The sequence below is a fragment of the Arachis stenosperma genome, chromosome 4, assembly GCF_014773155.1.
Source record: "Arachis stenosperma cultivar V10309 chromosome 4, arast.V10309.gnm1.PFL2, whole genome shotgun sequence".
Classification (NCBI taxonomy): Eukaryota; Viridiplantae; Streptophyta; class Magnoliopsida; order Fabales; family Fabaceae; genus Arachis; species Arachis stenosperma.
The window spans coordinates 87,219,671-87,291,759 of record NC_080380.1 but is presented as its reverse complement, the minus strand read 5'-3'; the positions used below and the strand labels follow the sequence as shown (position 1 = coordinate 87,291,759).

Here is a 72,089-nt window from a genome sequence, read left to right as displayed (position 1 = left end):
TTGTGTCTTATGATCATTAGTGTCTTAGTGTCTATGCCTTAAAGTTATGAATGTCCTATGAATCCATCACCTTTCTTAAATGAAAACTATTTTTATCACAAAAGAACAAGAAGTACAGGATTTCGAATTCATCTTTAAAACTAGCTTAATTAGTTTGATGTGGTGACAATACTTTTTGTTTTCTGAATGTATGCTTAAACAGTGCATATGTCTTTTGAATTTGTTGTTCATGAATGTTAAAATTGTTGGCTCTTGAAAGAATGATGAAAAAGGAGACATGTTACTGAGGATCTGAAAAATCATAAAAATGATTCTTGAAGCAAGAAAAAGCAGTGAATACAAAAAAAAAGGGGAGAAGAAGCGAAAAAAAAAGAGACGAAAAAAAGAAAGAGAAAAATAAAGAAATAAAGTTGTGATCCAAGGCAAAAGAGTGTGCTTAAAAACCCTGGACACCTCTAATTGGGGACTCTAGCAAAGCTGAGTCACAATCTGAAAAGGTTCACCCAATTATGTGTCTGTGTCATGTATGTATCCGGTGGTAATACTGGAAAACAGAGTGCTTTGGGCCACGGCCAAGACTCAATAAGTAGTTGTGTTCAAGAATCATCATACTTAACTAGGAGAATCAATAACACTATCTGGATTCTAAGTTCCTAAAGAAGCCAATCATTCTGAATTTCAAAGGATAAAGTGAGACGCCAAAACTGTTCGGAGGCAAAAAGCTACTAGTCCCGTTCATCTAATTTGGAGCTAAGTTTCATTGATAATTTGGAGTCTATAGTATATTCTCTTCTTTTTATCTTATTTGATTTTCAGTTGCTTGGGGACAAGCAACAATTTAAGTTTGGTGTTGTGATGAGCGGATAATTTATACGCTTTTTGGCATTGTTTTTAGTATGTTTCTAGTAGAATTTAGTTAGTTTTTAGTATATTTTTATTAGTTTTTAATTAAAATTCACTTTTCTGGACTTTACTGTGAGTTTGTGTGTTTTTCTGTGATTTCAGGTATTTTCTGGCTGAAATTGAGGGACCTGAGCAAAAATCTGATTCAGAGACTGAAAAGGACTGCAGATGCTGTTGGATTCTGACCTCCCTGCACTCGAAGTGGATTTTCTGGAGCTACAGAAGCCCAATGGGCGCGCTCTCAACGGCGTTGGAAAGTAGACATCCTGGGGTTTCTAGCAATATATGATAGTCCATACTTTGCCCAAGATTTGATGGCTCAAACCGGCGTTCAAAGTCACCTTCAGAATTCCCAGCGTTAAACGCCGGAACTGGCACCAAAGTGGGAGTTAAACGCCCAAACTGGCATAAAAGCTGGCGTTTAACTCCAAGAAGAGTTTCTACACGAAAATACTTCAATGCTCAGCCCAAGCACACACCAAGTGGGCCCGGAAGTGGATTTTTATGTCATTTACTCATCTTTGTAATTCTTAAGCTACTAGTTCCCTATAAATAGGACCTTTTGCTATTGTATTCTCATCTTTGGACACCTAGTTCTTAGATCATTGGGGGCTGGCCTCACGGCCATGCCTAGACCTTGTTCTTATGTATTTTCAACGGTGGAGTTTCTACACACCATAGATTAAGGTGTGGAGCTCTGCTGTACCTCGAGTATTAATGCAATTACTATTGTTCTTCTATTCAATTCAGCTTGTTCTTGTTCCAAGATATCACTTGTTCTTCAACTTGATGAATGTGAGGATCCGTGACACTCATCATCATTCTCAACTATGAATGTGTGACTGACAACCACCTCTGTTCTACCTTAGATTGGGTGAATATCTCTTGGATTCCTTAATCAGAATCTTCGTGGTATAAGCTAGAATTGATGGCGGCATTCAAGAGAATCCGGAAAGTCTAAACCTTGTCTGTGGTATTCTGAGTAGGATTCAATGATTGAATGACTATGACGAGCTTCAAACTCGCAATTGTGGGGCGTTAGTGACAGACACAAAAGAATCACTGGATTCTATTCCGACATGATCGAGAACCGACAGCTGGATAGCCGTGCCGTGACAGGGTGCGTTGAACATTTCCACTGAGAGGATGGGAGGTAGCCATTGACAACGGTGAAACCCTACATACAGCTTGCCATGGAAGGAGCCTTGCGTGTTTGAAGAAGAAGACAGTAGGAAAGCAGAGGTTCAGAAGACAGAGCATCTCCAAAACCTCAACCTATTCTCCATCACTGCAATTCAAGTACCTATTTTATGTTCTTTTGCTTTTTACAATCAATCCTGATAATCTTTGATATCCTGACTAAGAGTTACAAGGTAACCATAGCTTGCTTCAAGCCGACAATCTCCGTGGGATCGACCCTTACTCACGTAAGGTATTACTTGGACGACCCAGTGCACTTGCTGGTTAGTTGTGCAGCATTGCAAAGTGTGATTGTAATTTCGTGCACCAATAGTTCTCTCTGCAAGGATCCAACATCTAAGAACCTGTTCAGTAAGGACAGCATAAGTTTCACCATCTGATTCCAGAAGTATCAACACAGTCACAGCAGGTCCTCTTGCAAATACAATACCTGGAACTTAATCACGGTTTACTTTATTATATATAAAGAAAGAAATCAGCATCAGGTGCAAGTGCACAAAAATTACAAGCAAAAGAGGAATGATAGATGCCTGAGAACATAAGGTAAGAAGCAAAAGATCCTAATAGTTGTGCATTTTAGATACCACATACTAGTTCATAGCCCCTTGCTAAAATTAACACAAGAAAATGGAAACATAGACTGGCTTATAAATGTCAGCTTTAAATTTGAGAAACCCAATGCGCTTTCCAAACATGTCTACACCCTGTTTACACCAAAAAGAGTCCAACTAGTTTTGTTGATTTTGATTTGAGAACATGAATAAGACTAGAAGACTAACAGGTTAGTCAGTTACTTAAATTACCACTTAATAAGGCCTAATTATCAGAAATCATATCCACTTTTTAAACACTGATGATGCAATTACCTGAATTAGAACTTGTCTCAGAGCCAAGGTGCCATCAGCTAGAATCCCAATCTCACTTTGCAAGTTATGCAACCATTGCTTGAATAAAGAGGAATCAATAGCATTCCTGCAATGGAAAACAACAAAAACCAAACCAAACCACCACAACTGAGACATGTTTTTTATATAGCATGATAACAAGAAGAAACTGTGTGCCTATCAATTCTCTTTTGCCATTACATCTCATGGGGACTTGTCAAAACCTAGCATCTAATTGAACAAAACCTCCAATATCTAATTTTAGTATCTGGCAAAACCTGCAGGGTGTGAAAGAGGAAGAAACGAATGCCTAAATCCATCTTTTAATATTGGTGAGAGCATGATTAATCAATTATTGGTGAGAGCATGAAAACAATAGACTGCAGTATTACACAAACTACACCATAAATTACATATGAGCTACAGTTTTCAAAGAAAAAAAGGGGCCAAGAAAAATATGAGCTACACCATAATATGATACTCTATCAAACAAAAGGCCGTCTAGCAACCAGATTAGAAGAAAAATTAGATCAGACAATAAGGCCAGCGAACAGTCACGACAACAAGAAAAACGAAAAATAAACACACAAGCTATGCACATTAAATAAAATCAGTCAAGTTCAATCAGATCTTAGATCTCCACAGTAGAAGATCAGAATCAGAGTTATCAGCATGCTATATACAGTTAAACATAGCACAATTTCTAGATCTACTAGGTCTCTAACACATGATTTCACTTCCAGAAACAGAGTTAATCAACTAAGAACAAGCAAGAATGAGGGTATCAATTAATCATCAAGCAGTAAGCCAGTAACAGAGTTAATCAACCAAGAACAAGCCAGTAACTACAAACAAAGCATTTTCAAGAAGCAGTGGCTTAAGAAAGCAGTAAACAAACACACCTGAGTCGCATAAGTCCACTGAAAAGGGCTCTTCTCTGCATTAAGCTGAAAGAAAAGATTCAAAAGAACACATTATGCTTCAATTTAGAGAAACTTAAAAACACGATTACTTGATTCACTACTATCTACGATAGCAAATTTTACCCTAACTATTCTGCACAATCCTTTTAACTTGATCACACACACACACAAAAACTGTTCAACCTTTTATGTAAAAACTATGATCGATACCTACATTCCAGTTGCTAACGAATTCTGAAGTAAAAAATTTTATTCACAGAGACTATGTTCGCCACTTAATTAGCTATAATTAAAGAAGCCTAGCAGGATACTGAAATCCAGTAATCTACCGAGTCTCACAAAAACGACAGAATAAGTTAAAAGGAATCAAGTGAGAGATAAGCGAATTGAGCACGATGAGAGTGAAGCAGAAGTCATTCTCAAACAGGAACTACAGCTTCCTCAGATCAACAAGCACACGCAAATCATCTTTCAAATAACAATCGAAAACGAAGGAAAGTAAAGAAAAACCTAATTATCAAAAGCTAGTAAACGAAACGGCGATCAAAGAGAGAATTGAAGTGAGGAAGGGTTTATGAAAGAGAGAGAGAGAGAGAGTACGGACATTTTTGAACTGAAGGAGGCCATAAGGTCGCCGAGGTAGGAGACAGTGCGATGAGCGGATTCGATGAGCGGAAGACGAAGATGAAGATTAACAAGATGAAGAAGGGTGAAGGGCTAAGGGCGAGTGACGAAGATTAACAGTGCGATGAGCGGATTCGATGAGCGGTTTCGAGTGATGAAGGCTAAGGGCGAAGGGTTCAGGGCGAAGGGCGAAGGGTGAAGGGTGAAGGGCTAAGGCTAATGGGAGGCGCTCTTCAGGCTTAGGGTTTCGAGTGATTAGGGTTAGTGTCTTTGGGTTGGGGACCGGGTTGGGAGCCGGGTCAGGGGCCGGGTTAGGGTCAATGGGTTGGAGCCCCTCTTGCCACGCTTTTAAAACGTCACTGTTTTGCTCTACGGCCCCACGCTTTTGAAGCGTGGCAGAAAAGGACCTTTTGGCCACGCTTTTAAAGCGTGCCAAAAGCGTACTAGGATATGGCCACGCTTTGTAAGCGTGGTCGTAATGAAACCCTGTCGCCACGCTTTCAAAACGTCCTTGTTTCTCTTTATGGCCACGCTTTTGAAGCGTGGCAAAAAAAAGCGTGGCCGTTTCTCTAACCAATTGCCACACATACAAAAGCGTGGCCGTTGATGCTTTTCGCCACGCTTTTGAAGCGTGGCAATAAAAAAAGTGGCCAAATCTCTAATCTATTGCCACCCTCATAAAAGCGTGGCCATTGACCACTTTTGGCCACGCCTTTGAAGTGTGGCAAGAAAAAAGCGTGGCCATAGGCCTTTTTTCTTGTAGTGCAACCATATCCTAGCTCTGTCTCTTACAGCAAAAGGGAATAGCATAAGTCTGTAGACCTCAGTGTCAACCCCATTGGTCTTGACAGTGTCACAGATTTGCAAGAATTCAGCTAAAAACTGATGAGGATCTTCCAATGGAAGTCCATGGAACTTGCAATACTGTTGCATTAGAGAAACTAATTGAGGCTTAAGCTCAAAGTTGTTTGCTCCAATGGCAGGGATAGAGATGCTTCTCCTATAGAAGTCGGGAGTAGGTGCAGTAAAGTCACCCAGCACCTTCCTTGCATTGTTGGCATTGTTGTTTTTTTCGGCTGCCATGTCTTCTTCTTGTTTGAAGATTTCTGTTAGGTCCTCTACAGAGAGTAGTGCTTTAGCTTCTCTTAGCTTTCGCTTCAAGGTCCTTTCAGGTTCAGGGTCAGCCTCAACAAGAATGCTTTTGTCTTTGCTCCTGCTCATATGAAAGAGAAGAGAACAAGAAAATATGGAATCCTCTATGTCACAGTATAGAGATTCCTTGAGATGTTAGAGGAAAAGAAGAATAGAAGGAGGAGGTAGAAGAAGAAGAATTCGAACTTATCAAGAGAGATAGAGTTCGAATTATTGATTGTGGAGGAGTGTTAGTCCTTAAATAGAAGGATGTGAGAAGAGGGGAAGAATTTTCGAAAATAAATTAAAAGATTTTGAAGAAATTTTGAAAAATTGAAGAATGATTTTCGAAAATTAAAGTTGGGAAAGAAATAAAGTGATTTTTGAAAAAGATTTTGAAATTAGAAATAAAAAAGATTGAAAATTATTTGGAAAAAGATGTGATTAAGAAGATATGATTGAAGAGTTATGGTTTTAAAAAGATTTGATTTTGAAAAATTATGAAAACTTGAAAAAAAAATTGAATTAAAAACAAAATCTTCCCTCTTGTATCATCCTGGCGTTAAACGCCCAGAATGGTATCCATTCTGGCGTTTAACGCCCAAAATGCTACCCTTTTGGGTGTTAAACGCCCAGCCAGGTACCCTGGCTATCGTTTAAACGCCAGTTTTCCTTCTTCACTGGGCATTTTGAACGCCCAGCTTTTTCTGTGTAATTCCTCTGCTGCATGTTTTGAATCTTCAATTCTCTGTATTATTGACTTGAAAAGACACAACTTAAAATTTTTTTTTTGAATTTTTAATGATGAGAAATAATCAAAATGAAACTAAGATCAAATAAACAACGCATGCAAGACACCAAACTTAGAAGTTTGTATACTATTGACACTAACAAATTGAGAATGCATATGAAAAATAATAAAACACTCAAGACAAGAGAATTTAAAGATCAGAGCAAGGAAATCATCAAGAACAACTTGAAGATCAATGAAGAGTATAATGCATGTAATTTTCGAAAATTAGAAGAATAAAGACATGCAATTGACACCAAACTTAAAATTAGACACTAGACTCAAACAAGAAACATAAAAATATTTTTGATTTTAAGATTTTATAAATTCTTTTGTGCTTTTTCGAAAATTGAGTGGAAAAGAAAAACAAGGGTTCAAAATTCTTAATGAGAATTCCAGGAATCATTGCAATGCTAGTCTAAGACTCCGGTCCAGGAATTAGACATGGCTTCACAGCCAGCCAAGCTTTCAGTGAAAGCTCCGGTCCAAAACACTAGACATGGCCAATGGCCAGCCAAGCTTTAGCAGATCATTGCTCACAACAGCAAAATTGATAGAAATCAACAAGCTCTTGTGATGATAAGTTGAAACCTCGGTCCAAAAGATTAGACATGGCTTCACAGCCAGCCACACTTCAACAAATCATCATGAAACTCTAGAATCCATTCTTAAAAACTCTGAAGAACAAAATAGAAATATTTTTTTGTATTTTTGAAAAATTTTCGAAAAGTAAAAAGCTTAAACATAAAATAAAATTACCTAATCTAAGCAACAAGATCAACCGTCAGTTGTCCAAACTCAAACAATCCCCTGCAACGGCGCCAAAAACTTGGTGCACGAAATTGTGATCATCAATGACGCCATCAACATGGTACGCTCAATTGCAATCTCAACTCTTTATCACAACTTTGCACAACTAACCAGCAAGTGCACTGGGTCGTCCAAGTAATACACCTTACGCGAGTAAGGGTCGATCCCATGGAGATTGTTGGTATGAAGCAAGCTATGATCATCTTGTAAAACTCAGTCAGGCGGATTCAAATGGTTATGGAGGATTGATAATTAAAAGATGAATAAAACATAGAATAAAGATAGAGATACTTATGTAATTCATTGGTGAGAATTTCAGATAAGCGTATGGAGATGCTTTGTCCCTTCCGTCTCTCTGCTTTCCTACTGTCTTCATCCAATCCTTCTTACTCCTTTCCATGGCAAGCTGTATGTTGGGCATCACCGTTGTCAATGGCTACAGTCCCGTCCTCTCAGTGAAAATGTTCAACGCGCTCTGTCACAGCACGGCTATTCATCTGTCGGTTCTCGATCATGTCAGAATAGAATCCAATGATTCTTTTGCGTCTGTCACTAACGCCCCACAATCACGAGTTTGAAGCTCGTCACAGTCATTCAATCCCTGAATCCTACTCAGAATACCACAGACAAGGTTTAGACCTTCCGGATTCTCAAGAATGGCTGCCAATGGATTCTAGCTTATACCACGAAGATTCTGATTAAGGAATCCAAGAGATATCCACTCAATCTAAGGTAGAACGGAGGTGGTTGTCAGGCACACGTTCATAGGTGAGAATGATGATGAGTGTCACAGATCATCACATTCATCAAGTTGAGGAACAAGTGATATCTTAGAACAAGAATAAGCTGAATTGAATAGAAGAACAATAGTAATTGCATTAATACTCGAGGTACAGCAAAGCTCCACACCTTACTCTATGGTGTGTAGAAACTCTACCGTTGAAAATACATAAGAACAAGGTCTAGGCATGGCCGAATGGCCAGCCTCCCAAAGAGGGTTCAATCATAAAAACATGATCAAAAGATGATACGAAGATTGAAAGATTCTTCAAATACAATAGCAAAAGGTCCTATTTATAGAGAACTAGTAACCTAGGGTTTACAGAAATGAGTAAATGACGTAAAAATCTACTTCCGGGCCCACTTGGTGTGTGCTTGGGCTGAGCATTGAAGCTTCCATGTGTAGAGACTTTTTTTGGAGTTAAACGCCAGCTTTTGTGCTAGTTTGGGCGTTTAACTCCCACTTTTGTGCCAGTTCCGGCGTTTAACGCCGGGAATTCTGAAGCTGATTTGGAATGCCTGTTTGGGCCATCAAATCTCAGACAAAGTATAGACTATTATATATTTTTGGAAAGCCCTGGATTTCTACTTTCCAACGCAATTGAGAGCGCGCCAATTGGACTTCTGTAACTCCAGAAAATTCACTTTGAGTGCAGGGAGGTCAGAATCCAACAGCATCTGCAGTCCTTTTCAGCCTCTGAATCAGATTTTTGCTCAGGTCCCTCAATTTCAGCCAGAAAATACCTGAAATCACAGAAAAACACACAAACTCATAGTAAAGTCCAGAAAAGTGAATTTTAAATAAAAACTAATAAAAATATAATAAAAACTAACTAAAACATACTAAAAGCATACTAAAAACAATGCCAAAAAGCGTATAAATTATCCGCTCATCACCCGATCCACAGTTACTTTGGATCGGTTGCTAGTGGGAAGGATGGAGCGTTGGATGAAAACCAACCATCCTCTAGCCACAGGCTTAAGGTCCAGTCTTCTTAATTGAACTAGCTTGCCTTTTGAGTCTCTTTTCCATTGAGCTCCTTCCATACATATTTCCATGAGGACTTGGTCTAACCTTTGATCAAAGTTGACCCTTCTAGTGTAGGAGCGTGCGTCTTCTTACATCATAGGCAAGTTGAATGCCAACCTTACATTTTTCGGACTGAAATCTAAGCATTTCCCCCGAACCATTGTAAGATAATTCTTTGGATTCGGGTTCATACTTTGATCATGGTTCCTAGTGATCCATGCATTGGCATAGAACTCTTGAACCATTAAGATTCTAACTTGTTGAATGGGGTTGGTAAGAACTTTCCAACCTCTTCTTTGGATCTCATGTCGAATTTTCGGATACTCATTTTTCTTGAGCATGAAAGGGACCTTAGGGATCACCTTCTTCTTGGCCACAACTTAATAGAAGTGGTCTTGATGGGCTTTTGAGATGAATCTCTCCATCTCCCATGACTTGGAGGTGGAAACTTTTGCCTTTCCTTTTCTCTTTCAAGAGGTTTCTCCGGCCTTAGGTGCCATCAATGGTTATGGAAAAACAAAAAAAAAGCTATGCTTTTACCACACCAAACTTAGAAAGTTTCTCGTCCTCGAGCAAAAGAAGAAAGAATAGATGATGGAGAAGAAGAGATGGAAGAATTTATATAGTGGAGGGAGAGGGGTTTATGGTTCGGTCATGTAGGGTGGGTTTGGATGGGAAAGAGATTTTGAATTTGAAGGTAGGTGTGGTTTATGGGAAAGAGTAGATGGATGTGAGTGGTGAAGAGGTGATGGGGAAGAGTGATTGAGGTGATTAGTGAATGATGTTTGGGGAAGAGTGTTATAAAAAGGTGTGAGAGAAAGGGAGAAGGTAATAGGGATCCTGTGGTGATCCTGTGGGGTCCACAAATCTTGAAGTGTCAAGGATTAATCCTCCCTGAACTATTTAGGTGTGTAAAATGCCCTCTGTATGCAATCCTGGCGTTTAACGCCAGACTGCTGCCTGTTTCTGGCGTTAAACGCCCAGATGTAGCATGTTTCTGGCGTTAAACACCAGCTTGGTGCTTGTTTCTGGCGTTTAACGCCAGCTTTCCTCAGGGTGCAATCCTGGCATTTAAACACCAGACTGCTGCCTATTTCTGGCGTTCAATGCCAGCTTCATGCTCTGTTCTGGCATTAAACGCCAGCCAGTAAGCTCTTCCTCCAGGGTGTGTTATTTCTTCTGCTGTTTTTTATTCTGTTTTTAATTTTTGCTATTGTTTTGTGACTCCACATGATCATAGACCTAATAAAACATAAAAGAACAATAGAAATATGGATAAATAAAAATTGGGTTGCCTCCCAATAAGTGTTTCTTTAATGTCAATAGCTTGACAGTGAGCTCTCATGGAGCTTCACATATGTTCAGAGCATTGTTGGGACCTCCCAACACCAAAATTAGAGTTTGAATGTGGGGTTCAACACCAAATTTAGAGTTTGGTTGTGGCCTCCCAACACCAAACTTAGAGTTTGATTGTGGGGGCTTTGTTTGACTCTGTATTGAGAGAAGTTTGTCGTGCCTCTTTTCCATGTTTACAGAAGGATAACCTTGAGCTTTAAACACCAGGTAGTCCCCATTCAATTGAAGGACTAGTTCACCTCTATCAACATCAATCATAGCTTTTGTTGTGGCTAGGAAGGGTGTTCCAAGAATGATGGATTCATTCTCATCCTTCCTAGTGTCTAAGATTATGAAATCAGCAGGGATGTAAAGGCCTTTAACCTTCACTAACACGTCCTCTACCAATCCATAAGGTTGTTTCATTGACTTGTCTACCATCTCTAATGAGATTCTTACAGCTTGTACCTCAAAGATCCCCAGCTTCTCCATTACAGAGAGTGGCATAAGATTTATACTTGACCCCAGGTCACACAAAGCCTTCTCAAAGGTCATGGTGCCTATGGTACAGTATATTAAGAATTTACCAAGATCTTGTTTCTTTTGAGGTAGAGTTTGCTGAACCCATGTATCTAGTTTACTAATGAGCAAAGGAGGTTCACCTTTCCAAGTCTCATTACCAAACAACTTAGCATTCAGCTTCATGATGGCTCCTAGATATTAAGCAACTTGCTCTTCAGTTACATCTTCATCCTCCTCAGAGGAAGAATAGTTCTCAGAGCTCATGAATGACAGAAGGAAGTTTAATGGAATCTCTATGGTCTTTATATGAGCCTCAGATTCCTTTAGGTCCTCAATAGGAAACTCCCTTCTGTCTGGAGGACGTTGATGGTGTTTTGTGGAAAAACGAATTTCCAACACACATATTCAACCGGCAAGTATACCGGGTCGCATCAAGTAGTAATAACTCACAAGAGTGAGGTTGATCCCACAGGGATTGATGGATCAAGCAACTTTAGTGGGTGATTAGTTTAGTCAAGCTAACATTGAGTGAATTGTGTGAAGTGTAGCCAACAGAAAGTAAATGGCAGAAATCTTAAAGATGCAGAAAGTAAATTGGCAAGTAACTTAAAGAGCAAGAAATGTAAATTGCAAGAATCTTAAATGACAAGAAATGTAAATTGCATTAAATGTAAATGGGGAGTGGGTGCTGGAAATTAAAGGAAGCAATAAATCAAGCAACTGAAAATTTAAATTGCAGGCAGAATAAAAGGATTTTGGGAGCTGGGATTCAAGAAATCAAACAAGAAATTGTAAATGGCAATCAAACAGAGAAGTAAAAGATGTAGTAACTTGCAACCGATCTTAAACAGAAAGCAGAATTGCTTGAAGAAGCAAACAGAAATTAAATTCAACTCAATTGGAAAATCAAAATAAAGATCTCAGGAAATCAAAGAGACTAGAAAACAAGTCTAGATCTCAATTCCTTCCTTGATCAAAGTAGAAAATAATCAGCAGAAGAGAAGTAACTTAAGCAGCAAGTGAAATGTAAATCCAATTCTCAATTATGCAGAAGAACAAAGCATAGATGTTTCAGATGGAGAATGAAAACAGAATTCCTTCCAATCTCCACCCAAGATTCAAAACAGAAATGAAAACTCAAAGAGAGAGCTATCTACTACTCCCTAATGAAGCAAGCCTTTTCCCTTTCTAATCGAGCTCTCTTTTTGAAATGAGAGTGATGCCTTTATATAGGCTTTTTACAAAATGAAAATAAAATGAAATTGAAATTAAAAACAAATTCACAAAAATGAAAATCCTAATCTAGCTTCTCTGTGTGCCTTTGAGTCATGTTGAGTGGGCTTTTGCTTGCTTTGGATTTGAGGGAGAATGGGTCTTAGATGGCCTTGATTCAATTTGGTGAGAAATTGAATTTATATGAAATTGAACTTTTGGCCCATGATTATTTGCTCCCAGGAGGCTGCCCTGCCCTTGTGGAGGGCAGAGCAGGGAAATTGTGCGTGCGGCTCAGTGCGTGCGAGCTTGGTGTGAGCTTGGTGTGTGAGGATGCTGCCCTGCCCTTGTGGAGGGCAGGGCAATGTTGCTTTGGTGCGTCTTGTGCGCGCACCACGTTCCTTGACCGTGCCATGATGCGCTTGTGTGCGCCAAGCCTAAGCCTTTACTTCCTTGAAGGTCTTGTGTTCGAATCTTGGTGAAAGTACTTGAGGAGCAAATTTTTTCCTTGATTTTCCATGAAGAGCACGACATTGCTCTGCTCTCCAAGAGGGTAGGGCAGAAAATTGAGCGCTACTTTGTTTTGGGGTGAGGCTCCAGCTTCGAGCCTTGGTGGAAGCACTTTGGTTTATTTTTGCTTATTTTTTGCCCTTAAAGATGCCTTTCGTTCCTGCCTCAATTGTATGCCAAATATGAATTGCTATATATCGTTGGAAAGCTCTGAATGTCAGCTTTCCAACGCAACTGGAAGCACATCAATCGGACGTCTGTAGCTCAAGTTATAGCCCTTTGAAGTAGGCATGGTCATGCTGTGAGCGGCCAGATTTTAACTTAGCGAAAATTTGCTCCAACCTCACTTTGTTTCATCATGATTCTGCCCTGCCCTTGGCAAGGGCAGGGCAGTGTGCATGCTGGTTGCTTTCTTCTTTGATTTTGTCATGGGCCACGCTTTTAAAAGCGTGGTCTAAGGCTCCAAAGTGTACCCCAACTTCAAAGTGTGTCCCAAAGCTCTTTTTTCTCCTTTTTTTTGTGCTTCTTTGCTTCTTTTTCTTCTTATTTCCTACAAGATTTATAAAATTAAAAGATCAAGAAAATATTTCATTTAAGTATAAAAGCATTCAATATTTAAGCACAAATCATCAATTTATTGTATGAAAAAGCATATAAAAATAGGTATATGATGACTTGTCATCAGACGTCCCATGAGGTCTTCCTTATTGGGATTCACGTCCTCCCTTTCCTCTTTAGATTCGGCCATATTGATAATATCAATGGCCTTGCACTCTCTTTTTGGATTCTCTTCTGTATTGCTTGGGAGAGTACTAGGAGGAGTTTCAGGGATTTTCTTACTCAGCTGACCCACTTGTGCCTCTAAATTTCTAATGGAGGACCTTGTTTCACTCATGAAACTTAAAGTGGCCTTAGATAGATCAGAGACTATGTTTGCTAAGTTAGAGAGATTCTGCTTAGAGTTCTCTATCTGTCGCTGAGAAGATGATGGAAAAGGCTTGCTATTGCTAAGCCTGTTTCTTCCACCATTATTAAAGCCTTGTTGAGGCTTTTGTTGATCCTTCCATGAGAAATTTGGATGATTTCTCCATGAGGAATTATAGGTGTTCCCATAGGGTTCACCCATGTAATTCACCTCTGCCATTACAGGGTTCTCAGGATCATAAGCTTCCTCTTCAGAAGATGCCTCTTTAATACCGTTAGATGCATTTTGCCATCCATTCAGACTCTGAGAAATCATGTTGACTTGCTGAGTCAACATTTTATTCTGAGCCAATATGGCATTCAGAGCATCAATTTCAAGGACTCCCCATTTCTGAGGCATCCTATTACTCATAGGATTCCTCTCAGAGGTGTACATGAATTGGTTATTTGCAACCATGTCAATGAGTTCTTGAGCTTCTGCAGGCGTTTTCTTTAGGTGAATGGATCCACCTACAGAATGGTCCAGTGACATCTTAGAAAGTTCAGATAGACCATCATAGAATATATCTAAAATGGTCCACTCTGAAAGCATGCCAGAAAGATACTTTTTGGTCAACTGCTTGTATCTTTCCCAAGCTTCATAGAGGGATTCACCATCTTTTTGCTTGAAGGTCTGAACATCCACTCTAAGCTTGCTCAGCTTTTGAGGAGGAAAGAACATGGCCAAGAAGGTCGTGACCAGCTTATCCCAAGAGTCCAGGCTATCTTTAGGTTGTGAGTCCAACCATGTTCTAGCCCTGTCTCTTACAGCAAAAGGGAAAAGTATGAGCCTGTAGACTTCAGGATCTACTCCATTAGTCTTAACAGTATCACAGATCTGCAAGAATTCAGTTAAAAACTGATAGGGATCTTCTGATGGAAGTCCATGAAACTTGCAGTTTTGTTGCATTAGAGCAACTAGTTGAGGCTTCAGCTCAAAATTATTTGCTCCAATAGCAGGAATTGAGATGCTTCTTCCATAAAAGTTGGAAGTAGGTGTAGTATAATCACCTAGCATCCTCCTTGCACCTCCACCATTGTTATTGGGTTCGGCCATGTCTTCTTCTTTTTTGAGATTCTCTGTAAGGTTTTCTCTGAATTGTTGTGCTTTAGCTTCTCTTAGCTTCTTCTTCAGGGTCCTTTCAGGTTCAGGATCTGCTTCAACAAGAATGTCCTTGTCTTTGCTCCTGCTCATATGAAAAAAAAGAGAACAGAAAAGGAAGAGGAATCCTCTATGTCACAGTATAGAGATTCCTTTATGTGAGTAGAAGAAAATAAGAATAGAAGAAGGAGGAGAAAAATTCGAACACAAAAGAGAAGAGAGGGTTCGAATTTTTAGATGAAGAGAAGAGTTAGTAAATGAATAAATAAATAGAAGAAGATGAGAGAGAGAATTTCAAAAATTAGGAGAAGAAATAAAATTAAAATTAAAATTTGAAACAATTAGTTAATTAAAAGAATTTTGAAAAAGAGTGAGGAGTTTTCGAAAATTAGAGAGAGGAAAGTAGTTAGGTGGTTTTGAAAAAGATAAGAAACAAACAAAAAATCAATTAGTTTAGTTGAAAAAGATTTGAAAATCAATTTTGGAAAGATAAGAAGTTAGAAAAGATTTTAAAATCAAATTTTTGAAAAAGATATGATTTGAAAAAGATATGATTAAAAAGATATGATTGAAAAAGATTTGATTTTTAAAATTAAAATTGATTACTTGACTAACAAGAAACTAAAAGATATGATTCTAGAATTTAAAGATTGAACCTTTCTTAACAAAAAAGTAACAAACTTCAAATTTTTAAATCAATCACATTAATTGTTAGTAAAGTTTTCGAAAATTTGAAATGAATTTAAGAAAAAGATTTTGAAAAATAATTTTAAAAATATTTTCGAAAATATAAAAGAAAAATGAAAAAGATTTTATTTTCTTTTGAAAAAGTTTGAAAAGATAAGATTTTTAAAACTGAAACCTTGACTTGACTAACTAGAAACAATTTATTTTAAAAAAAATTTTGACTAAGTCAACCCAAAGATTTCAAAATTTATGAGAGAAATAAGGAAAAGATATTTTTTTTTAATTTTTAATTATGAGAGAGAAAAACACAAAAATGACTCACAACATGAAAAATTAAGATAAAAACAAAGAAAACATGCAAGAACACTATGAATGTCAAGATGAACACCAAGAACACTTTGAAGATCAAGATGAACATCAAGACTTATTTTTGAAAATTTTCAAGAAAAGAAAAACATGTAAGACACCAAACTTAGAAATTTTTCATGCTTAGACACTATAAATGCAAAAATGCATATGAAAAACAACAAAAGACACTAAACAAGAAAATATGAAAATCAAATAAGAAGACTTACCAAGAACAACTTGAAGATCATGAAGAACACCATGCATGAGTTTTTTTCGAAAAATGCATAAATTTTGAAAACATGCAATTAACACCAAACTTAAAAATTGACTCAAGACTCAAACAAGAAACACAAAATATTTTTTTGTTTTTTTATGATTTTATTAATTTTTTTTGAATTCTTTCGAAAATTATATTTTTGGAAAAACAAAAATAAAGAAAAAAAATTGAAAGATTTTTGAAAACTTTTTGAAAACTTTTTGAAAAGAAAATTACCTAATTTGAGCAACAAGATGAACCGTCAATTGTCCAAACTCGAACAATCCCCGGCAACGGCGCCAAAAACTTGGTGCACGAAATTGTGATCATCAACAATGGCACCAAAGACTTAGAGCTCTCAAACGTGAATCACACTTTGTCACAACTTCGCACAACTAAACAACAAGTGCACTGGGTCGTCCAAGTAATACCTTACATGAGTAAGGGTCAATCCCACGGAGATTGTTGGTATGAAGCAAGCTATGGTCATCATGTAAATCTCAGTTAGGCGGATTCTAATGGTTATGATGGTTTTCGAATATAAAGATAATAAAGCATAAAATAGAGATAGGGATACTTATGTAAATCATTGGTGGGAATTTCAGATAAGTGTACGGAGATGCTTTGATCCTTCTGAATCTCTGCTTTCCTACTGCTTTCATCCAATCATTCTTATTCCTTTCTATGGTAAGCTGTATGTAGGACATCACCGTTGTCAATGGCTACTTCCCATCCTCTCAGTGAAAATGGTCCAAATGCTCTGTCACAGCACGGCTAATCATCTGTCGGTTCTCGATCATGTTGGAATAGAATCCAGTGATTCTTTTGCGTTTGTCACTACGCCCAACACTCACGAGTTTGAAGCTCGTCACAGTCATCCCATCTCAGATCCTACTTGGAATACCACAGACAAGGTGATGAGCGGATATTTTATACGCTTTTTGGGGGTAATTTCATGTAGATTTTAGCATGTTTTAATTAGTTTTTAGTAGAATATTATTAGTTTTTAGGCAAAAATCATATTTCTGGACTTTACTATGAGTTTGTGTATTTTTCTATGATTTCAGGTATTTTCTGGCTGAAATTGAGGGAGCTGAGCAAAAATCTGAGTTAGGCTGAAAAAGGACTGCTGATGTTGTTAGATCCTGACCTCCCTGCACTCGGAATGGATTTTTTGGAGCTACAGGAGTCCAATTGATGCGCTCTCAATTGGGTTGGAAATTAGACATCCAGGGCTTTCCAGAAATATATAATAGTCCATACTTTTCACGAAGATAGATAATGTAAACTGGCGTTCAACGCCAGTGTCATGTTGCAGTCTGGCGTCCAGCGCCAGAAACAAGTTACAAGTTGGAGTTCAGCGCCCAAAACACGTTACAACCTGGCGTTCAACTCCAGAAATAGCCCAAGCACGAGAGAAGCTTTAGTCTCAGCCCCAGCACACACCAAGTGGGCCCCAGAAGTAGATTTCTGCACCAATTATCTTAGTTTACTTATTCTCTGTAAACCTAGGCTACTAGTTTACTATTTAAACAACTTTTAGAGGATTACTTTGTACCTTATGACATTTTCAGATCTGAACTACATACTCTTTGACGGCATGAGTCTCTAAACTCCATTGTTGGGGTGAGGAGCTCTGCAGCGTCTCGATGAATTAATGCAATTAATTCTGTTTTCCTTTCAAACATGCGTGTTCCTATCTAAGATGTTCATTCACGCTTAATTATGGAGAAGGTGATGATTCGTGACACTCATCACCTTCCTCAATCCATGAACGTGTGCCTGACAACTACCTCCGTTCTACATTAGATTGAATGAGTATCTCTTGGATTCCTTAATCAGAATCTTCGTGGTATAAGCTAGACTGATGGCGGCATTCAAGAGAATCCGGAAAGTCTAAACCTTGTCTGTGGTATTTTGAGTAGGATTCGAGGATTGAATGACTGTGACGAGCTTCAAACTCCTGAAGGCTGGGCGTTAGTGACAGACGCAAAAGAATCACTGGATTCTATTCCAACCTGATTGAGAACCGACAGATGATTAGTCGTGCTGTGACAGAGCATTTGGAGCGTTTTCACTGAGAGGATGGGAAGTAGCCATTGACAACGATGACACCCTACATATAGCTTGCCATGGAAGGAGCCTTGCGTGTGAAAAAAGGATTTCAAGAAAGAGTTGAAATTCAGAGGACAAAGCATCTCCAAAACTCCAACATATTCTCCATAATTAAAGTAACAATTATTTATTTCACGCTCTTTTATTTTTCTAATAATTCCTACTGATAATTTTAATAGATATCATGACTAAGAATAATAAAATAAACATAGATTGCTTCAAACCAATAATCTCCGTGGGATCGACCCTTACTCACGTAAGGTATTACTTGGACGACCCAGTGCACTTGCTGGTTAGTTGTGCGGATTACAAAAGTGTGATTGCAATTTCGTGCACCACAAGGTTTACACTTTCCAAATATTAGGAATGGCTGCCAATAATTTTGCCAATAACTCCCCATTAATTCACAAGAGATACGCGTTCGATCTAAGGTAGAACGGAAGTGGTTGTCAGGCACGCGTTTATGGGTGAGAATGATGATGAGTATCACGGATCATCACATTCATCATGTTGAAGTGCAGCGAATAGCTTAGAATAAGAATAAGTTGAATTGAATAGAAGAATAATAGTAATTGCATTAATACTCGAGGAACAGCAGAGCTCCACACCTTAATCTATGGTGTGTAAAAACTCCACCGTTGAAAATACATAAGTGATGGTCCAGGCATGGCCGAATGGCCAGCCCCCATGAAGGTCTAAAATCGCATACCAAGATCTCTAATACAATAATAAAAAGTTCTATTTATATTAAACTAGTTACTAGGGTTTACAGAAATAAGTCTTAGTGCAGAAATCCACTTCTGGGGCCCATTTTGGTGTGTGCTTGGGCTGAGCTTGAGCTTTACACGTGCAGAGGCTTCTCTTGGGGTTAAATGCCAAGTTGTAACGTGTTTTTGGCGTTTAACTCTGGTTTGTGACGTGTTTCTGGCTTTTTATTCCAGAATGCAGCATGGAGCTGGCGTTGAACGCCAGTTTGCGTCATGTAAACTCGAACAAAGTGTGAACTATTATATATTGCTGGAAAGCCCTGGATGTCTACTTTCCAACGCAGTTGAGAGCACGCCATTTGGAGTTCTGTAGCTCCAGAAAATCCATTTCTAGTGCAGGGAGGTCAGAATCCAACAGCATCAGTAGTCATTTTTCAGCCTGAATCAGATTTTTACTCAGGTCCCTCAATTTCAGCCAGAAAATACCTGAAATCACAGAAAAATATACAAACTCATAGTAAAGTCCAGAAATGTGAATTTTGCATAAAAAACTAATAAAAACATCCCTAAAAGTAGCTAGATCCTACTAAAAACTACCTAAAAATAATGCCAAAAAGCGTATAAATTATCCGCTCATCATTGAGCCTCATAAAAACCTCCCGATGTTGGTCAGAAAGAGTACCCGATAAGAAAATATATGATTAAACAATTTAAGCAATAAATGAAAGTGAAAAAGGCAAAAAATAAAGGGTAAAGAGATAGTTTCTCGATCTTGTTGCTTTGGAAAGATGTTTCTACGTATAATAGCACCGTAAGTTGGTGGCATTCCAGATCTCAGGAGTTTAGTCCCATCTAGTCTTTCGAACCTATAGACTCCTTTTTCGATTATCGTCTTGATTTGGTAGGTACCGTGCTGCGATTGTACCTTAGGCTTATTCTTTGTTTTAGGGCTAGCTCCCGTACGTATGCTATGCTCCTGACCTCATCTACAAGATCTTGCTCTACTTCTTTGTCATTTCCTCTCATAGTTCTGAGTAGGTTGGGGTCTTGGCATGCATCGAGGTCGGCGAGGAAGATGCCTGCCGCGTCTCGAAATCTCTTGCGGAGAGCCAAGCTGGTGTTGTCGCACTCTACCGCGACTTTCCAGTCCCAGTGTATCATTCCAATGGTGCCATTATTGGCCTGGAATTTCATGATTAGGAACATGGTGAAGATGACGGCGGATAGGTCGTTGATCGTCTTTCTTCCAAGGATGTTGTTGTAGGCAGTAGAGTCCTTGAGGACCACGAATTCGTAGAGGATGGTCTTCCTCTAGCTTTTGGTTCCAATGGTTAGTGGTAATACTATGGAACCATCTGGTTTAAGGAAGTTGTCTCCGAGTCTGGTCACTCCATTGCGGTAGGTTTACAGGTTTTCGTTTCGGAGCAATGGGGGGTGTTACCTGCAAAGACACTCCGACGATCAAGTCAGAATGGATCTGAGAGGTATAAAATGTGTGGGAGGAATGACGTACCTGAGGGGGCCTCTGGCTCCTCTTTATATAGCTAGTGGTAGTTATCCCATCTTATCTTATCTGGCTAAGATAAGGAAGATATTCGAATTCAAATGTTGGTTAGAGATTGTAGAGTCGGTTTGGGCTGTCGTCATCTTATCTTATCTAACTAAGATAAGGGAAGTATTTGAATTCGAATGTTGGGTTAAAATATTAGAAGTTATTGATCCGTTTTTGGGCCGTGAGGATGACCCAATCTTCGAATTGCCGAGTTTGATGACCATTCCGAGAAAGGACCCGAAGATTAGGCCCAGAACAAAAATATAATAATAAATATTTTATTTTATTTTAATAGAAAAATTTAACAATCTTTTATTCTCCTCTTACAGCTTCTCGAAAGCCTTAAATAAACTAAAGACCTAGTCGATTTTTTTTTGTGATATCCCTAAAATTAATAAGATAAAAAATTTTCGGATAGTTCTAAATTAGATCAATTGAATTCTGTCTGTTTTGAATGTATTTTAAAATAAAAACAAATAAAATTAATTGTCATTAATTTTCATGAAATATTTATAGGAAAAAAATTTTCACTTATTTCACATTTTATTTAACTTATTGTATGTTGAAAGAAAATTTTCAAACTTGTTAAGCAATACATTTTAATTGGAAGAAATACAAACATTGTTTCAATAGATTAAATATGATAGATCTTTTTTAACATCTTAAATTTTCTCCCTTGTAATGAATTAACATAAACAGTACTTGAGACATTTTGCTTTACTCATAACAATGACAAGATAGTAGAAATGAAAATAAGATAAAAATGGAGAAATTTGGTGAGTTAAATTGTTGAATGCATCAAATGGTTTTTATAGTGAGAGGGGTACAAAAATCAAGTGCGGCAGGAACGGTTAGAAATAAAATTGGAGAAAATTCACCTGATTATCACATAAATCGGGGAGATCCACCCTATGTTTTTTTTAATTATAAAAAATTTACCTGATTCTTCTCCTACAGATAATGTTTGTTTAATTTGATTTGGGAAATATTAAGTTGTTTTAATTTATTTAAGCAAAACAAAAATATCATTTGCAAATTATGCTAGTTACACGTTAATAGGACTGTTAAAATGTACTGAGTTCATCAAATTAGTCCATTTAACTATTTAAATAATGGATATTTAATTTTAAAAGCAGACCTATAAAAATGAGATATTTAAAAATCTCAACTAGTGAGTAGGTTAGGATTGAGTTTATATAAAAATTCTAATTCACGAGTAGAATTAGAATTGGCTCCAAATCCTACTCTAATCTACTCATAGTCACTCCTAACTCGTTTAGCCTGTTTAATTTTTTTAAGTGATTTTAACAACTTTTTCAACAATTTAATTTCAAATATATTAAATACTAACAAAAATATCTCAACTTTTCATCCAATAAACTATTAAAAAGATAAAAAAATTTAGCCTAAAGTTAATATTTTAATTCAAAATTAATTTTTTTTTTTTAGTTAAAAATGACCTATTTAGATAAAAAAAATAAAAAATAAACATAATAGGTCATTTTAGTCTCAAACTTTTACTTTAAAAGTCTATATATATTTGAAAAAAAATTCTTTTCTATAAAATGTCTAAATGACATTCCACTCATTTTTATTTATAAAATATATATTTTTCTCCCTTACAAAAATTAAATAACATACATTTTAATCAATTCAATTAAAATACTCTTTAATAATTATTTTTATATATAAATTAGTGATAATTATTTTATTATTTTAAAAAAAAGAAATAATAGTATAAAATATATACTTATATAGAGGGGAGTATTTTCCTCTACTGCATGATATGTAAATGATATTTTTCTCCTCTTTATTTTTAAAATGTACACTTGTAATAATTAAATAACATACACTTTAGTCCATTTGACTAAAATACTCTTTAATAATTATTACAATTATATATATATATATATATATATATATATATATATATATATTTATTATTACTATAATAAATTTAATTTATTTTAATATTTTAACTTGTTACAAAATATTTAATAGAGTAAAATATCGTTTTTGTTCTTAACGTTTGGGGTAAGCTCTAAAGTTGTTCTTAACGTTTCAATCATCCTATTTAAATCCCTAACATTTCAAAACTGACTCAATGTTGTCCTGCCATTAGGGATCCATTAACAGAATTTACGGCAGGACAAAATTGAGACGATTTTGAAACGTTAGGGACTTAAATAGGACGAAAACGTTGGAGACAAAAATGATACATAGAAATAAATTTTAATTTTATCCTTAAATAATATCAATTTTTTACTATACGTAGTATTCAATTATTTTTTAATCACATCTAAATAAATTATACTTAATCATATTACTTTCATTTTAAATAAATTAAATTTTTTTTATAATTTTACTCTTAAAAATTTTTAGTTATCATAAAATGTTTGTAGAATGGCTAGTATATAAACTTACAAATATATATATATATAATATAAATTATACCTTTTGTCTCTAATATATGAAAATTCTTTAAAATTATAAAAAAATAAATTTATTTAAAATAAAAGTAATGTAATTAAGTATAATTTATTTAGATGTAATTAAAAAATAATTAAATACTATGTACAGTAAAAAATTAATATTATTGAAAGATAAAATTAAATTAAAATTTATTTTTATGTATCGTTTTTGTCCCAAATATTTTTGTCCTATTTAAGTCCCTAACGTTTCAAAATCGTCATAATTTTGTCCCATCATCAATTCTGTTAACGGATCCCTAACGGCAAGACAACATTGAGTCAATTTTGAAACGTAGGGACTTAAATAGGACGATTAAAACGTTAGGAACAACTTTAGAACTTACCCCAAACGTTGAGGAGAAAAACGGTACTTTACTCATATTTAATTTAAAATTTTTTATATATTTCATGTTTAATGATAAAATTTTAAAAAGAAATAAAACTTATTACTTTAACAATAAATATTTATTATTATTATTATTATTATTATTATTATTATTATTATTATTATTATTATTATTATTACATAATATAAAATATTTTAACCTTTTATAAAAACATTTAATCTAAATTTTTTATGTAGTTCATGATTAATGATAAAAAATTAAAAATAAATAAAATATATTATAGGAATAAATTTATTTTATATTATTATTTTTACTACTATAATAATATTAATAATATAAATATATATTACTATTAATGTAATAAGTTTTAATTATTTTTAATATTTTTTATTGCTCAATATAAAAAATTTTGAATTAAATATTTTTATAACAAGTTAAAATATTAAAAATAGAAAATATTACACTAATAACAAGTATATATTTTATAGTATTATTTCTTTTTCTAGAACAAAATAATTATCACTAATTTATATATAAAAATAATTATTAAAAAGTATTTTAATTAAATAAATTAAAACATATGTTATTTGACTCTTACACGAAAAAAATATATATTTTATAAATAGAATAGAAAAAAATATCACTTTTTCATATATTAAATATATACACTACTAGAAAATTAGTTATTACAGACAGATATTTCTGACGGATTTTATTCCACGGAAATACAGATAGAATTTGCGAGAAAGTTTTTGTCGAAAATAAAAAAAATGAATTAGCATAAATTACAGACGAAAAAGAGAATTCGTCGATAATTCTGTCGGAAAAATTAATTTTTTTTTGTGGGAAATGGTTATCGACAGAAAATCTGTCTGTAATTAAATGGACAAAAATACTACATTTTATTAAATTATTACAAACAAAAAATCTGTCTGTAATATAAAATATTCCGTTGAAAAATTTTAATTTAAACCTAACTTCACCCCCACCCTATCGAGCTCCTTTCACACACACAAAAAATCCCAAATCAAATGACTTGTTCCTCTCTCTTTCAATGAGCTTCTCCGTCGCACGAGCTTCTTCTTCTCCTTTCCTCACTCACAGCTCCACCGTCGGCCACCCTAACCACCGCAGCTACCTTCTCATTCTTCTCCTCTCATTTAAACACTGAACCAGTAGAACACAGCCCCTGTCTCTCTTGTTCTTTCTCGTTCACAGAACAAATCAAGCTAAAGTTCATGTTCTCTTCATCTTAGGTGAGCTACAGCACACCGGCGTCACCTGTAGCAGCATCTGTCCCCACCGCCGCCGCGCCTCTCTTTCTCTCCATTTATCCCCACTCAGTTTTGGCTCCCACATTTTCTCAGCGCCATAGCCATCATATCCTCCAGTCAATGCTTCCAGGTTTTGGTTTCTAAATTCTTTTAATTTCTGTTAAGTTCAATTAATTTTGTTTAGTTAGTTTGATTTTAGTAATTAGTTTAGTTAGATTTATTTTATGATGAGTGAATTTTTAGGTTTTGATTAGATTAGATTTAATTAGATTTTTTTTCTGATTTTAATAATTAGTTTAATTTAAAATTTGTTGTTAAAATTTTTTTTCTCATGGTTTTTTAATTTTTGGTATTTCCTTTCACTGCACTATCTTTTTTCTTTTGCTGCTGCCTCTTGCTATAGTGTGATAGTGATCCTTCTAAGAGAATACGATTATAAATTATGCTTTACAAGGGTTGAACTTAGTAATATGCTTAGAGCTCTATTAGCTGCAATTCTTTTATTTCATATGTCTTACTAATGAATCACCTGCAATTTTTCTATTGGTGATAAAGCCATTAAAAGAAAGGCAAATTTTGTTACTGATGATAAAGCTAACCAAGGCAAGCTTGTCTCTACTTAAATCCTCCTGCATATATACGATAGAATAATATTTGGTTTGATTACACTTTACTCAATTTTCAAATAAGTCCATATAGTTAAAAAATTTGTAATCGTGTTTCAAACTAAATAATATTTTCTAATATTTCAAATAACATTATTTTTATATCTGTTTCTATTTTAGGGTCCAGGTGTACCATTTTAAAAATTGTAAAATCCAGTTTTAATAATAATAAAATCCAACATTTTTCATATTTTTTACGTTTTAAACCTTAGCCACCATATTATTTGTTGTTACTTATTTCCCACTTAGCCATTCTCCCTGTTCTCAATTGGTATAATTTCAATTTCATTATATTATTATTGTAGTTGCAGGAGGCATAGAAAGATGGGAAGGGCTCTTGTTGTGACAAGGTGGGACTCAAGAAAGGCTGCTGGACAAAAGAGGAGGATCAAATCTTAACCAACTACATTCAAGCCAATGGAGAAGGTTCTTAGAGGGCTTTGCCTAAGAATGCTAGTATGCATGCTTCCATCTCCATTATTCTTTTCATTTGTTTCATCATCAGGCTCTTATTCTTTTTCTTCTTCTTCATGAGGGTCGCAGATTGAGATGGATTAACTATTTGAGAGCTAATCTTAAAAGAGGAAACATCTCTATTGAAGAGGAAGTCGTCATCACTAAGTTGCATGCTTCTTTTGGCAACAGGTTAGTGCTATTTACTACTACTCTATATGTGTCTCAATGCCATTATGTATGTCCATAAGAAGAAAGAACAAAACTTGAAGCTATACACATGGACAAAGATAAAAGTTTCGTATTGTTACCATCCATCTTTTGGTTACAGTTTTGGCAAACACCACACAAAAGATCAAGTATTTTCCGCATAATTATTTGAAGCTAGTAAATTACTTTTCCAATTTTTGTATTAAAAGAAATGTATACTAAAATGTGATTGTGTATTCAGGTTTGTATTTGGATATACTTTTGGATAGATGACAACACTTGTGATATTCATTGGAAAGATATTTATTGCAGGTTAGCTTTTTGTATGAATGGTTGGTTGGTTTATGCATATACATTTTTTAAAGTGAGATTTTTCTTTTCCTCAATTGTGTCATTTATTGATGCATTAGGCTTCTTGCTATATGGAGGAAGGTAAAGTTTCTGCATTGTCTTATTTAAATACTTGTCTCATTTGAATACTTGTAATTATTTCTTAAATCACAACAAATTAAGGCTTGAGCCTTAATTTGTGATATATAAATTACTCATTTAATAAGTGAATCTCAGAAGAATTTTTTCATATCAATTTAGTTGTGACATTATATTGCAGTTTGGATCTATCACAGCTATTTGTTTCACCTATTTTCTGATAAGGTGTGTTATGGTAAGTGATAACCATTATTTTAATATACATGGACCATATAGAATAATGCAGTATATATAGTATACTTGTTTAGTAGTTCATAACCTTAATCAATTCTTTGTAAGTACAAGTTTTTTTCCTTAGTGGATATTATATAGACACATCCCTTGTAAGGTTTATTTATCTTTCAGTACTGATATTAGATTGGCAAACTTTAAGATGTCTCCTTTATGCTTATCTTCCTAATAATTAGAACCTTAATGGTTGAAAGCAATCATATGTCTAGTTTGCATCTTCAACACCTCTTTTTGGCCTATCTGAATAGTGGATACTATAATTAGAATTTATGACGCATTAGAACAAAATGAATGAGGAGAAATGGGATTTGTGTTTTGATCTATTGTGAAGGTAAAGTAACTTGGCGGATATTTTTATTCTTAGATCAAATTTTCATTATTTGCATTTTAATTATAAGTGATTTTGTTTGTATAAGCTTGCTTTAATGCTGATACTACTATCTCTTTTGTAAATGACATTTTAGAAAGTGTTTTTTAAATTGATGTTGCAATTGTTTGTGATTGTTGCAGCTATGAGAAGCACTGGCCAATTAACACAAGAAGAAGAGTACCCTGTATAGGTTAGGTGTCAATCTTAGATGGGCCTCAAAAGTTCTAATAGCACAAGTGAGCTATGGAGAATTATTTTTTTGTTTCAATTTGGTGTCTATGGATTGCAACAAGTAGCAAGATATTTAGAGACAAAATAATACTTTTACAGAGGAAGAAGATGTAAATGTAGATGATGTAGCTGCTGCTTTTGATGATTCTAAGGTACTACTTTATTTGATGATTTTGAAACTTTCTTTTATTGTTTACAGTTAGTTAAGCATGACTCTGAAGGACAATGCAATTCTAAGTGCAAGACAATCGAGCAAGTGTGTCAGGAAGTATAGAACTTTGTGTGATTTTCGCTCGGTGCATTTGATTGTCGCAAATGGATTGCACACCATGGTTTCTTTTGGTTCTAAAATGGAAAATTATATTATGAATTATTGTTTTCAAATTTTCAGGTTATAGGGTATTTGGATACAGATGTTGCTGAATATTTATATAATTCAAAGCTTGATGCCGATTCGTTGTACAAATATCTCTGCAAAGACCCTACTAAAGCATGCAGCACCAAGCCACCCCCTGTCCCTAAGGTAGTGACAATCTAAATTGTTGTTTACTTACTGCTTTTGAGTAAATTTGAATTAGAATGGACATTAGTTACTAACTTACTTTAAATATTGCTCGTTACTACAAGAAGACCAAGAAACTCCCACCTGTGTGGAAGTAGTAAGTGCCTTTGAACACTATTAATTGTTTGATTTCCCTAATTGCTTAATTCGTGATTACTCTTTGAGGATAGTATTCATCAATTGGCTTAGTGTGCTAGAACTTTGTATATAGTAGATGGCAGTTTAACTTGGATTATGATATAGGTTAACTATACGCTATTTATTGGATAGCAACTGGTTTCTCTGTCAACGCACTATTATATCTTTTCTATGCACACATAGTCAGCCAATATAATCAACATTTATAAATAATATAATCAAACCCAATTCACACTTATAACTAAATTTCTTAAAGATTATGTAATCAAACTAGATTTTCATTATAATAAAAGGAAAGATGTTATTAAAATTCATAGTTTTAAAAGAAGATTGAAATTGCTTCACTATTTGTTCTATCATGAGCACGTTAACTATATAGGTACCTTCATGGAAACAAGTTTACTGGTCCAATACCTACAGAACTTGGCAACATGTCGAAATTGAGCTACCTGTGAGTCTATTTCTGATTGTATAATCTTGGTCCTCTTTTCACTACATGTAATTATTTAAAACTAATTTGTTATTGTAGGCAATTAAATGACATTCAACTTGTGGTTAGAATTCCTAGTGAGATTGAAAAACTTGAACACCTTTTTGAATTGTGAATATGATTCATTCTTATTTCAACAGAAAAAAAGAATCACTTCTTTGTGTATCAGTTGTATTAAGTTTCTCCTGTTTCTTATGTTCAAGAATATTGCCAACAACCATCTTGTAGGGTCTATTCTGCATAATATAAGCTCTTGTACTATATTGAATCAGTTGTAAGATTTCTGCATGCTGCCAATGAGCTGCGGAACATTGAAAAATAGAATCTTCTTTTGTTTTCGATGTAGTATAGTTGAACAATACACTGAGTTTATATTTTGAATCATAGTTGATGTATCAATACACTTTGTTGATGTATGGTTACTTATTATTATAGTTGATGTATCAATATACTTTGTTTATGTTTTGAATTATATTGACTTGCTTGTTTATAGTACTTTTCTTTTAATTTGATAATACGATGAACTTGTTTAAATTTATATTTATTTTTTATGAAAACGAGTTTATTTTGTAATAAAAAAATCTAAAAAAAAATCTATTTTATCTTACTAACAGATTTACAGATAGATTTTCTGTCTGTATTCAGAGTTTAGGATGGTATTCCAAGGCTCAAATTACCGACAGAAAATCGGCCAAATGTAACACCCTACCATACAGAGTCTTATGCTTAAGTCATAATTCAGAGATGGCAAGGTATTACGACCTCTAAAATAAAAATTTAGTACGTATAGTAGTATGAATGATTGATTATAACTAGGAGCCTTTGTAGAAAAAGGGGTAAACAAAAACCGCAACTTAAAAGCGCAACACTCCGATCGATAACGTAACGAACAAGGATAAACCAACGCGAGATTATATATATACAAAGGAGTGTCAAAAACATGAATATCAAGACTCAAGATCCGGCTGCGAAGATAACCGGTCCGAGCATAGCAATATATACATATGATAGAATAATGAAAACCCCAAAGGAAACCCAAAGGGACACAAATACATAAAACCTATTCTCCAAAATCTCCCATAAGAGGAGTCGTCACAGTCTGTATTATTTAATGGAGATAAAAGTATCTAAGCAAAACATATAAACTAAACAGAGTCCCCAAGAACAAGGAATCTTCGCAAATCTAGAAGTCTCCAGCATGCCTCAGCGGGAAACCTCACGTCCTGCATCTGAAAACCACAAAATCCGCATGGGTGAGAATCAGAGGTCCCCAGCATGGTAACAGCTTCCACATATATAATACATAATAATAGAGGAAAGCCAAAGGCAATCCTAGAACTTCCTCCAGATAATATCAAAGCTTATAAATAGGCTAAACCATATAAGGGCATCTGACTAAAGATTCTTCAATCTAACTAATACTTCCCTTTCCAATTCCTTCAAACCTCCCAACCACCAGCAGGAGTATATTATAGCAAACACAGTTATATCAGGCAAAGAATATACAAATAGGAGCAGTTAAGACATTTAGACAATTAGCAAGTTATATGCAGTCAAATAGGCAATCTCAAACAATTCACATAGCATGCATATGATGAATGCCTGTCCCTAGTGGCCGATGATATCATCCTGTCGGTTATAGAGCCAACCCGACAAGTCCTGGTCGCTAACCATTGGACTGTCCCTCTGTCGCGCATCCCCAACTCGAGTTTTACTCGTTATAAACTTGATCATAAACATGATCCATATCCATCACCCTCACTGGTGAATATTTCAGGGGCGAGCTCATCCGATTCTTTCACAGTGCCCGGCCACACTTACGACATAGGGTCACCAGAGTATCAGGTCTCAACCTGGAGCACGTGGTGGCTAGCCACTGCTACTACCCAGGGAAACTCGTATCTCTGATAGTGGAAGTGCAATTCACAATTATCAATAATTCAGCATCAACATGCATGAATTCTCATCCATGGATCAACATCCATATCAGCCATTCCGGCTCACGGTTCAATCCAGAACCAGCCAATATTCATAGCATACACAGCTATTCCGGCTCACGGTTAAATCCATAACCAGCCATTTCATTAACAATTACAGCCTTTCGGCCCATGGCATAACAAGCACTTCCACCACCATCCTTCGCATCTCACATAATCATCTTGATCCTCATTGATCATACATTTTTCCCTTGCTTCACTCGCAAGTTACCTCATTCACTAGCCCCTTTTCAATAGCTAGGCATGTCATAATGATTTAAGACATAAATGGTGAGATCGGAGGCTTAGAAGTATGAGATTTGGCTTTTAAAACTCAAAAATCAACTTTGGGATGAACACAGGGCCGCGCGTACGCGCACTCCACGCGCACGCGTGGATGGCCTCAAAAACTCATCGACGCGCAAGCGTCATGCACGCTAACGCGTGGATTAAAAATTTGCCAATCGCCGCGCACGCGCCAACCACGCGTACGCGCGGGTGTTCTCGTGCCCCAGGCACAACACTGGCACAGTTCTGGCATAACTCTCTGGAAAATGGCTGGGCATTGGGTGCAGCACAATCGGCGCGCCCGCGCACATCACGCGCACGCGTGGATGGCGCTTTCTGGAAGATCGGCGCGTACGCGCCAGGTGCGCCCACGCGCAAGGGGTCATTCTGCTAAAAATTTTCTAAGTTAAAAGCTGCAGAATTCACAGATTTACGCCCCAATCTTCCAACGGACATAACTTCCTCATTTTAAACCGTTTTTCACCCGTTCTTCGAACGACATGGACATCCCGGATCCAATTTCATTTTTAAACAGATTTGGTACAAAACGGAGATCTGTAGTCCAAGTTAAGTCCCGCCAAAGTGTGCCCAAAAACCATATTTTCATACAAAACCACAATATGCCATTTTCAAAACAAGCCATTTTCAACTCTTTTCAAAATCAATCAAAATATGCCATTTTCATCCCTTTTCTTTGAAATAAATCAAAATGTATCAAATTCAATATCAAGCCTCCTCAACTCACACATTGACACATTACCACAATTTACCAAAATCACTATCTCATCATTTTAGCCCACTTCACCCAAGTGGCTCAAACTCAAACATATTGACATATCATACACTATTCCTCATGCCAATTCTCAACAACATCAATTCCAATAAACCATCATTGTACATAATCAATATCATACTCACCATCAACATGGTTCAACCCACAATTCAACCATAAACAATCATCAAGCATATATCACTACATGCATATTTCTCATACATCATACCACCAAGGCATCAATAATCATCATCACATATATGACCACATCATATATCTCAATCATTCAACAACATCCACAATTCAATGCCTATCTTAGGGCCTCTAGCCTAAGTATTTCCTACCACATTACATATTAGATACGGGAAACCGAAACCATACCTTAGCCGATTCTCCCAAGCTCCCCCGGAGCACTTCCAAACCACTTATCCACAAGCTCTCAAGGCCTCAACACCTCCAAGAACAGGTTTTTCACCACCAAACCCTTTCCAAGCTTTTCAAAGTCACCAATCAAGCTCTAATATCCACACATACACAACCTAAGCCACAACCATCATACCCATACACAACATCTCAAAACCCAAGCATCATAAAATCACAAATTACACTAGGGTTGAGAGTCTTACCACACCCAAGGTCCAAGGAGACAAGATTAACCTTCTCCTTCAAGAGAGTTGGGTCCTATAACATCAAGGAACCCAAAATCTCAACATTTTACCCATGAAACTCGAAATTAAGGGCTGGGATTTCGAACAGAAACACGTGGCTTACTGACAAACCCCAATTTGACGGTTTGTCTTGTATTGATTTTAGGGGATTCTATAACCTTTTACCCACATTTATTCAATGAAATAGCATGGTTTTGTATATTCTCCTTTAATTGTGCTTAAGAGTGAAAACATGCTTTTTAGGTCTTAAAATAGATAAATACAATTCACCTTGATTCCATTAGATGCCTTGATATGTTTGTTAAGTGATTTCAGATTTAGGAGGCAAAGATTGGATCAAGGGAATGAAGAAAGAAGCATGAAAAATTGGAGAACTCATGAAGAAATGAAAGAACCGGAAAGCTGTCAAGCCGACCTCTTCGCACTTAAATGATCATAACTTGAGCTACAGAGGTCCAAATGATGCGGTTCCAGTTGGGTTGGAAAGCTAACATCCGGGGCTTCGAAACGATATAAGATTTGCCATAGTTGCTACACGTATGGTGGCGCGCACGCGCATAGTACGCGCACGCGCCGTTGCTGCCATATGGTCCACTTAAAGTAAAACGTGGCCAGCGATTTTAGAAGCCTTGTGGGCCCAATCCAACTCATTTCTGATGCTATTTAAGCCAAGGATTGAAGAGGAATCAACTAACTTTTAACCATTAGTTTAGTTTAGTTCTAGAAGTTAGTTTCTAGAGAGAGAAGCTCTCACTTCTCTCTAGAATTAGGATTAGGATTAGGATTAGTTCTTAGATCTAGGTTTTAATCTTTGCTTTCTTCTACTTCTACTCTTCAATTCCTTGTTGTTACATTCATCTTCCTCTATTCTTTTGTTGTAATTTCCTTTATGTTTTTCTTAGATTTTGTTGTAGATCTAGAATTGTTTCTTCTACTCTCTTTCAATTCAATAAAAGGTACTTCTTAATAATTGTGTTCATTTGATTTGTTGTTGTTAATTCCTTGTAATTGAGTAGTGTAGATTTACTTTTCTTGCAATTTACTATGCTTTCCTTTTATGCCTTCCAAGTGTTTGATGAAATGCTTGGTTGGATTTTAGAGTAGAATTTTATACTCTTGGCTTGGAAAGGTAACTTAGGAACTCTTGAGTTACTAATGTCCAAGTGATTGATGATTGGGAGCCATTGACTCTAGTTCTCACTAATTGAATTGGTGGAGAGTTAGGACTTATGGACTAGGATTGATATAGCTCATTTGACTTTCCTTTACTACTAGTTAAAGGATGATTTAATGGGATTAATCCTTGCCAATTCTCATATTGTGGTTAGTGATTAGGATAGAGATCCTTGACTACCAACCCTTGCCAAGACCTTTTTAGGCCTTAGTTTACTTTCTTGCCATTTATCTTTCATGCTTCTTATCAAAACCCCAAAAATAACTCAAACCAATAACAAGACACTCTATTGTAATTCCTAGGGAGAACGACCCGAGGTTCCAATACTTCGGTTTATAAATTTAGGGGTTTGTACTAGTGACAAACAACTTTTTGTACGAAAGGATTATTGTTTGGTTTGGAAACTATACTTTACAACGAGGTTTTACTTGAGAAATTCTAAACCATCAAAAATCCAATCGTCACTTACCTCAAGATTAATTGTATGGGTTTTGTAGAGCTCTCCGCGGTGAACGCGTGGCCGCAAACGGAGTGGCAATCGGAGCTCTAGATCAAAAGTTATGGTGGTTTGAAGATCAAGTGAGAGAGAGAAGTTGAGAGAATGTTCTTCCCTTCCTCTCCACCATTTCAGCGTGAATGTGTAACAAATGAGGAGAGAGAGTGCTGAAAACTAGAGTTTTGGTTAAGTTATGTTGGGCCAAGGGCCCACTTTGGGTCCGGTTGGCCCGGTTTGGCCCGTTCGGTCCAATCTTGGTCCGAATTCTATAAAATTGGTACCAAAATTCTCGTCTCAGTCTCCTCTATCACATTTAGCCATAAAAATCACATTTTAGGCTTTCTAGAATAAATTCTCATTTATGGGTTAATTAGCCGTTAATTAACCGGGTTTTACATTCTACCCACCTAATTGGGAATTTTGCCCACAAAATTCAAATGCAATTATTACCTGAGAATAAATGCGGATAATCCGTTCGCATCTCCGACTCAAGTTCCCAAGTGTGTTTCTCAACACCGCCTCGACTCCATGCCACTTTGACTAATGAAACATCTTTTCCACCCAACCGTTTAATACTAGTATCATCAATTCTGACTGGAGCCACTGGAAGTGTCAAATCTTCCCTTAACTGAACCGACTCAGGTTCTAACACATGGCTAGCATCAGGAGTGTACTTCCGAAGCTGCGACACGTGAAACACGTCGTGCAGGTTCGAAAGATGAGGTGGTAGAGCCATCCGATACGCCAACGGTCCAATCCTCTCTAGGATCTGAAATGGACCAATGTATCGAGGATTCAACTTCTTTGCTTTAATCGCCCCACCTACTCCCGTGGTCGGAGTAACCTTAAGGAAAACATGGTCTCCTTCCTCAAATTCTAAGGGCTTTCGCCTCTGATCGGCGTAATTCTTTTGACGACTCTGCGCCGTAAGCATCCTATCTCGGATTTTCTTGACTTGCTCAGTGGTCTCAGCTATCATTTCTGGCCCCAACAAGCTTTTCTCTCCAGTTTCATACCAACATAGCGGAGATTGACATTTCCTCCCATACAAGGCCTCATACGGAGCCATTCCAATGCTCGCATGATAACTATTATTGTATGCAAACTCCACTAATGGCATATACCGATCCCAACTCGCCGGTTGGTCCAAAACACAAGCTCTCAACATATCCTCTAGTGTTTGGATCGTCCTCTCAGATTGACCATCTGTTTGAGGATGGTAAGCCGTGCTCAAGCTTAATCGGGTTCCAAAAGCTTTCTGAAATGCACCCCAAAATCTTGAAGTGAAACGAGGATCTCTATCAGAGATTATAGTAGCAGGTACACCATGGAGTCTCACAATCTCCTTTATGTATAACCGTGCTAGCTCCTCAAGGGTGTAAGTCATACGAATGGGCAAAAAGTGAGCTGACTTCGTCAGTCGGTCCACGATCACCCAAATAGCATCAAAACCAGCCCTAGTCTTTGGCAATCCTGACACAAAGTCCATTGCAATACTTTCCCACTTCCATTGTGGAATCTCTAAAGGTTGCAACATACCGGCGGGCTTTTGATGTTCAATCTTTACCTTTTGACAAGTTAAGCACTCTGAAACATATTCCGCCACATCGTTTTTCATACCCGGCCACCAAAATATCGCCTTTAAATCATGGTACATCTTAGTACTTCCCGGGTGAATGGAGAATCCACTTTTGTGTGCCTCCTTTAAAATATCTTGCCTCAAAGTGCCAACATCCGGCACAATGATTCTACCCTTGAATCTCCATAACCCATCTTTTTCTTCCGACACTCTCCACTGTTTTCCTTGCTCAATGGCCGGTAACACCTTCCATAACGCTTCATCATTTTGATGAGCCTTTAGGAGTTCGGGCTTAAAGTCACTTGAGATTTCTAATCGGCTCAAACACAAGGTTCCGGATACTTCTTGAGCACCAATTTTAAGACTCTCGAATCCCTTGAGCAACTTCTCCTCTTGAAGCATCATCCAAGACGCATATAATGACTTCCGACTTAACGCATCCGCCACTACGTTTGCCTTTCCCGGATGGTAATGCAACTCAAAGTCGTAATCCTTCAGCAATTCCATCCACCTTCTCTGCCTCATATTAAGCTCTTTTTGATCAAAGAGGTACTTTAAGCTCTTATGATCAGAGAAAACTTGGAACTTAACCCCATAGAGATAATGCCTCCACACCTTCAAGGCAAACACAACCGCAGCGAGTTCCAAATCGTGCGTAGGGTATCTAACTTCATGAGGTCTCAACTGTCGTGAGGCATACGCCACCACATTATGGTGCTGCATCAGCACGCACCCTAAACCCTTCAATGAGGCATCACAATACACCTCAAATGGCTCATTCGGCTCGGGTAACACTAACACAGGTGCAGTAGTCAATTTTTTCTTCAATGTCTGAAAGCTCTCCTTGCACTCAGGAGTCCAAACAAACGGAGTGTCTCTGCGGGTTAACTTTGTCATTGGCAAAGCTATCTGTGAAAAGCCCTTGATAAACCTTCGGTAATAGCCAGCTAAACCCAGAAAACTCCTTATCTCTGTGACGGTAGTTGGTTGTTTCCAATCCATCACAGCCTCCACCTTAGTTGGGTCTACGGCTATTCCCTTCTTACTCACCACATGCCCCAAAAACTTCACCTCACTCTTCCAAAACTCACACTTAGACAGTTTTGCATAAAGTTTCTTCTCCTTTAAAATCTGCAACACGGTCCTCAAGTGTTCCGCATGCTCTTCCTCGGTCTTGGAATAAATCAGTATGTCATCGATGAAGACAACAACGAATTTATCCAGAAACGGACGGAAAACTCTATTCATGTAATCCATGAATACCGCAGGAGCGTTCGTCAACCCAAAAGACATCACCGTGTACTCGTAATGATCATAACGAGTTCTGAAAGCGGTCTTAGGGATATCCTCACCCCTCACCCTTATCTGGTGATAACCGGATCGCAAATCAATCTTGGAGAAAACTCCAGTTCCTTGTAACTGATCCATGGGATCATCAATCCTTGGCAATGGGTACTTATTCTTTATTGTAACCTTGTTCAACTGCCTGTAATCCACACAGAGCCGCATACTCCCATCTTTCTTCTTCACTAATAGCACTGGAGCGCCCCACGGAGAGACACTTGGCCGTATAAAATTCTTTCCCAACAAATCCTCTAACTGAGACTTTAGCTCGTTCATCTCTAACGGTGACATCCTATAAGGAGCACTTGAGATCGGTCCCGCCCCGGGCACCAATTCAATAGCAAACTCAACCTCTCGGTTAGGTGGAAACTCATCAATATCATCGGGAAACACTTTCGGAAACTCACACACAACTGGAATCTGTTCCAACCTTTGATCATCACCCGAAACGCACGCGGTTAACAACATGATACCCTGACATTCGATTCCAGAACAGTTCACCATCATCGAATTCAAGTAATAATTATTCACCACGACCGGCCCTTCTGTATCTTCCGGCATAAAGTACACCGACTTTGTAGAACAATCTAGCAGAACATGGTTCTTAGATAACCAATCCAATCCCAAGATAAGATCAAGACTGATCATCGGCAAGCAGACTAAATTATGAACGAAATCACGCTGCTTGAACCTAAAGGAAACTTCCGGGTATCCTAGCCTAGTTACCGTGGCCTCGTGGGTAGCATTGTACACTCTTAGATCATAACCTAAGGTTACAATCTTCAAGCCTAACTCATGAGCTTTCTCAAATGCAATGAATGAATACGATGCCCCCGAATCAAATAAAGCATTTAAAGTTTGACCAGCCATTTCACAGTTACCTCGAATAAGTGTCTCGGATCCCTCGGCACCTATAGCTGAAGTGGTGAACACTCGACCAGTCTTCTGTGCTTTTCCTGCACCTTGTTTTTTCTTCTCCGGGCAGTTTGGGACCTTATGTCCCGCCTTACCACAGAAGTAGCACAAACCCCATCCGGCCATGCGCGGGACTCCCGGATGGTGACTTCCACACCTAGCGCAAGCTTGCTCATTCTGTGGCTGCTTCCCAAACCTTTTTCCTTGGGAGTTGTTGTTGTTGGGCCTCTTAAAAGAGCCTCCCCGCTTGAAAGGCGGACCTCTAGGTGTAAAGCTCTTCCCTCGGTTCCGTGGGAATAACCCCTTGTGACTCCCTCTCTCAGCAGCTGCCTTCTTCACATACTCTTCAGCAACCCCACACTTGTTCCCCAACACAACGGAAGTTCTAATCTCTATTGGTCCCTGAGCTCCATTTCTGTCGTTGCCATGGTTGCTCATCTGTTGTCCAAGAGCCTCTGCAGTGGCCCACATAGCCGCAGCCATGTTCCCCAATGCCGCCATAAGGTCTACCGGGTTATTCGAGTTATTCTCCGGTGCACGAGCATTCGTACGACCTCTCACACTACCTCTACCGCGTCCACGAGGCGCCATCTAGTTCCTATACACACCCAACAATCGATATTAAGTTGATCAGTCTCAATATCGGAAGTCTAGTGCTTCAAAGTCCCAAATGCATGCTCATGAACGTTTATGCCAATTATATCAAGCAGATATACTAATAGCACATAACACACACACAGAGAATGCACAGAAGCATAATCAGTCCATCCCTCAGGCTCTACAGGAACGAACTGCTCTGATACCATAATGTAACACCCTACCATACAGAGTCTTATGCTTAAGTCATAATTCAGAGATGGCAAGGTATTACGACCTCTAAAATAAAAATTTAGTACGTATAGTAGTATGAATGATTGATTATAACTAGGAGTCTTTGTAGAAAAAGGGGTAAACAAAAACCGCAACTTAAAAGCGCAACACTCCGATCGATAACGTAACGAACAAGGATAAACCAACGCGAGATTATATATATACAAAGAAGTGTCAAAAACATGAATATCAAGACTCAAGATCCGGCTGCGAAGATAACCGGTCCGAGCATAGCAATATATACATATGATAGAATAATGAAAACCCCAAAGGAAACCCAAAGGGACACAAATACATAAAACCTATTCTCCAAAATCTCCCATAAGAGGAGTCGTCACAGTCTGTATTATTTAATGGAGATAAAAGTATCTAAGCAAAACATATAAACTAAACAGAGTCCCCAAGAACAAGGAATCTTCGCAAATCTAGAAGTCTCCAGCATGCCTCAGCGGGAAACCTCACGTCCTGCATCTGAAAATCACAAAATCCGCATGGGTGAGAACCAGAGGTCCCCAGCATGGTAACAGCTTCCACATATATAATACATAATAATAGAGGAAAGCCAAAGGCAATCCTAGAACTTCCTCCAGATAATATCAAAGCTTATAAACAGGCTAAACCATATAAGGGCATCTGACTAAAGATTCTTCAATCTAACTAATACTTCCCTTTCCAATTCCTTCAAACCTCCCAACCACCAGCAGGAGTATATTATAGCAAACACAGTTATATCAGGCAAAGAATATACAAATAGGAGCAGTTAAGACATTTAGACAATTAGCAAGTTATATGCAGTCAAATAGGCAATCTCAAACAATTCACATAGCATGCATATGATGAATGCCTGTCCCTAGTGGCCGATGATATCATCCTGTCAGTTATAGAGCCAACCCGACAAGTCCTGGTCGCTAACCATTGGACTGTCCCTCTGTCGCGCATCCCCAACTCGAGTTTTACTCGTTATAAACTTGATCATAAACATGATCCATATCCATCACCCTCACTGGTGAATATTTCGGGGGCGAGCTCATCCGGGTCTTTCACAGTGCCCGGCCACACTTACGACATAGGGTCACCAGAGTATCAGGTCTCAACCTGGAGCACGTGGTGGCTAGCCACTGCTACTACCCAGGGAAACTCGTATCTTTGATAGTGGAAGTGCAATTCACAATTATCAATAATTCAGCATCAACATGCATGAATTCTCATCCATGGATCAACATCCATATCAGCCATTCCGGCTCACGGTTCAATCCAGAACCAGCCAATATTCATAGCATACACAGCTATTCCGGCTCACGGTTAAATCCATAACCAGCCATTTCATTAACAATTACAGCCTTTCGGCCCATGGCATAACAAGCACTTCCACCACCATCCTCCGCATCTCACATAATCATCTTGATCCTCATTGATCATACATTTTTCCCTTGCTTCACTCGCAAGTTACCTCATTCACTAGCCCCTTTTCAATAGCTAGGCATGTCATAATGATTTAAGACATAAATGGTGAGATCGGAGGCTTAGAAGTATGAGATTTGGCTTTTAAAACTCAAAAATCAACTTTGGGATGAACACAGGGCCGCGCGTACGCGCACTCCACGCGCACGCGTGGATGGCCTCAAAAACTCATCGACGCGCAAGCGTCATGCACGCTAACGCGTGGATTAAAAATTTGTCAATCGCCGCGCACGCGCCAACCACGCGTACGCGCGGGTGTTCTCGTGCCCCAGGCACAACACTGGCACAGTTCTGGCATAACTCTCTGGAAAATGGCTGGGCATTGGGTGCAGCACAATCGGCGCGCCCGCGCACATCACGCGCACGCGTGGATGGCGCTTTCTGGAAGATCGGCGCGTACGCGCCAGGTGCGCCCACGCGCAAGAGGTCATTCTGCTAAAAATTTTCTAAGTTAAAAGCTGCAGAATTCACAGATTTACGCCCCAATCTTCCAACGGACATAACTTCCTCATTTTAAATCGTTTTTCACCCGTTCTTCAAACGACATGGACATCCCGGATCCAATTTCATTTCTAAACAGATTTGGTACAAAACAGAGATCCGTAGTCCAAGTTATGTCCCGCCAAAGTGTGCCCAAAAACCATATTTTCATACAAAACCACAATATGCCATTTTCAAAACAAGCCATTTTCAACTCTTTTCAAAATCAATCAAAACATGCCATTTTCATCCCTTTTCTTTGAAATAAATCAAAATGTATCAAATTCAATATCAATCCTCCTCAACTCACACATTGACACATTATCACAATTTACCAAAATCACTATCTCATCATTTTAGCCCACTTCACCCAAGTGGCTCAAACTCAAACATATTGACATATCATACACTATTCCTCATGCCAATTCTCAACAACATCAATTCCAATAAACCATCATTGTACATAATCAATATCATACTCACCATCAACATGGTTCAACCCACAATTCAACCATAACCAATCATCAAGCATATATCACTACATGCATATTTCTCATACATCATACCACCAAGGCATCAATAATCATCATCACATATATGACCACATCATATATCTCAATCATTCAACAACATCCACAATTCAATGCCTATCTTAGGGCCTCTAGCCTAAGTATTTCCTACCACATTACATATTAGATACGGGAAACCGAAACCATACCTTAGCCGATTCTCCCAAGCTCCCCCGGAGCACTTCCAAACCACTTATCCACAAGCTCTCAAGGCCTCAACACCTCCAAGAACAGGTTTTTCACCACCAAACCCTTTCCAAGCTTTTCAAAGTCACCAATCAAGCTCCAATATCCACACATACACAACCTAAGCCACAACCATCATACCCATACACAACATCTCAAAACCCAAGCATCATAAAATCACAAATTACACTAGGGTTGAGAGTCTTACCACACCCAAGGTCCAAGGAGACAAGATTAACCTTCTCCTTCAAGAGAGTTGGGTCCTATAACATCAAGGAACCCAAAATCTCAACATTTTACCCATGAAACTCGAAATTAAGGGCTGGGATTTCGAACAGAAACGCGTGGCTTACCTCAAGATTAATTGTATGGGTTTTGTAGAGCTCTCCGCGGTGAACGCGTGGCCGCAAACGGAGTGGCAATCGGAGCTCTAGATCAAAAGTTATGGTGGTTTGAAGATCAAGTGAGAGAGAGAAGTTGAGAGAATGTTCTTCCCTTCCTCTCCACCATTTCAGCGTGAATGTGTAACAAATGAGGAGAGAGAGTGCTGAAAACTAGGGTTTTGGTTAAGTTATGTTGGGTCAAGGGCCCACTTTGGATCCGGTTGGCCCGGTTTGGCCCGTTCGGTCCAATCTTGGTCCGAATTCTATAAAATTGGTACCAAAATTCTCGTCTCAGTCTCCTCTATCACATTTAGCCATAAAAATCACATTTTAGGCTTTCTAGAATAAATTCTCATTTATGGGTTAATTAGCCGTTAATTAACCGGGTTTTACACCAAACATCTGGCTCTAATTACTGACAGAAAATTTGTCGAAAAATCTGTCTCTAATTACCGACAAAAAATTAGTCGGAAAGTTCGACGTTTCAGGGAAATGGAGGGGGAGAATTTATCGAAAAAACCTGTCGGTAATTGGTAAAAATTCGTCTGTAATTTTTCGTCGGAAAAAAATTCGTCGGTAAATAGTTTCCGACGAGATTTTTACAGAACGACAAAATCCGTCGGTAATTTCATCGGTAACCAAAAATTGTCTGTAATATAGACCAAATCTGTTTGTAACTATGTCTGTATTAAGCCGTTTTCTAGTTGTAATAATTGACTTATCTAATAAAAAAATCTATTTAAATTCACAAACTTAGATGAGCCAATTAAATAGGTCGAACCAGCCATTTGCCATCCTAAATTTTTACAATGTCATTCATAAGTCATATAAGGGAGTTTGGAAACTTTCTATTATCTTTATTTTATTTTCTTCTTCTATCTTCGTTAAGATTTTTTTTACTTTGACCATTGTGAATATATGTTGAACAATTACCTTTGAGTTTAACTTTACATGGTCCTGACCCATTGATCTTTGTATGAAAGAATGAGGATCACTGTATCTCCTCGTTTCCCATTTTTTCTACTTTTGATAATAAGATATGTGTATGTTCCATTGACAACCAGACCTAAATTGGGTGTACTGTACAACATACTTTAATTGCCATAATAATTTTCTCCTTATTTTTACACTGTAATTCAATTTCAAACTCATTGGTGGGATTATCCTTGAAGCCTCTTTGACTAAATAAATAATCTGAAGTCGTTGCCTCGAGATTCAATGTGAAAAGTGATCCAGCTGATCATATGGTCGAAAAATGGCAGAATGTGGTACGAATTGTGTATTACTGTAGTAGTTCATCTATTTCTCCTCTTCATCCAGAATTTTCGTTGGTTCAGCCTCAGTATCTTCACTGTCGTCAAGGTTAACTTGATAGGAATCCATCGTTGTGTCTCTAATACCAGAACCCTCATGACTTTTAGCATCAACTTGCATCATACTATTATTAGAATCTTTGACATTTGACCTTTCTTGACTACTTTCAGGTGGCATATTTAGGTCAACCATCGTCCTTCTAATATTTTTTCTAATTGCCCTCACTTAAAGGGGTATCATCAACAATATTCGCAGAAGTTCCTTTACCAAAGTCGACTAGAAAAATAAATAATTTCAACAGATGGACATTTGTCCAACGATTATGCCAGACCCTAATAAGACGTATGTCATCGTCACCATATAATTAATACCTAATTCACAAAAACATAAAATCTTATCAAAACCATCATCAAATTAAAAAAAATAAAATAATAATAACAATTGTAATATATGATATACATTTTATAAAATAAAGTGTTGTCTTCTACGGATGGATATCTGTAATAGATTTTTTTTTACTCTTTTCGTATATTGTTGGCATGCAATATCAAATTATTTAATGTTGTTAGACTTTCAATTTCAGATGACACATACATAAATATTGGTTGAGCAGAATTAAATACAATAGATCCCTTTTAATCACATACTATTTTACTATTATAATAAATGGATAATAATAAAATTTCAGACATTATATAGAGTGAACAAAAAATTAAAATAAAAAAATGAGTTACTAATAATAATTTTGGTTCCAATTAATTTCGATAAAATTTTATTTAGGAAGCTACTTAAAATTTACCGACGGAAACATGACAAGGTTTGCCGAAAAAAATAGCAAACTTGCCCCTAACGCCAAAAAGAATGAATCTTCAAAAGTAAAATAAAAATAATTTTTATTTGAAAATAATATAGATTTTTTTTTATTTTATAACAGTAAAAAATCCATCTTCGTTATCATTGTCCCTTCTTTTCTTTAATAGTTTCATTTCTTGCTCTGGCCCCACAACCACATGGGTCCTCCATTTTCCCATTTCCATTGTGCGTAGCCTGCACATAATCAGCATAATCTCCAAAACACACCCATCTCTTCTACTCACAGGATCAAGGCTCAAGTTCAATCACGAACCATATTGGACACGTGTACGGTGATCAACACACAGTCCTCACAGGAAATGATGGTGGTGTTTGCTGGTCGGAGAACTCTCTCTACCTTGAAATGACAAGGAAGACAAAAGAGGTAAGGGCATTGCATAGAAAAGAAAACCATGCCCTCAGAGTGCAAAATATGCAATATTTAACTGGTAGGCCAATTTTTAGTTTCTTATAAAAAAGCTAAGCGTGCAGGAACAAATAAAATAGTGTAGAGAAGGCGTGGAAAAAGCAAAAGTTAACAAAAACAAAAATCATTGAATATTCCGATTGTCAAAAAACATCATTTTTAAAGATCTTAAAAATGGGAATTTTTTATTTTTAATATTGGAGTGATAGTGGTGTTTTTTTAAAATGTGAATTGTTGGGGTGTTATACTCAAATGTGGAGTCGTTTAACTAGAAAAACAAAAATCGGATCATCCGATTTATTACAGGTAGAGAAATTGGACCGTCCGATTTTTAGAGGTACACAAATCGAACCGTCCAATTTGTAGAGGTACAGAAATCGGATCGTCCGATTTGTGAGAGGTACACAAATCGAACCGTCCGATTTGTGTTAAAAAAATTAAAAAATTTGAGGTACAAAAATCGGACCCTCCGATTTGTGTATTTCCACAATTTTAAAAAATACCAAAAATTACAATGTTAAAATATATCATCACTTCTACTTCCATAACAAAAATAATTAGCCTAAAAATGATCGAGGAGGATATTTTTAATTTTTTCCTCGGAGTGTATGTCGCATAGTTGATAAGAGATTCCTTAATTTCTGTATGGTTAGAATATTATGATTAAGAAGTTCAAAAAATAATACCCATTTGCATCATTTAAGAATAACTCCGGCTTCTACGGTCATACTTTAATTGGTCGTAGACCAGACTACCGGTACCTCATATCTAGATTATTATTTTGGAAAAAAAAAAAAAGAGTTAATAGGTAAAATCGTCCTTAAAAGATATTTTGATCTTTATTTTGGTCGTTGAAAGAAAAAATTAATTAAAATCGTTCTCGAAAGATACATGATTTGGTCATGTTAGTCATTCCGTAAGTTGGATAATGATGTGTCACGTTAAGTACTACGTGGTATGATGACATGGTGGATTATTACTACGTGTCACAAGATGATTGGTTGACGTGTCAGAACTATGTGTTACTTGATATGTAAAAAAATTATTTATAATCAAAATAATTCTTGAAAGTTCAGACATAAGTCATTTTCATTCCTAAAACTTTAAAAATTAATCAAATTAGTCCTTAAATAATTTTTTTAATTTTTTTTTGACATGTAAACTAATCATCTTGTGACACATGGCATTAATTCACTACGTCATCATGCCACGTGGCACTTAACGTGACACGTCATCATCCAACTGACGGAAAGACTAACGTGACTAAATCGTGTATCTTTCGAGGACGATTTCAATTAATTTTATCTTTTGAAAACCAAAATGGAGATTAAAATATCTTTCAGAAACGATTTTGACTATTAACTCGAGAAAAAATATATCCTAATTTTATATATAATGATATAATGATATAAAATTACACTTCAATTTGAGTATTAATTGACAACACTTCAAATTAGATTCCTAGTTCTATGTTAAATTAGGTTAGATCCCAAATTAAGTTATTAAATTACGTTCTCATGTTTGAAATAAATGTTTCCTTTTCATTTTTTAGATTCGTTAAAAAAGTAGGGTTTAATTATTTTATTGGTCTTTATAGTTTTACTAAATTTATAATTAAGTTTTATATTTTTTTTTTCAATTGGATATCTAACTATACTATTTTTAATTTTATAATTAAATCTTTTTCATATAATAAATATTAAAATTATTAGCATATTTTTCTCAAAAAATATATAACTAAAAATTTAATTAAATTTTTAATTATAGATATATTCAATTTACAGAGAAATATTTAGTTAATTCTAATATTTTTTAAATTAAAAAAGATTTAATTACAAAATTAAAAATAATATAAAAATTTAATTAAAAAATATAAAGACCTAATTAAAAATTTAGTAAAATCAACAGATAATTGAACCAAAAGTTAATATATCTAGACAAAAAATTATCTAAATATATATTTAATTTTTTATAATATAAAAGTTAAAACTTAAAAGAAACATAGTGAAGATATGAGTAATATTTGGCTATAATTTTTTTTAAATACTATTTATCATATATAATCTATAAAACTATATTTTATTATTTTTAAGAATAATGATGAGAGTTCTAATTTATTATCTAATTATCCTTTTAATATATAATTATCATTTTAATATTAAAATATAAATTTTTATTAGTTATCATGAAAGTTGCGAGAACTGGACCTGTCAATAAACCGATGAGGTCACTAGTTCAATGGTTCACTGGTTCGACCGGGGTTCAACTGGGGTTCAACTGGTTTAATTAAATATTAAATAAAATTATTAAAAAACTTAAAATAATCTTAAGTATATAAATTCAATAATTTCTAACTTAATAAAATTTAATATTTCACATAATAAATTATCCATTACTTAATATTAGAGGTTCACAAACAACTTCAAACATCAAAGTTTATAACTAAATAAAAAAAAACGTACATAATAACAAACGCATAATGTTCTACATTCAAAAGAAATAATTACTAGCAAGTTTTAAACTAATCAAATGTGCAACTCATCAAAAATCATAATTATCATTAAGTGTTCCAACATCTCCATCATAAACAGTTAATCCAAAGCCACCATCATCAAAAGTACCACTAAAAGAAGCTGTATTTGAAGAATCAGCAACATTAGACAAATCTACATCAAGTTCTACATCTCCTCCATCTAATAAAATAAAATAGAAAACCAAAAAAAAAATTAAAGTTACAACTTTACATCAGATATTGAGAGGAAATGAAACAAGTTTTGCTATTTCAATCACCTTTAGGATATGAAGGCATAGCATTATCCGTATAAATTAAATTTTCAATGCCTCTGATGTCTCCATTAGTAAACTTAGGATCATCTTCATCCGGCATTACCCAAAAATCTACTGTGTCAATGCTTTGAATGTCAATTGGATCATAATTCTTCTTCTTGCAATGCATTCTAGATTGAAGGCGTAGATTATAAGTGACATAAACAATGTCACTTAGCCTTTGATGCTCTAATCGGTTCCTCCTCTTTGAATGGATTTGTTCAAAGAGGCTCCAGTTCCTCTCACAGCCGGATGATGAAGATGTTTGATGAAGAAGACGAATTGCCATTTTTTGCAAGTTAAGAGCACTCCCACCGTGTAGCCTCCACCATTCACCTACCAGGATATGAAAGTCAACCATCAATTCTCATTCAATATTTAAAAAATATTCAAAGTAAATTGAACATAGAAATATAATAACTTACCAGGTTCAAGTATCTTAATTGCTTTCAATGCACTTTTCCTTCCAAAACTTTCTTTTCGATCTTGATACAACTGTATCTCTTGCATTGCGGCAACTGAGTCATCGCAAAGAGTTTCAATATCAAATAAATCAAGTAAAGACCTCAAGATATTTGCCTTCTCAATAAACCCCTCACTATAGAAGAAATCTGGATTCAAAAAGTATGCTGCTGCATGGAGGTCACGCTTCAAATGCTTATCCCACCGCATTTTCAAGATACTTGTATAAGGTGTGTATGTAGATTTCCTATTGCTAAACATTGTCTTGATAGCAATTTTGGCTCTTTGCATGCCCTCATACACGATACCCAGAGAAGGTTTCTCATCAGCATCAACAAGTCTCAATAACTTAATAAGAGGACCAATAAGCATAACAGTAGTAAAACAATCCTCCCAAAACTTACTATCCAAGATAATTGAACTAACGATCTTTCCATTGACACTCTTGGATAATTTATGAGAAGTGAAATATTTGTCCACCACCAATGATTGCAAGTCTTCTTTATGATCATATATACTTTTCAAAGTAATAAAAATAGTAGCAAAATGTGTTACTCATGGTCGAACAATTTCTTTCCACTCTTTTCTTTTTCTAAGCCATGATAAGAAAATCATATGATTGTAAACAAACATAGTCACTTTTGAAGTACGAGAGGCAAGGTCAGCTATGTGAGGAAGACTTGCTATGTCTTTCAAGATAAGATTGATGCAATGAGCAGCACAAGGAGACCAAAAATTGTTTGAATACTTTTCATGAATGAGTTTTCCAGCAGATACATAATTCGCAGCATTATCAGTAACCACATGCACAATGTTACTAGACCCAACCCACTCAATAACCTCAGCAAACAATTTAAACAAGGTATCGGCAGTTTTATCATATCAGAAGCATCAACAGAATTAACAAATGACATACCAGCAGGATAATAAACTAGAAAATTAATTAACGTATGCTGCCTTTGATCAGTCCAACCATCTGCCATCAGTGTACAACCAGTCCTTTTCCACGAGCTCCTATAACCTTCAACAACCAACTGACACTCCTTCTTAAGATCGGCCAGCAAATGAACTCTCATTTCATCATACAACGGTCCCTTGAAACCAGGTCCAATTGCAGCAACGCCATCCAAGGCAGGTTGAAAGTAAGGCAATTGAATTGCATTGAATGAAATTCGTGCATCAATGATCCATCTTGCAAGCCCCAACTTAACCTTGTGCACAACTTGTTTACTGGCCAAGACACTTTTCAAAGTTGGTTGAGAGCCTGGCATAATCCTTTCCTTAAAATAACTTCCAATTGAAGTAGCAGCAATCGCTCTTCTCTTTCCTTTGTCTCCTATTGTTGCAGGAGCCGGAGGTTGTACAAGATTAGGCGCTTCACCCTCTTCTTCTGCTTGTGTTTTACTTTCCACATCATAACAATCAGCTGTAAATTTTCTTTTTTCTGCCTTATTTTTTTTTGTTTTTCTCCAAAAGCCTTTTGAATTGAAGTTCAACATCTTCAGTTACTTTGTTACAAACTTTAATTTGTCCAGGGATTTTTGTAAGATGATATTTCATTCTATATATCCCCCTCCATTGTAAGTATTCAAGCAGAAAATACATGTATATTGAGCCTTGTTATTTTTGTCATACTTCACTGTAAAATACTGCCAAGCTGGATCAGATTTACCTCTGGATGAACCAGTTTATGAATCTTGAATAGTATTATCTTGTGGCTGTGGGTTACTTTGTGATTGTTCCATCTATAACAAATTAACAATCAGAAAATCAAAGACCAGAAAACAACTTCACTAAACCATGAAAATAATGAAACAGCAAACATATTCAAAAGCAGCAAAAAATATTCATCATGAAGCAGCAAACAGAAGCAGCAAAACATATTCAAAATCAAAAACAGCAATGATGAAAATAATGAAACAGCAAACATATTCAGAAGCAGCAAAAAATATTCATCATGAAGCAGCAAACAGAAGCAGCAAAACATATTCAAAATCAAAAAACAGCAATCATGAAAATAATGAAACAGCAAACATATTCTGAAGCAATAAAAAATATTCATCATGAAGCAGCAAACAGAAGCAGTAAAATATATTCAAAATCAAAAATAGCAATCATAAAAATAATGAAACAGCAATCAAAATAACCTCAGAAAATCAAAAACAAAAATCAAGAAGGAAGCATAGAACAGGCGAGCTCATAAATCAAGATCAGAATCTCAGAAAATCAAAATCAAGAAGCATAGAACTCATAAATCATTATCAGAATTCAGAAGGAAGCAAGTTCAAGCATTGAGCAGGCGAGCTCATAAATCAAGATCAGAACCCAGAAGCCCAGAAGGCAGCAAATAAATCAAGAAGACAAGAACAGAGTTTTACCGGCGAATGAGGAGGCAGGCTCGGCGAGCTCGGCGACGTTCGGCGACGAGGAGGCAGGCTCAGTGAGAAGCAGAACACGGTGGTGGTCACGGCTTCTGTGGATGGCTGTGGGTGGCGAATGAGGAGGCGGGCTCAGCGAGAAGCAGAACGCGGTGATGGTCGCGGCTGCTGTGGATGGCTGTGGGTGGCTCGGTGGTTTCTGAAATCTGGAGCTTGGTGGCAATGGTGGCCTTGGTGGGTGAATGGCCGCTGAATGCACTTGAAAAGGGGAAAGGGGAGATTAGTGTTAGTGGCCTAGTGGGTAACGCGTATGCCTTTCTCTTTTTTTTTTTTTAAAGCCAAAACGACGTCGTTTGGCATCTCAAGTTGCAAACCATACAACTGCCAAAAAATCGGATGGTTCTTCCGGTTCGTCGGTTAACCGCCGATTTGACCGGTTTTTTTACTGATTCTTTGCCAGTCGATTTTCGACATTACCCGGACTGATTAGGTGATCGATTCCTGGTTTTTCCGGTTGAACCGACCGATTCGGTTCGATTTTTAGAACCATGGTTAATCAATACTTCATAATAATAAAATATTAAAGATCAAGCATGATTCACATTTTTTGACAGTGAAACTATTTCTACTTGAATAATGAAGCCAAAAATAAAGCATGCATGAGTGTAACACATACACAGTGATAGACACGACGAACTTTCTTAATGATAAAATAAAATTAAATAACCCTAAACATAAATCCAGCATTAGCATTAGAATTTATATAGCTGAACAAATACGGTAATATTACGTAGCCAAATTATTTTAAAAATTAAATTAAATTAAGTCAGTTCAATAATTTAAGACTCTATAACTAAAAATTGAGACATGTTATACATATAAGTTTTTTTGACATATAAATTTATATAAATTAACTCTAATCCAACAAAATTCACTTTCATAACGCGCACGTGAAATTACGATGTTCTTTCCTCAAACGTTTGTATTCCGCGTTCTTCCTTCTCCTCCTTTTTCTTTTCCTTCTTCTTTACGTTCTTTCTCCTTTTTCTTTGTGTTCCTCCTTCTTCTTCGCATATTTCATCCTCTTCGTCGTTTTTTTAATTGCTACTGTTGTTGTTGCACTTTTTTCTCCTCCACTTTCTATTGATTTTGCAATACTATGTATATTTTTTAGAAGGTAAAATAAGAAAAAAAAAAGATGAATAAAATACAGCAGAAGATGAGGAGGAGAAAGAGAAAAAGTTTTGAATTATTTAGACTTTATCAGTACAAATTTAACGAAAATTCTTAAACAATACACCTAAATATCTTAGTTTTATCTCGAAATTTGCTGCAATTATACAAAAATGTTTCTCTAATGCTGCATTTTTTTCTTCTTTTTTTCTTTATTTCTTTCTTTCTTTTAGTTAAATGAATGTAGGTTCATTATCTTCTAACTAATTTTGCAGTATTATGTATTTCTTCTTCTTCTTCTTTGTTTGATTTTTTTATTCTTATTAAAAAAGAGTAAAACAAGAAAAAACTTGAGAAGGTAAAACAAGAAAGAAAAGATGAATAAAAAAAAAGAAGATGGTGATGATGATAAAAGAAAAATAAGAAGCAGCAGCAGAAGATGAGGAGGAGGAAAAAGAAGAAGAATTTTGAATTATATAAAATTTAATTTGTCAGCATAAATCCATCAAAAAATCTTAAATAATATACTTAAATGTTTTAGTTTTACCCCGAAATTTGCTACAACTACACAAAAATATTTTCTGTAAAATTGCAATTTTTTTCTTTTTTTTTCTTATTTCTTTTAGTTGAATGAATGTAAGTTCATCATCTTCCAAGTAATTTTGCAGCATTATGTATTTCTTCTTCTTCTTTATTTGATTTTTTTGTTTTTATTCTTGTTAAGAAACAGTAAGACAAGAAGAAATTTGAGAAGGTAAAACAAGAAAGAAAAGATGAATAAAAAAAAAGAAGAAGAAGATAGTGATGATGATAAAAGAAAAACAAGAAGAAGCAACAGAAGATGAGGAGGAGAAAGAGGAAAAGTTTTGAATTATACATATTTTATCAATATAAATCCATCAAAAAATCTTAAATAATATACCTAAATGTCTTAGTTTTACCCCAAAATTTGCTACAATTACACAAAAATATTTTTCTCTAGTGCTGCAGTTTTTTTCTTCTTCTTTTTTCCTTATTTCTTTCTTTCTTTTAGTTGAATGAATGTAGGTTCATCCTCTTTCAAGTAATTTTGTAGCAATATGTATTTATTCTTCTTCTTTGTTTAATTTTTTTGTTTTTATTCTTGTTAAGAAATATTAAAATAAGAAGAAATTTGAGAAGGTAAAACAAGAAAAAAAAGATGAATAAGAAAAAAAAGAAGATGGTGATGATGATAAAAAGAAGAAGAAGAAGAAGAAGAAGAAGCAGCAGAAGATGAGGCGGAGGAAGAGGAAAAATTTTGAATTATGCAGAATTTATCAGTACAAATCAACCAAAAATTCTTAAACAATACACCTAAATGTCTTAGTTTTATCTCGGAATTTGTTGCAACTATACAAAAATATTTTCTCTAATGTTGCATTTTTTTCTTCTTTTTTTTTTCTTATTTTTTTCTTTCTTTTAGTTGCATTGAATGAATGTAAGTTCATCATCTTCTAAATAATTTTGCAGTATTATGTGTTTCTTCTTCTTCTTTGTTTGATTTTTTTTGTTTTTATTCTTGTTAAAAAAGAGTAAAAAAAGAAGGAACATGAGAAGATAAAATAAGAAAGGAAAGATGAATAAGAAAAAAAAAGGTGGTGATGATGATAAAAAAAGAAGAAAAAAGAAGAAGAAGCAACAGAAAATGAGGAGAATGAAAATGAAGAGTTTTGAATTATGTAGAATTTATCAATATAAATTCACCAAAAATTTTTAAACAATGCACCTAAATGTCTTAGTTTTAGTCCAAAATATGCTAGAACTACATAAATTGAGAAAATTCTATAGCAAAAATTTTGGATCAGGCAACGTCATCAATACGGCAAAATTTCTACGATAACGATAACAATATCGAAAATAACGATAATGACGATACGTATAAGAAGACGACGATGCTATAACGATGATGATCATGATGATGAAGATGATGGAGGAGAAGGAGAAAAAAAAAAGAGAAAAAAATCCAACGAGAAAAGGAGGAGGAGGAGGAGGAGGAGGAGGAGGAGGAGGAGGAGGAGGAGGAGGAGGAGGAGGTGACGACGATAACAAAAAGAAAAATAACAAAAAAAAAAGAAAAAGAAGAAGAAAAAGACCAAGTGTCAGGAGGAGAAGAAGAGAAAAAAAAAAGAACGTGCAGGACGTGTAAATATAAATCATTTGTATAAATTTGTATGTGTAAAAGACTTATATGTGAAAAATAATTGCTAAAAATTTTAGTTAAAAAAAATGAAGAGAAGAAAAAAAGACACAAAAAAAACTTGAATGAATTTAATTGCAAAAATAATTTGTCCACTTAGTACTTTTTTTAAAAAATAATTCTAAAGATACAAATAATAAATAATTTTTAAAAATTTAAAAATGACAAAAATAATAATAAAAAATATTTTTCTATTCAGTAACAAATAGATTTTTATGTATTCGAATGAATAAATTATATACATTTGATTCGAATATTTATAAAAATATTTAAAAAAATTATTTATAAAATTCATGAAAAATTCAACAAAATTTCATTTCAACATTTTATTTTCATTTTTAAAACATTTTTGGTATAAATTATTAATTTTTAAAGATGAAAAGGTTTTAATTTTTATTATTTTTGCAAAAATTTAAACAAAATTTGATATTTAATATTTTTGAATAATTTAATATTTAATTATCGTTTTAGATTTTAAAAAATTTAACATTTTATCTTTTATTTATATTTTTTAAATTATTTTTATTTGAAATATAAACTTTAGTTCAGTTAGCCTTTTTGATAATATAAGAAGCAAAATTTTTCTATAAAGGGTGGTGCATAATGAAAAACTATTTCTTTTTAATATTGGGTTGAAAGTAGTGTAATTCTCAAAAATTATGGTTAAGATATATAATACGTCGTTGTAGCTAATAGCAGCAGATGGCTTACAATTCGACAATGTCTTTCATAGTAAAACAACGATGATGTAAGATTTTAGATTTTTAAAAAGTAAATAATAAATTATTTATGATTTATTTTATTTATTCAAGATATTATTTTTAGAGATTTTTATACTAATTAGGTATTTTTTATTATTGATTTAAAGATTTAATAATAGAGAAATAATGAAGATTTTGTATGTTTTAATTTGAATATTTAAATTTTGAATTTTATTTGTGATTTTAAAGGAAATTGATTTGATTATCTCTAATTCTTGAATTAGAATATTTCTTTGAAAAATAATTTGTAAATTTATGAATAAATAATTTTTTTTAAAGATAGTTGTGTTGAATTAAAATTAGTTATTAATTATTATATTACCCCTAATTTTTACTCTTATACCTAATTTTTACCAAAATTTTAATTTTCACTACACTAAAACACACACTTTCCTCCTTTACCCAAACTCTAGCCACCAACCATTTCCCCCCACCCTCAACAGATACACACAACACCACACACGCACACATGAAAAAGAGAGAAGAAAGAGGGAGAACCAATGGAGGGGGAAGAAAAAGAGAGGAAGGAGAAGAGGAAGGACGACGACGGTGAACATCATTGTCGCCGCGCCGTTATGTTGCACTTAGAGGAGAGGGAGCGCATCGTCGAACAAAGGCCGAGAAGAGAGAGAAGCGTCGCATCCTGCCTGTGCCGTCGCCGCCATGCCTCGTCGTTGCTGGACTTGTCGCTGTTGACCGTCGTTGTCGCTGTTAGCTTTCAATACTGTCATGTCGTGCGCGAGAGGGAGACTGAAGCTATTGCACGTGGAGGAGGAAAACAGTGTTGCAGTCGGAGCTGGACCTTTCTACCACCGTCGAGTCACCCACTAGTCACCCATTGCCATCGTTGTTTTGACGCCATCGAGCTACCATCGAGCCACCACAAAAACCAGACGCGAGGAGAGAGAGACAAAATGTGTGCGGAGAGATAGAAAAAATTGAGAAATTTATGCCCTAAAATACTCAATATATAGAATAAATCTCTCTCAAAATAAAGAGTAACTCTACTTTTATTTATTTCAATGTGTTTTCAACACAATACTATCATTCTTTTTATAATTAATTATATATTTTTTTATTTGTACCACCACAAAATATTATTGATATTTTATAATAAGTGAAATTTTTACAAAATATCAACAAATTTTTTATAACACTGTATTTTATACATTCATTATATTCATTTATAAATTTTTTAACTCTCTCAATATATAAAATAAATTCTTCTCAAAATGAAGAACAACTCTACTTCTATTTATTTTAATGTATTTTAAATACAATACTATCATTGTTTTTATAATTAATTTTATATTTTTTATCGTACCAACACAAAATATTGTTGACATCTTATAAAAAGCAAATTTTTTTTTTATAACAATGTAATTAACATGCACGAAAATAATAAACAAATTACACATTTTTTAAAACTTGAGTAGCATAATGCATGATTTTTGTTGTGATAACAACAAATTGAAAGCTCATTTATGAGATTGGGCGGTTAACCTTTCTTAAACTGAAGGAATAGCTTTTTAAAGCATATTGGTAGTTAATGAAGGTTGAAAATTAAGGCCTATTACCTGTATAAATAGGTGAAGCCTCGCTTGAGTTTATATAACAATAATAACAATAAACAATCAATATAATATTCTCTCTCTTTCTTTGATACTCTTCTCTCTCTTTACATACAATACTACTTATATTAGTAATATATAAGTTACTTTTATTATACCATAATAATTATATTAGTGAACATTAATACTAGAGTTTTATATTTATATTTATTTACTTTATATTTATTATATCTTCATTAGTTATTTATTTTACAACACGTTATTAGCACGAGACTCTGATCAAATTTTTAGGAAGACTCAGGTAACAAATTTTCATTATGTCGAAACTCTCTCATCTTGAATTCAATGCTCTTGATATATCTGGAAATAATTATTTATCATGGATATTAGATGCTGAAACCCATCTTGATTCAATGGATCTTGGAGATACTATTAAGGCTGAAAATAATGCATCCCAGAAGGATAAAGCCAAAGTCATGATTTTTCTTCGTCGTCATCTTGACGAGGGATTGAAAAATGAATATCTCACATTAAAAGATCCTGCAGATCTTTGGAAAGACCTTGAAGAAAGGTATAATCATCAGAAAACGGTGATACTTCCTCAAGCCCGATATGAATGGACACACTTGCGTTTACAAGATTTTAAATCCATAAATGAATATAATTCTGCAATGTTTCGTATCACCTCACGAATGAAATTATGTGGGGAAAAGATAACTGACCATGATACGTTGGAGAAAACTTTCTCAACCTTCCATGCCTCGAATGTGCTCCTGCAGCAGCAGTATCGAGAAAAGGGTTTAAAAAATATTCTGAATTAATTTCTTGCCTTCTTGTTACTGAATGCAATAATGAATTACTTTTAAAAAATCATGAAGCGCGTCCAACTGGCGTCGCTCTATTTTCTGAAGTAGATGCGGAAAATCATTACCCCAAGAGAGGTAAATGGCAATGTTTTAATAATAAGAAAAATTATGGAAGGAAAAAATTTTATATTCAAAAGAGAGGATCTCACCAGAAGTGGGATAAAGAAAGAAATATCGGGCAAAATAAATCAACAGAGGATAAGTGTTTTCGTTGTGGTGGAAAGGGCCATTGGTCACGTACCTGTCGTAACCCAAGGCACTTAGTCGATCTTTACCAGGCATCTTTGAAAAAGGACAACAAGGGAAAAGAGTCGAATTTCGTTTCAAATGATGCTGAAAATTCCACCACTCATTATGATGTATCTGATTTCTTTGAGGATCCTGAAGGAAATATTAGTCATTTGATCAATGATGGAATAGTTTAATGTGTGAGATTGTTAAGCATTCATGTAAATAAATAATATTGTTAAGTTTTATTTTCTATGTATTTAAGTTTCAAATATGATGTATATAAATAATAAAATATTAATGTTTATGAATTTTGAAATTCTTAAATATGTCATGTTTTAAAATAAAATTTTAGTATATGACATTATTTTTATGTACAGTATTTCTAGAAAAATAATTCTGATCAAGTATTCAATTTAACTGTGTATACTACTCATTTTATTATTATTTGTCTTTGAAGAGAATGGCAAGGATATGTAATGAAGATGTATGCCTTGCGGATAGTGCAAGTTCGCACACTATTCTCAAAAGTGATATATATATTTTACCCATCTTGTGCCAAAAGAAGAATGTGTTAATACTATTATTGGCTCAGGCAACGTGATTGAAGGCTCCAGAAGAGCTATAATTTTGTTTCCCGGAGGAACAAAATTCATAATAAATAATGCACTGTTGTCTACCAAGTCTCGAAAAAACTTGTTGAGCTTTAAAGATATTCGCTGAAATGGATATCATATTGAGACTATGAATGAGGGAAATCATGAGTATTTATGTATCACAACTCATGATTCAAATAAGAAAGTTATATTAGAAAAATTACCCTCACTTTCATCTGGGTTATATTATACCAAGATTAGTGCAATTGAATCATATGCCATTGTAAACCAGAAGTTTACTAGCCCAAATGATTTCATAACATGGCACGACCGATTGGGTCATCCGGGAACAACCATGATGAGGAAAATTATTGAAAACTCTCATGGACATTTACTAAAGAACCAGAAGATTCTTAAAACTAGTGAATTTTGTTGTGCTGCATGTTCTCAGGGAAAGTTAATTTTAAGGCCATCACCAGTAAAGATTGGATTTGAGTCTCCTGAATTCCTAGAAAGGATTCAAGGTGATATATGTGGACCTATTCATCCACCATGTGGATCTTTTAGATATTTTATTATCATAATAGACGCATCTTCGAGATGGTCACATGTGTGCTTATTATCTTCTCGCAACCTGGCGTTTGCGAAATTACTGGCTCAAATTATTCGATTAAAAGCACAATTTCCAGAGAATCCAATCAAAGCAATTCGTCTTGATAATGCTGGTGAATTTACTTCCCAAGCTTTTGATGCTTATTGTATGGCTAATGGTATAAGTGTTAAACATCCAGTAGCTCATGTTCACATACAAAATGGGTTAGCAGAATCACTTATTAAACGCCTCCAATTAATTGTTAGACCCTTACTTATGAGAACAAATCTTCCAATATCGGTTTGGGGGCATGCTATTTTACATGCTGCAGCACTTATTCGTTTGAGGCCAACGAGTTATCATCAGTTCTCTCCTATGCAATTAGCTTTTGGCGAGCAGCCAAATGTCTTCCATTTAAGAATATTTGGGTGTACGATATATGTTCCCATTGCAACACCTAATCGCACCAAAATGGGACCCCAAAGAAAATTAGGGATATATGTTGGATATGATTCTCCCTCTATAGTGAGGTATCTTAAAATACAAACTGGAGATGTATTTAAAGCCCGGTTTGTGGATTGTCATTTTGATGAATCAAAATTTCCAACATTAGGGGGAGAGAATAAGCTTCCTGAAAAGGAACTTAACTGGAATGCATCATTGTTGATGCATTTAGATCCTCGATCAGGGCAATGTGAACTGCAAGTTCAAAAGATTATACATTTACAAAGAATAGCAAATGAATTGCCTGATGCATTTTTCGATATAAAGAGGATAACTAAATCTTGTATACCAGCAAAAAATGCCCCAATTCGAATTGATGTTCCAGTAGGACAAGTAGTCACTGAAACAAATTCATGCCAGAAGCGTGGCAGGCCTGTCGGTTCCAAAGACAAAAATCCTCGAAAGAGAAAAGAGGTAAATAATATTCTTGTTGAAAAAGACATAGTAGAGACACCCGCAGTTGTCTGAAATTCTGATATAATTTTAACGCCAGAAGACTTTCAGGTACTTGAAAATTGTGAAAATGACGAGATCTCGATAAATTATGTCTTTACAGGAGAGAAATTGGACCGAAATAAGACAATTGTCAATGAAATATTTGCATATAATGTGGCATTGAATATCATGCATGAAAATAAGGATCTTGAGCCAAGATCAGTCGAAGAATGTCAACAAAGGAATGATTGGCCAAAATAGAAAGAAGCCATGAAGGCTGAATTAGACTCACTTGTGAAACGTGAAGTCTTTGGACCTGTAGTCCGTACACCTGAAGATGTAAAATCTATTGGATACCGATGGGTATTTGTGAGAAAACGAAATGAGAAAAATGAAGTTGTGCGCTACAAAGCCCGATGATGAGCGGATAATTTATATGCTTTTTGGCATTGTTTTTAGGTATTTTTTAGTAGGATCTAGTTACTTTTAGGGATGTTTTCATTAGTTTTTATGCAAAATTCACATTTCTGGACTTTAATATAAGTTTGTGTATTTTTCTGTGATTTCAGGTATTTTCTGGTTGAAATTGATGGACCTGAGCAAAAATCTGATTCAGGCTGAAAAAGGACTGCTGATGTTGTTGGATTCTGACCTCCCTGCACTCGAAATGGATTTTCCAGAGCTACAGAACTCCAAATGGCGCACTCTCAATTGTATTGGAAAGTAGACATCTAGGCCTTTCCAGCAATATATAATAGTTCATACTTTGTTCGAGTTTAGATGACGCAAACTGGCGTCCAACGCCAATTTCATGCTGCATTCTGGAGTAAAACGCCAGAAACACGTAACAAACCAGAGTTAAACGCCAAAAACACGTTACAACTTGGCGTTTAACTCCAAAAGAAGCCTCTGCAGGTGTAAAGCTCAAGCTCATCCCAAGCACACATCAAAGTGGGCCCCGGAAAGTGGATTTCTGCATTTAGACTTATTTCTGTAAACCCTAGTAACTAGTTTAGTATAAATAGAACTTTTTACTATTGTACGAGGGGTCTTTTCCCCTATTTTTGATTTCACATGCTATTTGGAGAGGCTGGCCATTCGGCCACGCCTAGACCTTGATCACTTATGTATTTTCAACGATGGAGTTTCTACACCATAGATTAAGGTGTGGAGCTCTGCTGTACCTCGAGTATTAATACAAATTGCTACTATTTTCTATTCAATTCAGCTTATTCTCATTCTAAGATATTTGCTGCACTTCAACATGATGAATGTGATGATCCGTGACACTCATTATCATTCTCACATATGAACGCGTGCCTGACAACCACTCCCGTTCTACCTTAGATCGAGCGCATATCTCTTGGATTCCTTAATCAGAATCTTCGTGGAATAAGCTAGAATTCATTGGCAGCATTCTTGAGAATCCGGAAAGTCTAAACCTTGTCTGTGGTATTCCGAGTAGGATTCAAAGATTGAATGACTGTGACGAGCTTCAAACTCGCGAGTGTTGGGCATAGTGACAGACGCAAAAGAATCATTGGATTCTATTCCGACATGATCGAGAACCGACAGATGATTAGCCGTGCTGTGATAGAGCATTTGGACCATTTTCACTGAGAGGATGGGAAGTAGCCATTGACAACGGTGACGCCCTATATACAGCTTGCCATGGAAAGGAGTATGAAGGATTGGAGGAAGGCAGTAGGAAAACAGAGATTCAGAAGGGACAAAGCATCTCCACACACTTATCTGAAATTCCCACCAATGAATTACATAAGTATCTCTATCTTTATTTTATGCTTTATTTATCATTATATTCGAAAACCATTATAACCATTTGAATCTGCCTGACTGAGATTTACAAGATGACCATAGCTTGCTTCATACCAACAATCTCCGTGGGATCGACCCTTACTCATGTAAGGTATTACTTGGACGACCCAGTGCACTTGCTGGTTAGTTGTGCGAAGTTGTGACAAAGTGTGATTCACGTTTGAGAGCTCCAAGTCTTTGGCGCCATTGTTGATGATCACAATTTATGCGTACCACCCGACTTGTGGCACAAGGTTTTTCACAAAGGCCCGGTATAGATTATGAAGAAACGTATTTCCCTGTAGTGGATGCGATAACATTGTATTATTTGGTCAGTTTATCTGCATATCATAAATTGCATATGCATTTAATGGATGTGGTGACAGCCTATTTATACGGCTCATTAGATCGGGATATCTATATGAAAGTCCTTGAAGGACTAAAGATATCTAAACCATCCAATGAATATTTGCAAGGGTTATACTCAATCAAATTGCAAAGATCTTTATATGGTCTAAAGCAATCTGGACGAATGTGGTATAATCGTCTTACTGAGTATCTGGCCAAAAATGGTTTCAAGAATGATGATATATGCCCGTGTGTTTTCATAAAGAAAATTGCATTTGGATTCATTATAATTGCTGTGTACGTTGATGATTTAAATATCATTGGGACTCATGAAGAGATTCCAACAATTATAAAAACTCTAAAAGAAGAGTTTGAGATGAAAGATCTTGAAAAGTCTAAGTTTTGTCTCGACCTGCAGATCGAGCATACAAAAGATGGGATCTTTATTCATAAAATAATATACACAGAAAAGATCTTGAAGAGATTTTATATGGATAAGTCACATCCATTAAGTACCCCAATGATCATAAGATCTTTGGATGTGAAAAATGATCAATTCCGCCCTGAAGAAGAGAATGAAGATATCCTTGGTCCTGAAGTATCATATCTTAGTGCTATTGGAGCACTAATGTATCTTGCTAATAATACACGATCCGATATATCATTTGCTGTGAACTTACTAGCAAGGTATAGTTCCTCTCCAACCAGAAGACATTGGAGTGGAATCAAGCAAATCTTTCGATATCTTCATGGAATGGTTGATATGGGATTGTTTTATCCCTATGAATCCAAGTCACAACTAGTTGGCTATGCAAATGCCGGATACTTATCTGATCCACATAAAAGGAGATCTCAAACAGGATACCTATTCACATATGGTGGTACAACTATATCATGGAGGTCCACAAAACAGACGATTGCTGCAACCTCCTCTAATCATGCTGAAATACTCGCGATACATGAAGCTAGTCGCGAGTGTTTTTGGCTCAGAAGTTTGATCCAATATATTCTGTCATTATGTGGACTGATTGATCATAAGATAGCTCCAACTGTTCTGTTTGAAGATAATACAGCATGCATTGCTCAACTTAAAGGTGGATACATTAAAGGTGATATAACAAAGCATATTTCTCCCAAATTCTTCTTCACTCATGATCTTCAAAATCAAGGGACAATTGATGTTCAACAGATCCGTTCAAGTGACAATCTGGCAGATTTATTCACAAAGTCACTCCCAAAATCTTCCTTTGAAAAATTGGTACATGAGATTGGGATGCGTCGGTTTCGAGACATTAAATGATGTCGACAAGAGGGGGAGACTGTGCTCTTTTTTCCTTGATAAGGTTTTTTCCCATTGGATTTTTCTTGACAAAGTTTTTAATGAGGCAGTTCCCATCACTAAAGGATATTGTACTCTTTTTTTTTCACTAAGATTTTTTTCCGTTGGATTTTTCTTTAATAAGGTTTTAACGAGGCAATAATCCTAAATGAGCATCCAATAGGGAGTGTTGTGATAACAACAAATTGAATGCCCATTTATGAGATTGGACGACTAACCTTTCCTAAACTAAAGGAATAGCTTTTCAAAGCATATTGGAAGTTAATGAAAGTTGAAAATTAAGGCCTATCACCTTTATAAATAGATGAAGCCTCACTTGAGTTTATATAACAATAATAACAATAAACAATTAATATAATATTCTCTCTCTTTCTTTAATACTCTTCTCTCTTTCTTTACATACAATACTACTTATATTAATAATATATAAGTTACTTTTATTATACCATAATAATTATATTAATAAACATTAATACTAAAGTTTTATATTTATATTTATTTACTTTATATTTATTATATCTTCATTAGTTATTTATTTTCCAACAATTTTGATTTTGTTGCAAATAGATTGCATGAGCTAGTGTGGGAAATGAAAACGAAATTGGAATAATCATAGCCGTTGAATTTCCCTGAAGAATGTGAGAGAAAAGAAATAAAAAAAAAAAGGGGAGCTTGCTCGTTACTACACATTATTACACCACTCATCATAGTCAAACAGTGTGTCAGCTTTCCCAGAAAAGAGAGAGTTTTTCTTTCTTTCAATCTTTTCTTTTTTTTCTTTGTTACTCCCCACAGCCACCATCCCCACACTCCCACCTTTCCCTATCTCATGGCGGTTCTGAACGCTTTCTCTCTTTCCTTCTTCTTCTTGGTTTTCGTCACTTTTGTTGTTTCCATTTCCAGTGAGCCTCTTCCCCAACCTGTGGTTTCTTCCACTGATGTTGAACTCCTATTGTTCAAAATCAAGTCTTCACTCCAAGGAAACACCAATGGAGAAGAAAACCTTGTCTTATCTTCATGGAACTCTTCAGTTCCACTATGTCAATGGAGAGGTCTCAAATGGATCTTCTTCAGCGGCACACCGTTGTCATGCACTGATCTCTCATCACCACAATGGACCAATCTCTCACTCCACAAAGACCCTTCTCTTCACTTACAATCCCTTCAGCTTCCTTCCGCAAATCTCTCTGGTTCTCTCCCCAGAGAGCTTGGTGAATTTCCATTGCTTCAAAGCCTCTACCTTAACATTAATTCCTTGAAAGGAACGGTTCCTCTTGAAATTGGTTACAGTACCTCATTATCTGACATTGATTTTGGTGATAATCTTTTGACTGGGCAGATTCCTGCTTCAATTTGGAATCTTTGTGATAGACTTGTTTCTCTTAGGGTTCATGGAAACTCCTTCTCTGGGAATGTTCCAGAACCTGCATTGCCTAACTCTTCTTCTTGTAAGAGTCTTCAGTTTCTTGATTTGGGTGATAACAGATTCTCTGGGGAGTTTCCTGAGTTTGTTACGAAGTTTGGTGGGTTGAAGCAGCTTGATTTAGGGAACAATATGTTTGTTGGTTCAATTCCTCAGAGCTTATTTGGGCTAAAGCTTGAAAAATTGAACCTTTCTCATAATAACTTCAGCGGGGTTTTGCCAATTTTTGGGCAGAACAAATTTGGGGTTGATGTGTTTGAAGGGAATAGTCCTGACTTGTGTGGACCACCTTTGAGAAGTTGCACCAGAAACTCTGCACTGAGTTCTGGTGCAGTTGCTGGCATAGTTATTAGTCTTATGACTAGTGCAGTTGTTTTGGCTTCTTTGTTGATTGGTTATATGCAGAACAAGAAGAGGAAGGGTAGCGGAGAGAGTGAAGATGAGTTGAATGACGAAGAGGAAGATGATGAGAATGGTGGTGGTGGTGGGGCTGGTGATGGTGATGGGGGGGAAGGGAAGCTTATGATATTCAGCGGCGGCGAGAATTTGACGTTGGATGATGTGTTGAATGCGACTGGACAAGTCATGGAGAAGACATGTTATGGGACTGCTTATAAGGCGAAGCTTGCTGATGGGAGCACCATTGCTTTGAGGTTGTTGAGGGAAGGTAGCTGCAAGGATAGGAACTCGTGCTTGCCAGTTATAAAGCAGTTGGGCAAGATTCGTCATGAGAACTTGATTCCTTTGAGAGCCTTCTATCAGGGGAAGAGAGGCGAGAAGCTCCTTATTTATGACTATTTTCCTCTTAGAACCCTTCATGAGCTTCTTCATGGTAAGGACTATATACATAAACACTTGCATAAATGATGTTTCATATTGCACTGCCACTTCACTCTCAAGTTTACACAGTTAGAATCCTCATCATACTAAAATCTTTTTCATACTTTGTATCTAATTTGATTGGATTGGTTCAAACTGAAATATATATATATAACCCTTCGGAGTGTTCCAGTGCTAGAATAAAATTACATACGATTTCTCAGCCTAGAAAAGAGAAGAGAAATTATCCTGTTAATTTCTCAAATCAATGACATGTAAGACTTTTAACTTGGACGACAGTTAAATCATTTACTAGCTTTTCTATTCAGCTTAAAACATAGAGAGAATCAAGAGCCTGTATTTATGTCTTGTGCATAACTTTGTGACTTCTGTATGTCATTCTTGATCTAATAATATTCTTGTAATAACAATTTTCTTAAGGTAATGTTTGTCATATCCTAATAAACTGGATTAATATCATAAAATAGTTTATGCTTATTCTGTGTCCTGTACCTCAAATAAGATAGTTCATAGTGCCTATCAGTAGGATCACTCTTTGTCATCGCCGGATGATTCTTGATGATTCCAGTTCTTCTACATCAGATGGGAGTTTAAGTGAAAGTTGAGATGAAAAAAAAGAAGTAAACCTTAAACGGGCTTTGGTGATTTCAATAGTTATGTTGTTGCTTGGAATTGAGTGTTGACCATTTTGCTGTAATTTTGCTTTTCTACAGAAACTAAAGCAGGAAAACCAGTGCTGAACTGGGCTAGGCGACACAAGATCGCATTGGGAATAGCGAGAGGGCTGGCCTATCTTCATACAGGACTTGATGTACCGATCACTCATGCGAATGTAAGATCCAAAAATGTGCTAGTGGACGACTTCTTTGTTGCGAGGGTCACTGATTTTGGCCTTGATAAGCTGATGGTTCCTTCCATAGCCGACGAAATGGTAGCACTTGCTCGGGCAGACGGCTACAAGGCTCCGGAACTTCAAAAAATGAAGAAATGCAATTCCAGGACTGATGTTTATGCATTTGGTATACTGCTGCTGGAGATTTTGATTGGGAAGAAGCCAGGGAAAAACGGAAGAAATGGAGAGTTTGTTGACTTGCCTGCGATGGTGAAAGTGGCGGTTTTGGAAGAGACAACAATGGAAGTGTTCGATGTGGAGCTCTTGAAAGGAATAAGAAGTCCGATGGAAGATGGCATGGTGCAGGCACTGAAGCTGGCGATGGGATGCTGCGCACCGGTGGCGGCAGTTAGGCCGAGCATGGAAGAAGTTGTGAGGCAGTTGGAGGAGAACAGACCAAGGAACAGGTCTGCATTGTACAGCCCTACAGAAACAAGAAGTGGAAGTGTTACCCCGTTTTGAGAGCTCTGAAATTTTCAGAAAATGTACGTTTAGTTAAACTCACGGTTTCTCCCTTTCCCTCTCTCTCTTACATTTACTTAAAGTTGTGTATCTGTTTCATTTTAATTTAAGGGTAGTGAATGAATCATATGATGATGATCTAGAGCATGTAATATTTTTTAATCAAACTGAGTTTAGGTACTCCTGATTATTTTTAATATCAAATATAATCACTTACACAGTTCTGCAAATTTAAAAAGTCTGTCCATGTCCATGTTCATGTGATAAAGTAGTATTATTTTTCGTCCAATAGTATACTTGCTGTGAAATAGGGACGACAAAAATACCCATGGAAGCGGATACACGTGAGGATTACCCGCAATGGAATCGGAACGGAAATAGAGGTATCTGTTTAACGGGGACCTGCGAAATCCCCGTAATGGAGGAATTTACTAAAATACTTCTATCTATATATAAAAGCTAAAAGCTAAAATACCTCTATCTATATATAAAGTTATAAGTTGTCATTTCCTCAAGTTAGATATTTAATATTTGTATTGGATTATATTAAATTGTGTTTGGAACTTTGAACTGTGTTATCTTATGTTAAACTTTGTAAATTCTTGAAAGATTGTGATATGATTTGTGTTAATTTTCTTTTTAAATGTTAAAGATAATACCCATGATACCAACAGGTATCCACCATCCTTAATTTCCTTAATTTTCTGTAAGGATCAAGGTTTTGAAAATCGGACCGGACCGGCCAGTTCGATCGGTTTAACTGCGAACCGGCGATACAAACGGTCCGGTCCTCCTCTAAAAACCGTCTAAGGAAAAACTGCTGAAAAACCGGTGAACTGGCCAAAAACCGGCCGGTTGGGCCGGACCGGTAACCAGCCGGTTCTTCTAAACGACGCCGTTTTTTAATTGTTTAAAAAAAAACAAAATAAAAACCTACCCGACCCGATCGTGAAGCACCCCCCTTCTTCCTCCAACCCCCATTCATTCATCTCAGTCAGTGAACCCTAGCCCTCTGAAGTTCCTCTCCATCGTCGCCCAGTAACCCTCCATCGTCGCCGCGGTCTCAGGTCGTCAGCGCCACCGCCGTCGCCTGGTCCTCAACACCAGTAGCCCTCCATCGTCGCCTGGTTCCCAGCTCAGTAGCCCTCCATCGTCTTCATCTTCTCAACACCAGTAGCCCTCTCATCGTCTCCATCATCGCCTGGTCCTCAACACCAGTAGCCCTCCATCGAACCTAGGTGAGTGACTCGTCGTCTTCATCTTCTCTGAACTTCCTCTGCTCATCTTCTTCGTTCTTAGCCTCTTCGGTCTTCTTCGGTCTTCAATTTCTGTTTGTTGTTTAGTATAAGAAAAAAATAATCTTAAAATTAAATTAATTCCAATTTCTATTTTATTGTATTCCAAATTCACCCTAGGAGTTTTTTTTTTCAATAATGGGTTTTCTGCTGCTGGTTCAGTGAATTGAGGCCTAATAAGCAGATAAGGGTTGATGGGGTTGTTGCTGGCGGTGGTGGGTTGGGTGTGAAGCACCACCAGCAGGTTGGTCAGGAAAATTTGAAGAAGGTGTTTCTTCATTTCGTTAGGTTGATTAACGAGAACCCCAGCCAGAAGAAGTCTTACTTGGAAGATGGAAAGCAAGGGCGAATTCAGTGCATTGCTTGTGGCAGGTTTCGTAGAAATGATTTAGCTGAGATTTTGCTTGTTACTTTTATACTTTTATGCTTGCAATTTGTTTATAGCATTAAAAGCAAATTAAGATAGCTTCAAGGCCAAAGACCAAAGACTCTGATGCTAGGATGCAAAAAGTATGTTAAATGTCTTTTTCTTTTTCAATAATTTTTTTAGCATGCTTAGCAAGTTAGAAAATTGATCAGCATATGGGTTGTTTTGGTAGATTATATTACCAAGGCTCCAATGGTATGCCTTGCCTGAAGTAGAAAGGCATGCCTTTAAGCTAGCAAAAGATTCTGACCCCTTCTGATGCCTCACCTCTATGTCTTAAGCCAACTTTGACTACCCTTTTAGCTTAGGCATAGGAGAAAACAAAGGAAGTATGGATTTTTTGGGATGTCATTAGTTCTAAGTTCTAACTTCTTAAGAAATGAATCACCTTTAGTTGTAGAAAAAGCAGCTTTGCTTGCTCTGTAACATTTTTCAGCTCAGTCCGCTTAGCTATGTAGTGGGATTTAATTGCCTTTCTTCAGGTTAACAGCATTTCAGTTTTGTTGTTTAATCTTTATAGGGAGTTATTTCCATAAGTAAGCAGTAGCATCCATGTTGAACTAGAGCTTATATTTTTCTGCTGTTGCTATAGCCTCTGCATTAAAAATATTGGGTTTTGTCAGGCAAGCAGTGTTTGCATTAAATCACTTTTGATTTAGACTATAATTATATTTTAGGGTGTTTAATTATAATTTATTTATTATTTTATTTTAAAACGGTTTTTCCGGTTGAACCACCGGTTAGACCGGTTAGACCAATAAACTAGTGAACCAGTGACTAGAGCGGTTCGATGACCGGTCCGGTTCTCAGAACCTTGGTAAGGATAATTAAATAGGACCTGTTCATATATTAATTCAATAAATAAAGTCGGGTCTAATAAGACAAAAAGTTTACCAAAAAAGGTGGCTTTCACGACATGTCGAATGACTTTAAAGAGATTGGACACTGACAAAGGAGCTAAGCTCTACTTGTCCAAAAGCAAGTAACTGTCTCCCCAAATCTCGCTTACAATCTTTATCTTCATTAAAAATCAAGGTTACGAGAACTGGACCGGTCATTGAACTGATCAAGTGACTGGTTCAATAGTTTAATGGTTCAATCAGAATCGAATCGTAGTTAAACCGATTTAAATAAATATAAAATAAATTATTAAAATTCACTATAAAATTTTAAATATTTAAATTTAATGACTTTAAAATTAATAAAATTCAAAATTCAAAATTTTAAATATTAAAATTTAAAATATCTATAATTTATCATTAAAAATTCAAAATTCACAAATTCAAACATTAAAATCTACCACTACAGAAAATCAAAAGACATATAATTAACAAACACATTATATTCCACCACTAAAAGAACAAACTATGTTTAAACACTACTTATACAAATTTCTAATTATTGAATCTAAGCTTACACAAATTACATATAGCCAATAACCAAGTGTTGATTATTAAACACAAATTTATACAATTTCTATTTACATCAGCAATAATCCAATGATACATACAGCTTTAGAATACAAAATTAACAATTACAGAACTCAGAAAACTCAGAACTCATTATTGAACACAAATTTACACAATTTCTATTCACATTAGCAACAATCCAATGATACATATAGCTACAGAATACAAAATTAATAATTACAGAACTTAGAAAACTTAGAACACAGAATTAACAATTACCATCAACAATCAACAAAATTATTTAAAAAAAAAAACTTAGAAAAAAATTTATCAAAAACCATACAAATTAACAAGAATAATTAACTCAGAAGTATACATTAATCATAATTAATTTCAGAAAAAAATTAGGACTGAAGAAGCAAGGGAGGAGTGCTCACTGGAGAAGACAAGGTAGTCGAGTAACAAAGACGTCCACGAGGAGGTGATGGCCGAGTAGTTAAACGGAGGTGACGACGAGGAGGACAAGCGAGCAGAGACGTTTGCGTTTCGCGTGAGGCAGAGTGAGATCTGAGAGGGAGAGAGAGCGAGCTTGAAGAGAGAGAAGCCAAGTAGAGACATCCAGGACAGCGACAAGAACAAGACCGTTGATGGCACCCTCTGTCACTGCCGCCGCCGACGATCACAAAGGCGGGCTTCACAACGAGCACATATACGGTGAGGAGGAGAAGAGTAGCGGCGGCTTCGCGACGAGCACAGAGAAGGTGAGGAAGAAAAGAGTGGCGGCGGCTGGGGGGGCTGACGGTGGCTGGTGATGCTGGGGGCTGACAGTGGCAGTGAAAGTGAGAATTATTGTCAGTCTAGAATTTATCTTATAGAAATAAGAACTTCGTTGTAAGCATAACTCCAAACCAACTAATAACTCTCAAATCAAATTTTAATGATTGGTTGTCACAAGTACAAACCCCAATGAAAATTAACCGTAGTATTCAAACCTCGGGTTGTCTCACAAGGAATTGCAATGAAGTGATCAATTATTGGCTATGGAGGAACAAGGGGGGTTTGATTTGGTAAAAGGGGCAAGAAAATTAATAGCAAGTAAGTAAAGCAAGCAACTAAAGAAAGCAATTAATAAAGAGAGACATTCATGGCAATGATTGAGAATATATGCTTTCTATCCTAGTCACTAATCATAACAATAATTAACAAGAATTTATCCTATTTCGTAATCTCTAACAATAGAAGAAGGTATAATGTTATCTTCACACGAGAGAAAGTCAAATAAGACTAGTTAATCTCAATCCAAAAGTCCTAATCAACTTACTAATTGAATTGGCAAGAGATTAGAGTGAATGGAAACAATATTAACTAACAACTCTAGATCACCAATCTAAATTTGGTATTAATGACTCAAGAGCACCTAATTTCTCCTTCCAAGCCAAGAATGCCCAAAAAAGCTACTCTAACATCCAACTAAGCATTTTGTCAAACACTTAGAAGGCATAAAAGGAAAGCATATTAAATTGAAAGAAATATAAAATCTAACAATACCCAATACAAGGAATCAACAATAACAACTCAAGAAAATAACATTAAACATGAAATACCTCAAATTGCATTAAAGGAAATCCAAATCCAACAAGAGGATTCATAAACATAAAAGTGACATAAAAGGGAAATTAACACTACAAACTAAGAGAATGAAGACGTAGGAACAAAAAATTGTAAAGGAAACAAGATGAAAATAAGGAATTAAACATAGATCTAAGATGGAAATTAACCTAAGAACCCTAATTCTAGAGAGAAGAAGGAGCTTCTCTCTCTAGATAACTAAACTACATGATGCTAACCTAAAACTAATTGCTCCCCCTTTGACCCATCTTAAATTCTGCATGAAATAGTTTCTGGAATCAGTTGGATTTGGGCCTGGGAAGCTCAGAATTCGCCCCCAACGTTTTCACTTTAATGAGGTCACAAGCCTATTGTGACGCATACGCATGGGCCACGCGTACGCATCGTCTGGCGTTTTCTTCTCAGGCGTACGTGTCATGTCACGCGTACGCGTCGCCTTCGACGATGTACCTCCTCACCCGTGCACATCTGTCATGTGTGCGTGTCGCTCTAAGCACTCAAAATCCTTGTTTTTCCCTAAATTCTCCACTTTGCATGCTTTTCTCTTCACTTCTTCCTTCCAATACTTGCCTTATGAGCCTGAAATTACTCAACAAACACATCAAGGCATCGAATGGAATTAAAGTTAATTAAAATTACCAATTTAAGGGCATAAAAAGCATGTTTTCACTCTTAAGCACAAATTTATGGAGAATTACAAAACCATGCTATTTCATTGAATAAATGTGAGATAAGTTGATAAAATTCCCTAAATTAAGCACAAGATAAACCACAAGATTGGGATTTATCAAACCTCCCCACACTTAAACCAAGCATGTGCTCATGCTAAACTCAAGAAGGAAACAAAAGGTATCAACATTTATTCAATGCAAATAAACTATATGCAATCTAACTACATGCAATCTATCTAAATGAATGTAATTTCTTGGTCAAAATAAATCAATTTCCAACAATACATCTATAAGTTCAAGGGCTAAAGCAATAGCAATCAAATCATATCCACAATTGAATTGAGTTATTAAAAAGATTTTTCAAACTTGCAAAAAGATATGATCATAGGTGAAAACATGTAATTGAGCAATCAAACCCTCACCGGATATGTATCCGCTCTAGTCACTCAAGTGTATAGGATTGATTCACTCAATTCTCCCCTAATCATACTTTTCAAGATTTGTTTTTCGTCTAACAATCAACAATTAGTTCATGCATGCATACAAATATCACGAGGACTTATCCATGGGTTGTAATAGGGCTAGGGTCAAGGTAAGGATGCATATGGTCAAGTGAGCTTGAAATTTGAATCTTTGATTAACTTAAACTTCCCACCTAACCTATATGATAACCTATACAATTCTAAACAAACCTAACTATCCATTCTTTACTTTTTCACACACTCATGCATTCTCTTTTTGATCACCACACATATGCATTGATTTTTATTGAACTTTACTTTGGGATATTTTGTCCCCTTTTTATTGCTTTTCTTTTTCTTTTTATATTATTTTTTTCTTTTTCTTTTTCTTTTTTTCTT

General features: G+C 35.9%; 1 protein-coding gene, 1 long non-coding RNA gene and 1 other non-coding gene across 3 annotated transcripts; all 3 read left to right on the top strand.

Moving 5' to 3' along the window:
- Positions 1-14,168: 14,168 nt before the first annotated feature.
- On the top strand, positions 14,169-14,272 carry LOC130978407 (small nucleolar RNA R71). Its single transcript, XR_009086053.1, has one exon. It is a non-coding gene; the product is annotated as a small nucleolar RNA R71 (small nucleolar RNA).
- A 12,155-nt stretch (positions 14,273-26,427) lies between these two features.
- On the top strand, positions 26,428-27,587 carry LOC130973351 (uncharacterized). The gene is made up of 4 exons (XR_009084118.1): positions 26,428-26,468; positions 27,035-27,130; positions 27,225-27,277; positions 27,517-27,587. It is a non-coding gene; the product is annotated as an uncharacterized LOC130973351 (long non-coding RNA).
- Positions 27,588-62,989: 35,402 nt separating this feature from the next.
- Positions 62,990-65,994, top strand: LOC130976217 (putative kinase-like protein TMKL1). The gene is made up of 2 exons (XM_057901012.1): positions 62,990-64,436; positions 65,158-65,994. Exons 1-2 carry the CDS (start codon positions 63,011-63,013, stop codon positions 65,796-65,798), a joined length of 2,067 nt encoding a protein of 688 aa, XP_057756995.1. The 5' UTR covers positions 62,990-63,010; the 3' UTR covers positions 65,799-65,994.
- Positions 65,995-72,089: the final 6,095 nt, after the last annotated feature.

Coding starts and splice junctions, on each gene's coding strand:
- LOC130976217 (XM_057901012.1), top strand. CDS start 63,011: ATGGCGGTTCTGAACGCTTTCTCTCTTTCCTTCTTCTTCTTGGTTTTC. Junction 64,437..65,157: donor CCTTCATGAGCTTCTTCATG/GTAAGGACTATA, acceptor GCTTTTCTACAG/AAACTAAAGCAGGAAAACCA.